At 42.7% G+C, this 72,089-nt stretch overlaps 1 long non-coding RNA gene across 1 annotated transcript; it reads left to right on the top strand.

Annotated features, from left to right (window-relative positions):
- The first annotated feature begins 21,195 nt into the window (after nt 1-21,195).
- On the top strand, nt 21,196-46,561 carry LOC133384301 (uncharacterized). Its single transcript, XR_009762491.1, has 3 exons — nt 21,196-21,287; nt 41,312-41,462; nt 46,316-46,561. It is a non-coding gene; the product is annotated as an uncharacterized LOC133384301 (long non-coding RNA).
- The last annotated feature ends 25,528 nt before the right edge of the window (nt 46,562-72,089 follow it).

Genomic DNA, 72,089 nt, shown 5'->3' on the forward strand with positions numbered 1-72,089 from the left:
GCAACAGTCCCTCTGCAAAGGCATGCATAGGCACATGTCATACAGGCGGATGCACTGGGGCGTATAGCCGGGACTGAGGAAGAGGTAAGAGTGGCCAGCAGTGTGTTTGCTCTGTGGCGCCGGGAGGAGGTGGCTGGAGACTTTTTTTTTAAAATGAAGGCTGGGAATCTGGGCCAGTCAGTCAGCTAAGCAGGCGCCGGGTTGCATGATTAGAATCCAGGTAAAACCCGGCTAACCGGGCAATATGGCAACCCTAAGCTATAACTAAATGTCAGGTATATGTGATCCTTTCTCTGTAAATGCAACATTGAGCAATTGCGCCATTACTGTTCATTTAGGGCTCAGTCTGTTCTTATTCTCTGTAGCCTTATCACACACACACACACACACTCATCATAAGCTGTATACAAATGTCCTATGAATGTACCTCTCCATTTGCTTAAGGACTGCTGGTGGGGACAGAGGGTTATGTCAGGAAACTGGCATGCATGTCGCAGAATCCAGGAGGTGGAAGGGAGAATGCAAAAGGTCACTCAGCCCTCTCCGTATTAAGTTCAGTTCTAGCATAGGAAGCTGCCATACACGGAGTCAGACCGTTGGTCCATCTAGCTCAGTATCATCCGCACTTACTGGCAGAGTCTCTCCAGGATTTCAGACAGGGTTCTTTCCTAGCCTTACCTGGAGATGCCAGGGATTGAACTTGGGTCCTTCTGCATACAAAGCAGATGCTGTGCCACTGAGCTATGGCCCTTCTTACCCACCTTACCCATGCTACAAAGCATATTGCCACAGAGGGTTGCACTTAGCTAAAAGAAGCCAACATTCAAAAGCAAACACCGTGTAGTTAGATATAAGTGAACTGTGGACATCAGTGGGATCTTATCAGTTCTTAATGTTTGACTGGCTTCAGCCCGCTATTCCTGTTGTGTGGCAATCTGCCCTTCACAGGTGCTCTTAGGGATGTATTAACAATCCATTCCCTCTCTGCCATAAGACATAGAAACATTAAGGGTTCAATCCAAGGATCCTTTTCCATCCACAGAAGGAAACCTCCATGAACAGATGGGCCTTTAATCTAATGGGGACTTCTGCTAACAGAGGAGTGGGAATGTTGCTGAATTACAACTCCCATAATCTCTGGCCGTAGGCCATGCTTGCTGAGGCTGATGGGAGTTGTAGTTCAGCAACATCTGGAGGGCCAAAGGTTCCCCACACTCTCCCTGCCTCCTGCAGCCACCTGTGCCACCTCTTACACCAGGGTGGGAAACCATTTTCAGCCCAAGAGACACATTCCCTTCTGGGCAGCCTTCCAGGGCCCACATGTAGTGGGGAGAGGGTCAGAGGCAAAAGTAGGTGGAACAATCAATGTGAATTTTACCTTCATACAGTAGGCTAGTTTCTCCCCAGACTCACACACCCCTCACACACCCTCCATCTAGACAAGCAACAGTCATTATCAGATTTCAAGGATACACTCCAGCAAAGCTAGAACACTCCAGGATGGTACAAAGCTGGGTTGATGAGTAAGGTGGCCTGGAGAGAAGGGGTGTCATAGGGAGAGTTCCAAGGACTAGACAGAGGATTTTGGAGGGTTGCATTTGTCCCCCAGGCTTGGGGTTCTTCATCCTTGTCTAACACTTTTCTAGAGGGACCCCCAGCACCCCCAAACAATTATGGAAACATTTCTGTTAGGAGGTGCTGAGAGTGCCTTTCCCATAAGGAGAATCTTTAAGAGCCAAACACATATTGTCTTTAAAAACAACAACATCCAAACCAAAGATTTTTCCCTATTCAAATTATTATAGGGATTTTTTTATTTTTGTTTTTGGTAATACTTATCCTAATACCTCATGTCATGTTTAGGGAGAGAGAAAAATCAGGAAAAAAATCTGCTATGCCACTATTTGTCCATTTAAGAGAATAATTACACTATGTGCTACTACCTGGAGGAAGGGCGGGATATAAATCAAATAATAAATGAATAAATCAAATAATAAATAATGTTCACTATGTTACTCTGAACTAGAACAGATTTCTTCTCCTTTTTTCATTCTTTCTTGGGACTCTTCCCTGTAATGACAGCTTCCACCTTAACATGGTTAGCCTTACAGTAATCTCTTCACGTCAGTTCTCATAGTTTAAGTTGGACAAGCAACGTGATGTTCGAGTCAGAGCCGTAAAAACCCTTGTCATATAAAAGCTAGAATTGGACATCTCAAGTTTGCATTCGGGCCGTTAAAACACCAGCTGCTCACTGCTGGAGGCAATATATAGTTGATTTCTGTTTCAATCACAGTGCCCACCACTTCTTCGAGAGGCAGCCTGAGGAACGATGGCCATTAATATAAATTTGAAGTCAGAGAAAAGATTAACGTGGAAAATTTCCATGCTGGCGCCAGCAGATGCTGGCAAGACCCTGTGATTTAAAACACCACCCTGACACTTTTGATTATAATTAGAATCACAGTTGTATGAAAGGCAAATAGCTGGATGTCAGTTGATCTGTCTGAGAAGGAAAGGAGAGATTGAGGGGCAAAGAAATGGGGAACTAGTTTCCAACCAAATGGTAACTTGCCTCCCTTGTTTATGTTAGCAGCCTTAAGCTTTCAATCCCTGGTTCAATAACATTGCCAAGTGTTTCCTACAGAGTGTTTCTCCCTGGTCTCAACAATGTCAATCGCTCTGGAGGACATTCTTACAACATTTGTGCTTGGCCGCTTTCTGAAAATATTGGCCACTTCAAAAAGTTTTTCTTAAATATACAAGTGCAGAATGTTAGGCTGCTGACATCATTGTCAAACCTCCTTCCATGAAGGAAGCCTTTTCCCATTTAAATGCTTGCCAACAAGCACAGCAGAGAAAGGATTCTGCAGAGGATTCTGGGGCATATTTTAAGGTGCATACTCTGTTCATACGATGCAGTCACTTTGAATTTAGGGATGTGCTAGAATTCTACCCAATTTGATACTGAATTTTCAATTAATTCGCTTATACTCTATCGTTGCAGATTGGATTGTTATGTAGCAATTTTCCACTGCTGTTTTCAAAAATGGATTTAAAAAATCTGCCTCTGAAATATCAATAATAAGAATGATTAGTATCAATAATTTTTGGCAAGAGAAAAATGGATCAGTAAAAGCAGCAGCTAGTGGACAAAGAACCAACTCAAATAAATACTGGCCTATGCTTTCAAACTAGCACATGCCAATGGAACTCATTCCTATTTGAAATTGATGTTTATGAGCTGTGTTTACAAGAAAACATGTGACTGTGTCTGTTTATGGAATAAATAAAAAGGGCGATAAAATGCACCCCTGTCTCACACCCTTTCCAATTGGGAACCAATCGGTTTCTCCATATTCTGTCCTTACAGTAGCCTCTTGTCCAGAGTATAGGTTGTGCATCAGGACAATCAGATGCTGTGGCACCCCCATTTATTTTAAAGCATTCCATAGTTTTTCATGATCTACACAATCAAAGGCTTTGCTGTAATCTATAAAGAACAGGGTGATTTCCTTCTGAAATTCCTTGGTCTGTTCCATCATCCAACGTATGTTTGCAATATGATCTCTGGTACCTCTTCCATTTCTGAATATAGCTTGGACGTTTGGAATTTGTCGCTCCGTATATGGTAAGAGCCTTTACTGTAGAATCTTGAGCATTACTTTACTTGCATGGGATAGTAAGTTTGATAATTACTGCATTCCCTGGGATCCCCTTTCTTTGGAATTGGGAAGTATATTGAATGCTTCCAATCTGTTATCCTGGCAAGGCTCAAATCATTCTTGTTGCTGATGAGCAGTTTTGTGTTTCAACTAAGGCCAAATAATGAGTTTAAAAAATCTTCAAAGCCTGTCTTGTACTATCTGTCTAAATGAAAAAAAAATGAAATGAATTTGCTGGACAAACAAATTTATTCAAAAATGTAAGACAAAAAGATGGACAGCAAGAAAAACAAAATGCAGCTTAAGTAATTCCTGAGACTAAATAATGCAGCGAATTTTTGACCATTCAGATATGCAATTGCTCACATGCATTCTGGAGTGGTAGAATCCTAGCAGTGCTTTATTAGGCATTTTTTCTGAATTCCCAAATGTGCAGGCATAACAGTGCGTAGGAATTATAATATTGTAGGTTCATTTCATGGGCTTTACATCTAAGTGTTACTCACATATCTTCTTGAAAGAGAATACAAAATGGTATTAAAATCCCTTCTCTCTAACAGTTGTGATGGACTTCATCATCATTATACTCTAGCATTGCCAATTTAGGTTTGGTTTTTGGCAGGACTCCTGTGCCATTAACAACTGCATGACTGCAAAAGTTCAGCTGTCCCCACCTCTTCATGCCCTGGACCTGTTGAATGTTTTCTTGTCACGCAGCAAAGGCAAGTGAGTCCTGCCAGGGGAAAGATGGCAAAAAAAACAACAACCCTCCATCGCACTGATGCTTGAGCACTTTCGGACTCAGGAAATTATCAAAATGCAAGTTTTGTTTTCTTCCTGGGCAAATAAAATCTGCAAGATTTGTGCTTTCCTTAGAACACTGACTTTGCTGAAGCAATTAATTATTCACAGTGATTTTGCTTCAAGCCTGCCTAAGGCACCATGTCTCTCTGTGGGACTCTCTTTGAGCCCTGAAGCCTTCCTCTAGAGCAAAATATACAGGCATTGAGCTGTGTACCAATGGTATTCAGCAGCTTATGTCTTCAAAGGGGCAAGATGTCTTGACTGATTTCAGTCCTTTTTCCTTTATTAGATCAGCTGACATTAACAAACACACTTCTTTTTTAATCCTCTCATTCTGTTTGAGGTTGATAAATATTTTGATGTCCATCGCAATTTCTTTAGAATCGCACTGTAGCATGTATGCCACGATCTTTCAGCACTGCATTTTAAAACCCAGATTTGTGCATTGAAATTACTTACAAAAGCTTCCAGGATGTCACCAGCTGTTTCTGTGAAATTACCTGATTTCCTGTGACGGACGCTCTGGCTTATATCTGTTTACCTTGTGTTTCAAAAGACGCTGCTTTACAGGACTGGCTTCTGTGTAGGGTTGCCAGGTTCAATCCCTGAGACTGATCCTGTATCTTTAGGAGAAGAGAAAGTCAGCCAAGTGCAGGTGTTCTTGCAACTCTTTAATGGGGAAAACCACATTGTGGAATTGTCCCTTCCCCCTCCACAACTTTTAAAGATACAGAAGACCTCTTCGTTGCCAGGCCCAGCCTCCAAAAGGTCTTCTGTATCTTTAAAAGTTGTGCAGGGGGGAGGGAGAATTCCACCTTGTGGTGTTTCCCATTACAATGTTGCAAGAACACCTGCACTTGGCTGACTTTCTCTTCTCCTAAAGATACAGGATCAGTCTCAGGCCATGAACCTGGCAACCCTACTTCTGTGTGAGAAAGACATGCTAGAGACTTGCATTGTTTTGTAATCAGTAAATTTGTGTGCACAGGAACGCAGGGCTCATTCACATGGGTGCTGAACTTAATACTAAAGTTGCAGCTTTTGCCATCACAATAGATTAGCAAGGTTCACACTTCCTATCTTCAAATCCACTGTTTTCTATTCACACTAGTCGGCATTCCTCTGAAATGGTTTAGTATTGCTATTTCCTTGTGGCCCTGCCCTCCATTTTATGTTTACTCCCTCCGGAGTATCAATTTTGCTAATGGAGAAGGAGGGGGAGTTGGTCAGTTTCATTGTTTCTTGTAAATTGCATGCCTCTCCTGGCTGAAGCCAGGAGAGCTTGGGGATGCAAATGACATGAAACTGATTAGAAGAGGGAGGGAGTGAAAGGTGAAGTAGGCAGCGACTGTGGCAGCTGAGTAAAAAGAATTGGGGTCATCTCCCCCGCTTTCTCTGTGGTACCTTGTCAGACTTTCCCCTCTTGCCTTGGAAAAACAAATGATTTCCTGTTTGGCAGATTTGGCAGATAATTGCCAATTATCATCCATCCATCCATTTTTCTGTCTGTCAGTTTCGTTTCCTAACATGTTTGCAGTAAAACCCTTTTTAAAAAAGTAGCTCTGTACTTAATGGGGAGAAGGGGGGGAAGGAAGGCTATAGCAAACTCTGATGCAGGAGGACAGAGCGACCGAAGTAGCAGGTTAAGCCACTGGAAACAAAATGGAATTCATGGAGAGTTTAGTGGGCGGAGAAAGGGGAGTATCTGAAAGTGATGGTCCACCCGCCTAGCAAAAAAACATCAAAGCAAGGCACCTACATGGAGGAACGCAGTGAAGCAGAGACAGTTTTTCCTTCACTTTTTGAATTTTCAGTGGATTGGGTTAATATGGATTTAAGGGGAAAGCTGTGTGATAGCTTCTGTTTGCTTGCAATGTCATGTGAACCATGCGAATTAAACAGGAATGCAAGTAGCACCAATCTCACAGTAAGTCACCATGTGAATGAACGCATAATCATACTATTGGCCTATCTAGCTCGATATTGTCTACACTGACTGGCAGTGGCTCTCCGGGGTTTTAGATAGGAGTGTTTCCCAGCCTTACCTGCTGAGATCCTGTGCACCACTTGTTCATCTTCTTCACCTCAGCCTTCCCTATCCGCTACACATCAGACGCCGATTTATAAGGGTCCTCATCATGAAGAAATGGATTCTAATACGGTAGTCAAACTACTTAATTCCCAGTTGGACCTAATTAAAAGCTTATTTATAAAATGGACGGAAGACCTGTCGCTGATTAAGAACCTCCTTGCCAAATGTATGGGTCAGTTGTTATTATTAACAGCCCCAATGTCGCCTTGTTCAAAGGACGCCACCTTAATTCAACCTCTCTGCACTACTTTGTCGATGGCCGTACCGGAGCCTAAGTCTCGGGCGGACAGGGATCCTAGTCTCATACATGAACTTAGTTTTACAACTGAATTGCCTACGTGTGTAACCCATCAGCCGGGTGAGCAAACTTTTAATACAATTAACCCGGCTAGCCTAGGCCATGCTCACAGTAAGTGTGGCATTAATGCTGGGGTTTCAACAAAAAAAGGCCCAAAACGTAAAAACATCAAGGCTCAACCAAGTTTAAAGAGGAAATCAAAAAACGTAAAAGCGGCCAGTAGCTCCAGAAAGGGTTCCAAAATGAATTTTAATAAACTTTTCAAATTATTGGAACGTGAGGAGACTGGTCAATCAGAGCAGGTGAACACTAGAAACAACAAAGCCAAAAATATTAAGACTGCTCAAGACTGAACCCCCTTGCACCCTAGCCCTGAAGCTTTGCCTATAGGTGATATTGCAACACCTTCCCTTGGACACCAGTTAACCCGGCAACCGATGATAAGGGGTGATGGCTCTCTAAGTAAAGCGGAAGATTGTGAGTATAAAGAGGACTTGCAGCCACCAATTCTGGAAAGTAAAAGGTGGTGCCTCCAGCTAGAAGATAGGGTTTTGGTTTTTACCAACTACCCCAAACCATACAGTTGGCTGTCACAGAGATCGCAAAGTACACCTATTGAAGTTACTGTCCTCTATGGTCAAGTCTTCCTTGAAACTTGATGCATTCTCGAAGATTGAATATCTTTTTTACAATTCAAACATGGCCCGTGCCCTGGTAACGTTTGCCTCAGCCTCTATTGTGGACTTTGTTTATTCGTGTAAGGAGGTGCTTCTAGGCAAAGGAATAAAGGTTAAAAGACACTTTAGAGATGTTTCTCCTCCCGTGCCTTTGGTCACACGTAGCATGAGGGAACGCTCTGCCTCTTCAATTTTAAGATCGGAGAAGTCCAATATAGGAGTCTCCGTGCCTCGTTTTAACTTACCCCTGAAATCACCAGCAGTTAACTCTGGCCCAGATAATATAGGATCTCTGAACTTCAGGGCCGAGCAAGGCAGAGAGAGCCATCTTGACAGTGTGTCGATCCTCAGCTCCAGGAATTTTTATCCCGAAGAACTTCTGCTCATTGACAGCTTTGGTGTGCTTCCCGAACAGGAACAACGTGAGATCCTGTCACGGCTGTCATCCTTGAAAACTACCCTTACAAACTTGACTAATCCTTTTTCATCTGAGAACTATATTGAAACTGCTCATTCCACCCCTACCCTGTCTAGTGACTGTTCTCATAGGGCATCTTTGAACACCAGTTTCGACTCATCTTGGTCTGACTTGGAGAATACAGAACAGGGGTCGTCAGCTAGTTGTCGAGGACCGGTTCCATTAATTTCGCTAGCTCCTCTGAAGTGTTCTTCCCCTAATGTTTGTAGGCTGACACATACCTTTCCTTCTCCCTGATTGCCTCTGACCCACTCCCCTGGTTTAAAACGGTCATTTAAGTTTGTGGATAAGTGGGCAAAGGAGGGGATCCATGGGGTGAAGGAGGAAATCCAAGGGGCTGCCATTAATGTTGTTGAAGGCAGAGGGAGATACGAAGTAGAGAGACAGCCATGCTATCAAGGGAGGGTAGAGTGTAACCGACTGTTGATAACCCCCAAGCTGTCTTCCCGCTCAAACAACCTGGATGGCCTTGGTGACAGTGCCCCTGGGTTAAAACTGCTGCTGGTGAATGCCAGGTCGGTGAATGGAAAATCGATGCTCATTCAGGATTTGGTCCTCGATGAGCATGCTGACCTGGCCTGTATTACGGAAACCTGGTTGGATGAACCTGCGGGGGTTAATCTCTCCCAGCTTTGTCCACCTGGTTTTTCAGTACAGCAGCAGCCGAGACCTGGGGGACGGGGAGGTGGGGTCGCAGTGCTCTATCGTGATACTATCCCCCGACCAGGTGCCCTCTCCCACAGTTCTCAGGGTTCGAGTGTGTGTACATGAAGTTAGGTGGCCAGGACAGAATAGGGATTCTGTTGGTGTACCGCCCACCCCGCTGCTCCACAGTCTCCCTACCTGAGCTAGCCGGGGTAGTCTCGGGGTTGGTGTTGGAGTCCCCTCGGCTTGTGGTATTGGGTGACTTCAACATCCACGCTGAGACTGCTCAGGTGGCTCAGGACTTCATGGCCTCCATGACAACCATGGGTCTGTCCCAAGTAGTTTCTGGCCCCACTCATGTTGCTGATCACACCCTCGACCTCATTTTCTGTGTTGGTTGGGATGATGGTGATCTTGGTGTGGAAGAACTTGCGGTGGTTCTGTTGTCATGGACAGATCACTACCTGGTCGGGTTTAGACTCACTGGGACTCAGAGCCTCTGCAGGGGTGGGGGACCGATTACAATGGTCCATCCCAGGAGGCTGATGGATCCAGATGGTTTCCTGATGGCTCTTGGATATTTTCCTGTCACCTTGGCAGGCGATCCTGTCGAAGCCCTGGTTGACCTCTGGAATAGAGAAATGGCCAGGGTGGTGGACACGATCGCTCCCGAGCGTCCCCTCTTTCGGAGTGGAGCCAAACCGGCTCCATGGTTTTCCAAGGAGCTGGTGGTGATGAAGCGTGTCAGACGGGGACTAGAGCGACATTGGCGGAAGACTCAGAGCGAAGCTGATCGATCTCGGGCTAGAGCCTATTTGAAGGCCTACTCCGAGGCAGTACGGGCTAAGAAGAAATCTTTCTTCTCAGCCTCCATTGTGTCTGCTGGGAGCCGTCCAGCGGAACTGTTTCAAGTGGTTAGGGGGCTTTTAAGTTCCAGCCCCCGTGAGGGTAATTCTGACCACTCAGCAGACCGCTGTCAAGAATTTGCATGGGACTTTGCGGACAAAGTCTCTCAGATTCGCTGTGACTTGGATGCTAAAATTGATACAGTCTCTGAGGATGTAACTTCGGCGCCTGTTTGTCCAATTAAAATGGATTATTTTCAACTTGTTCTACCCGAGGATGTGGACAAGATCCTTGGAGCGGCACGTGCCACCACTGGACCCTTGTGTGTACTGGACCCTTGCCCTTCCTGGCTCATTAGAAGTACCAGAGGGGGACTGGTCGATTGGGTCAGGGGAGTAGTTAATGCCTCTCTACAACAAGGCAGAATTCCATCATGCTTAAAGGAGGCACTTATAAGACCACTGCTGAAAAAGCCCTCCCTGGATCCCTCTTTACTAGGTAACTACCAGCCAGTCTCCAATATTCCATTTTTAAGCAAGATAACAGAGCGTGTGGTGGTCACCCAACTCCAGAGATTCCTGGATGATACAGATTATCTGGATCCATTTCAATCTGGTCTCAGGCCTGGCTATGGGACAGAGACGGCTTTGGTGCCCTTGGTGGATGACCTGCACAGAGAACTGGACAGGGGGAGTGTGTCTCTGCTGGTTCTACTGGACCTCTCAGCGGCTTTCGATACCATCGATCATGGTATCCTTCTGGGCCGCCTTGCCGAGAAGGGACTTGGGGGCACTGTGTTACAGTGGCTCCAATCCTTCCTGGAGGACTGAACCCAGAAGGTGGTACTGGGGGACTCCTGCTCGACCCCTTGGCCATTGACCTATGGGGTCCCTCAGGGTTCCATTTTGTCCCCCATGTTATTCAACATCTACATGAAACCGCTGGGAGAGGTTGTCCAGGGTTTTGGGGTTCGGTGCCATCAGTATGCTGATGACACTCAACTCTATTTCTCTTTTCCACCTGAAGCCAAGGAAGCCGTACAGGTCCTAAACCAGTGTCTGGCATCAGTGATGGACTGGATGAGGGCAAACAACTTGAGATTAAATCCTGACAAAACAGAGGTGCTCCTGGTCAGTCGGAGGGCAGATCAGGCAATAGGGATTCAACCAGTGCTGGATGGGGTCGCACTCCCCCTGAAGTCTCAGGTTTGCAGTTTGGGTGTACTCCTGGACTCAGCTTTGAATTTGGAGGCCCAGATTGCTGCTGTATCCAGGAGCGCATTTGCCCAATTAAAACTGGTGCGCCAGCTGCGTCCGTTCCTGAACCTGCCTGATCTGACTAGGGTGATGCATGCCTTGGTTACATCCCGCTTAGACTACTGTAACGCGCTCTACGTGGGGCTGCCTTTGAAAACTGTTTGGAAACTTAAATTGGTACAAAGAGCTGCAGCCAGAGTGCTAACCGGGGCTGGTTACAGGGACCATACAACTCCCCTGTTACAACAGCTCCACTGGCTACCAATTTGTTTCCGGTCACAATTCAAAGTGCTGGTTTTGACCTACAAAGCCCTATACGGCTCAGGTCCAGACTATTTGACAGATCGTATCTCCCTACATGAACCTGTGAGGGATTTGAGATCTTCAGGTGAGGCCTTTCTTGTGTTCCCCACACCTTCGCAAGCACATATGATGTGGACACGAGATAGGGCCTTTTCGGTGGCCGCCCCTAGGCTGTGGAACTCCCTTCCGAGTGAGGTGCGATCAGCTCCCTCCTTGCCGTCTTTCCGGCGACAAGTAAAGACTGTTTTATTTCAACGGGCATTTGGGATAGAGAACGACCAGGATTAAGTGTCATAGGTTTGGTGATTACATTATATGATTTTATTATTTTAAATTGTCCGCTGTTTTTAACCTATATTTTATGGTTTTAATTTTTCTCATAGTTTAATTCATTTTTAATAATATACTCTGTATGTTTTAATGGTGTTGTTTTTAGTTGTAAGCCGCTCTGAGTCCTATTGGAAAAAGGGCGGGGTAGAAATAAAGTTTATTATTATTATTATTATTATTACCTGAAGATGCTGGAGATTCAACCTAGGAGCTTCTGCATGCAAAGCAGATGCTCTGCCACTGGCTAAGATCCTTCTGATGGCACATAGGTGTGAAGCAAGTAGGCAGTAGTGGTCCCAAGGGAATATTACTCCCTCCACCAATAGCAACAGAAGCAGCCCTGTAGCCTCTTTCTTTAATGTGTCTCATAACCCAGTCCAAAGCATAAAACCTCACTCTCTCTCTCTGCTTCTCAGATGCAAACTGCTTATAACTTACCTCACAGGGTTGCTGTGATAACAAGGAGATGGTGTGAACCATGTACACCACCTTGAGTTCCTTGGAGGAAAGGATCATCGTCATCGTCATTGTCATCATCTTCATCATCTTGGTTACAGCTTCCATCCTCCAGGTAGAGATGATTCCAGGTACCTTCCAGAATGGGTTTTTAGAAAAGAAAAAGACTAATTTCAGTGGACATAGGCACAAAGAACATCGGAAGCTGCCATATACTGAGTCAGACCAGTGGTCCATCTAGCTCAGTATTGTCCACACTCTCCGGAATTTCAGACTGGGTTCTCTTCCAGCCCTACCTGGAGATGCCAAGGATTGAACCTGGGACCTTTTGCATGCAAAACAGATGCTCTGCCAAATAATATTGCAAACCCCACTCCCCCCCAAATGATCCTTTGTGTTTCAGTTCCAGCAAAGAAGAGCCCTTGTAAGATCTCTCCTGTCTTCACATTGCTTCTCCCTCCTTTGGTGAATCGGGGGGGAGGAGAAGTTGGTAGGGAAGGGGGTAATAATGACAGAGAGAGGCTGCAAAACATATTTTGATTCATCTCCAGCTGAAGGGGGGCTGGAGCTTACTTGAAATAGGCCCATATTCAAGCAGCAGGGAAGTTCACATTAAACACATCCCACTTCTGAAGTCATGCACCACCCCTAAACCTGATGAGCTATCAGTGGAACATCTATTGATCCTAGAGAGGGCCTTATCTTTACTTGGCACAACAGAAAAACATAATACACGGAAATACGAAAGCTGAATTATCACTGTTTAAACTATCAGCTAGCTAACTCTTGGAAGAAAAAGGCAAGAGCACCGAGATCTTTTCCTGTTGGTAAACCTCATTATTTCTCAAAAGTATTCTCCCTAATAGCTCTATCCGTGAGTCATTAGGCAGCGAGACAGGAAGAATATAAATGCATTAATAAAGATTCGCTCCAACTTGGATGCTAAAATTGATACAGTCTCAGGGGATGTAACTTTGGCTCCTGCTTGTCCAATAATAATGGATTCCTTTCAATTTGTACAGCCCAAGGATGTGGACAAGATCCTTGGAGAGGCGAGAGCCACCACATGTCTGCTGGATCCTTGCCCTTCCTGGCTCATTAAAAGTGCCAGAGGGGGACTGGCCGAGTGGGTGAGGGGAGTAGTTAATGCCTCTTTACAACAAGGCAGAATTCCATTGTGCCTAAAAGAGGCAGTTGTACAGCCTTTGTTGAAAAAGTCCTCCCTGGATCCCTCCATAATGGGAAATTATCGGCCAGTCTCCAACATTCCATTTTTGGGCAAGGTAATAGAGCGTGTGGTGGCCGCCCAGCTCCAGAGATTCTTGGATGAAATGGATTATCTGGATCCATTTCAGTCTGGTTTCAGGCCTGGTTACGGGACAGAGACAGCTTTGGTTGCCTTGGTGGATGACCTTCGCAGAGAGCTGGACAGGGGGAGTGTGTCCCTGTTAGTTCTACTGGACCTCTCAGCGGCTTTCGATACCATCAACCATAGTATCCTTCTGGACCGCCTTGCTGGGATGGGACTTAGGGGCACTGTGTTACAATGGGTCCATTCCTTTCTGGAGGGACGAACTCAGAAGGTGGTGCTGGGGGATTCCTGTTCGACTCCTTGGCCATTGACCTATGGGGCCCCTCAGGGTTCAGTTTTGTCCCCCATGTTATTTAACATCTATATGAAACCGCTGGGAGAGGTTGTCCAGGGGTTTGGGGTTCAGTGCCATCAGTATGCGGATGACACCCAACTCTATTTCTCCTTTCCACCTAAAGCCAAGGAAGCTGTCCTGGTCCTGAACCAGTGCCTGGCATCAGTGATGGACTGGATGAGGGCAAACAAATTGAAACTAAACCGAGACAAGACGGAGGTGCTCTTGGTCAGTCGAAGGGCAGATCAGGGAATAGGGATTCAGCCTGTGCTCGATGGGGTTACACTCCCCCTGAAGACACAGGTTCGCAGTTTGGGTGTGCTCCTGGACTCTGCTCTGAACTTGGAGGCCCAGGTCTTGGCCGTGGCCAGGAGTGCATTTGCCCATTTAAGACTAGTGCGCCAGCTGCACCCATTCCTGGAAATGCCTGATTTGACTATGGTGATGCATGCCTTAGTTGCATCCCATTTAGACTACTGTAACGCGCTCTACGTGGGGCTGCCTTTGAAGACTGTTCGGAAATTTAAACTGGTACAAAGAGCTGCAGCCAGAGTATTAACAGGGGCTGGTTACAGGGACCATACAACTCCCTTGTTACAACAGCTCCACTGGCTGCCAGTTTGTTTCCGGTCACAATTCAAAGTGCTGGTTTTGACCTTTAAAGCCCTATACGGCCCAGGTCCAGGCTATCTGTTAGACCGTATCTCCCTATACGAGCCTGCCCGGGCCCTGAGATCTTCAGGAGAGGCCCTTCTCTCAGTCCCAACACCCTCGCAAGTGCGATTGGTGGGGACGCGAGATAGGGCCTTCTCGGTGGCTGCTCCTAGGTTCTGGAACTCCCTTCCTAGGGAGGCATGAATGGCCCCCTCCTTGCCATCCTTCCGTCGGCAAGTAAAGATTTTTTTATTCCAACAGGCTTTTGGGATAGAAAGTGTTTAGGATTGGGCTTTACAAGGCTTGTTTTATTGTTTTATATTATTATCTGTATTATTTTAAATTGTTTTTAGATTTTTAAGTGCCTTTTACGGTTTTAAGGTTGTGCATAGTTTAATTGTATTTTAATTGTATGTTTTTCTATGTTTTTAACTACATGCAGTTTTATTTGTAAGCCGCCCTGAGTTCCAGTTTGGAAAAAGGGCGGGGTAAAAATAAAGTTTCAATTCAGTTCAAAGAGTATGACAATATACTGCAAGAATGGCATTCACCAGCCCAGTTTAAGCCAAGATCTATGGCTTTTCTAGTGAAGCTGGTTTACCTCTCTGCTCCCTTGGGTGTTCATAGATGTCATTGGCTTGGTGAAGGCATTTGCCTGGTCAGCCACATTCTTTGTGTGATGGAGGAGCAAGCATGTCCCCCTTCTTTTACCAACTAGATAACATCAGAAATTATGCTGAGTGTTTGATGTAGAACCAAATCATGACAATGCCAAACCAGTGCAAAATCTCTATGTCTACAGAGCCATCAAGAGGATCTCTTCAGTTGTGATGATGATGATGATTAACAACAACAACAATAAATTGCCTACCACAAACACATATCAAGGCTATGTACAAGATACAGTATCAACAGCTAAAAACAATTTAAAACAACACAGAAAACAACAGATATATTTTTTTAAGAAATACAAAGTAGACATCCATGGCAGAGACTCATTCATCCATCTGGAAAAGCCCGTTCAAACAAATATTTATTCAGTTGTTTCTGTGCAGATAGTGGGCACCTGTTATATCTCAACAGAAATGCTATATTACAAACTGGGGGTGCCACACTGAACGCCCTGAAAGCTTAGTAGTGCCAGGTTTGTTTTTTTGTTTGCTGTTGGTTATGGCTGACATCCAGTTTTTGAGGGCCGTCATGGTGTAGCGGCCAGAACGTAAAAGTTTGGATGGAAAGTTTGGAAACCCAGGTTCCATTTTTTGCTTAACCATGAAATTCACTAGGTGGCCAGTGGCAGGTGGCCACCACTCAGCGAAATCTAGCTTGCAGGATAAAATGGGATAATCCCAAGCATGCCACCCTCATGCCATTTAGAAGCTGAGAAAAATAATTCTCTTGACCTTAGCCCACTTTACTAACATTCAGCCATCACCAACCAAGCAATATTCCTGCTATAATAACTGTGAACGTTTACAAACAAATCAGCTGTTTCAACTGGGCATATCCCAGAGGTTCTACGCTGAGGTTAATATTACTTAATACTTTGTTCTTTTACTGAAAACACTTCTCTCTATTTAGGACTGGACACCTTCAACTATGATATTTAGAACTGTCTAGGGGGCTCTAGCTCCATCAAGAAGCAGATGAATTCATTCCATTACAAATGCTAATGCAGTGCCTAGCTGTGGTCAGGACTAGATGTGACATAATTGCCCAAGGCAGATTTTCATCTCTGAAAGCTGTCAGATCCCAAAAGGATCAGACATAAATCATGATAAAAAAACCTGTCAAGTGCTTTTCTTCACTCTCCTTTAAAAAGTGTATAATACTTTGGCATCTGAGTCAACACCTTCCAACCCTTGTACTCGCAGCATGTAAGAATCCAGGAATGGCAGGGAAATGAGGGTTGCTTAGATAGCATGCTTACCAGCAGTTCCATTTACACCCTATCCCAAAAGCTGATTGGTGGCATTGCTGATTTTCTATCAGGGCTATGTGTGAAGCCCCCAAGCCGGACCTGAATGCAAGAATACTCTCCCCTCTTTGCAGCAACTGGTATTCAGGAGCATGCTGCCTCTGACCATGGAGGCAGAGCATTGCCATCATGGCAAGCAGCCGTTGATAGCCTTACCCTCCATGTTTTGACATCAGTGTTGCTGCAGCTTACCTGGATGGGGTTGGGGTGGCGCAGAGCGGTGGTGAGGACAAGGATGGGCAGGTGCATTGGTGGCAATGCTGGATTGACTCTGCTGGTGAACCTGTACAACCCCGGTCTCACTGCCACTTTGCCCCAGTACTCTCTTGGCAAGTTGCTGTGACTCTGGTGTCTGGAGGGTGTTCCATAGCAATTTCTCACCACACAGACCACTAATGGGGAAAGGGAATCTATGAAAGTCTCCTCTCTTCTTTCTGCTAGTGGGACTCTCAGTTGGTTCAAAGATCTATTTGTTAACAATTCAATTTTGGAGCCAAATCTGTCTTTCATAATAGGGCACTGGCAGTAGGGGGTGGACAGATCAGTCAGTTTCTGTTCTCTCAGTTTCTCATTTTTTCCACTCTTAAATTCAGTTCTCCACATTTCTGTAGCAATCTGTGAACCCTCGTGAAAATTCTCCAGCATTTTAGTGAGCATGTCTCCTGCTAAACACATTCTTGTATGCAATTTTGACTAATGTACATATTTTTGAAAGCAATGATTCCTAATGTAATGCATTTTGTATGTTATTTTCATTCATATATTCATTTTTATGCACACTTTCCCCTAACATATACCATTGTGCAAACATTGCTTAGTTGGAGAACTGCACTGCAAAATTCATATAAGTGCAAATTTCGAAGGATGGCTGTGTTTTGGTTCTCATGTTGTTTCAGAAAGTGCAGATTTGATTAATTTGGCTTTATATGTGAACTGAATCAAATTTCTCACACATCCCTAACTGGCAGTCACTTTAGTCCCACAGAAATGGATCCAGAATCTCTCATGGTAGCAATTAGCAGTTAAAACATATTGTAAACATTAGTGTTAACCTGAGGATTCAGTTCCATGACCTTCTACTTATTGGATGATGTGGTAGCATTAACTCGGAAAATATAGAATATAGAGAGCCAATACAAGATATCAACACTTGAAATTGAAATTGAAACTTTATTTTTACCCCACCCTTTTTCCAAACTGGAACTCAGGGCGGCTTACAAATAAAACTACGTATAGTTAAAAACATAGAAAAACATACAATTAAAATGCAATTAAACTATGCACAACCTTAAAACCATAAAAGGCACTTAAAAATCTAAAAACAATTTAAAATAATACAGATAATAATATAAAACATTAAAACAAGCCTTGTAAAGCCCAATCCTAAACACTTTCTATCCCAAAAGCCTGTTGGAATAAAAAAGTCTTTACTTGCCGACGGAAGGATGGCAAGGAGGGGGCCATTCATGCCTCCCTAGGAAGGGAGTTCCAGAACCTAGGAGCAGCCACCGAGAAGGCCCTATCTCGCGTCCCCACCAATCGCACTTGCGAGGGTGTTGGGACTGAGAGAAGGGCCTCTCCTGAAGATCTCAGGGCCCGGGCAGGCTCGTATAGGGAGATACGGTCTAACAGATAGCCTGGACCTGGGCCGTATAGGGCTTTAAAGGTCAAAACCAGCACTTTGAATTGTGACCGGAAACAAACTGGCAGCCAGTGGAGCTGTTGTAACAAGGGAGTTGTATGGTCCCTGTAACCAGCCCCTGTTAATACTCTGGCCGCAGCTCTTTGTACCAGTTTAAATTTCCGAACAGTCTTCAAAGGCAGCCCCATGTAGAGCGCGTTACAGTAGTCTAAATGGGATGTAACTAAGGCATGCATCACCATAGTCAAATCAGGCATTTCCAGGAATGGGCGCAGCTGGCGCACTAGTCTTAAATGGGCAAAGGCACTCCTGGCCACGGCCAAGACCTGGGCCTCCAAGTTCAGAGCAGAGTCCAGGAGCACACTCAAACTGCGAACCTGTGTCTTAAGGGGAGTGTAACCCCATCGAGCACAGGCTGAATCCCTATTCCCTGATCTGCCCTTCGACTGACCAGGAGCACCTTCATCTTGTCTCAATTTAGTTTCAATTTGTTTGCCCTCATCCAGTCCATCACTGATGCCAGGCACTGGTTCAGGACCAGGACAGCTTCCTTGGCTTTAGGTGGAAAGGAGAAATAGAGTTGGGTGTCATCCGCATACTGATGGCACCGAACCCCAAACCTCCGGACAACCTCTCCCAGCGGTTTCATATAGATGTTAAATAACATGGGGGACAAAACTGAACCCTGAGGGACCCCATAGGTCAATGGCCAAGGGGTCGAACAGGAGTCCCCCAGCACCACCTTCTGAGTTCGTCCCTCCAGAAAGGAATGGAGCCATCGTAACACGGTGCCCCCAAGTCCCATCCCAGCAAGGCGGTCCAGAAGGATACCATGGTTGATGGTATCGAAAGCCACTGAGAGGTCCAGTAGAACTAACAGGGACACACTCCCCCTGTCCAGCTCTCTGTGAAGGTCATCCACCAAGGCGACCAAAGCTGTCTCTGTCCCGTAACCAGGCCTGAAACCAGACTGAAATGGATCCAGATAATCCATTTCATCCAAGAATCTCTGGAGCTGGGCGGCCACCACACACTCTATTACCATGCCCAAAAATGGAATGTTGGAGACTGGCCGATAATTTCCCATTATGGAGGGATCCAGGGAGGGCTTTTTAAACAAAGGCCGTACAACTGCCTCTTTTAGGCACGATGGAATTCTGCCTTGTTGTAAAGAGGCATTAACTACTCCCCTCACCCACTTGGCCAGTCCCCCTCTGGCACTTTTAATGAGCTAGGAAGGGCAAGGATCCAGCAGACATGTGGTGGCTATTGCCTCTCCAAGGATCTTGTCCACATCCTCGGGCTGTACAAATTGAAATGAATCCATTATTATTGCACAAGCAGGAGCCAAAGTTACATCCCCTGAGACTGTATCAATTTTAGCGTCCAAGTCGGAGCAAATCTGATCGACTTTAACTGCAAAGTGCCGTGCAAATTCTTGACAGCGGGCTGTTGAGTGGTCTATATTACCCTCCTGGGGGCCAGAGTTTAAAAGACCCCTGACCACTCGAAACAGCTCCGCTGGACGGCTCCCAGCAGATGCAATGGTGGCAGAAAAGAAAAGTTTCTTCTTAGCCCGCACTGCCACGGAGTAGGCCTTCAGATAGGCTGTAGCCCGTGTTCGGTCAGACTCGTACCAAGTCTTCCGCCAACATTGCTCTAGTCCCCGTCTTATTCGTTTCATCGCCGCCAGCTCCCTGGTAAACCAGGGAGCTGGTTTGGCTCCACTCCGTAAGAGGGGACGCTCAGGAGCAATCGTGTCTACCACCCTGGTCATTTCCCCATTCCAGAGGTCAACCAGGGCTTTGACAGAATCACCTGCCGCGGTGACAGGAAAATCCCCAAGAGCCATCAGGAAACCATCCGGATCCATCAGCCTCCTGGGGCGGACCATCCTAATTGGTCCCCCACCCCTGCAGAGGTTCTGAGTCCCAGTAAGTCTAAACCCAACCAGGTAGTGATCTGTCCATGACAACGGAACTAGAGAAAGTTCCTCCATACCAAGATCACCATCATCCCATCCAACACAGAAAACAAGGTCCAAAGTGTGACCAGCGACATGAGTGGGGCCAGATAATACTTGGGACAGACCCATGGTTGCCATGGAGGCCATGAAGTCCTGAGCCACTCCTGACAAAGCAGTCTAGGCATGGATGTTGAAGTCACCCAATACCACAAGCCGAGGGGACTCCAACACCAACCCCGAGACTACCCCGGCTAGCTCAGTTAAGGAGACTGTGGAGCAGCGGGGTGGGCGGTACACCAGCAGAATCCCTATTCTGTCCTGGCCACCCAACTTCAAATATACACATTCGAACCCCGAAGACTGTGGGAGAGGGCACCTGGTCAGGGGGATGGCATCACGATAGACTACTGCAACTCCACCTCCCTGTCCCCCTGGTCTTGCCTGCTGCTGCACAGAGAAACCTGGTGGGCAAAGCTGGGAGAGATTAACTTGGTCCAATAAAGGATCTAATCAATTTTATGCCTCTAAGACCAGGTTGTAAATAATAATAAACCTGTGATATATTCAGTTTTAAGTATGTTTGTTAAAAGTTTCTAGCTAATGCTTGCAAACACGACACTCTGTTATGTCCTCATAAAAGAACAGTGCCAAACCGCACAACATGTGTTCTTCCATTTAATCCGATTACCAGGAGACTTCAAACATACATCCGTTCCAATTGGCATCTGGTCCAGGATCTGCCAGGCCTAACAACACGGCCCAGGGTAGCCTTTAAAAGGACAAGAAATCTCAAGGACTTGGCTGATCCATACAGATTATGTAAAGAGCGGAAATAAGCAGCGTCAATTTGCGATTTTTCACACATCTAATCCAACGGGACACCATCCATGTGGCCATTGTTCATACTGCCAATTCACTCACAAGAAAAAATCCTTTGTCAATCCCAGCACTGGAAAGCATATCCAAATTCAGGATTTTTTTACCTGCAAATCTGCAGGAGTTATTTATCTCATCTCCTGCCCTTGCAATCAGATTTATGTTGGGAAGACATCAAGACCATTAAAACTTCGAATTGGTGAACATCTTTGCAATTTAAGACATCGAAGAGTGGGTGCTCCACTGGTGAGACATTTTGTTGAGAAACATCACAAGCCAACTAACATAACATTTTGGGCCATAGAAAGAGTTGTGGACAATGAGAGACTACTCAGCAGGAGATAATTATTTTGGATTATCTCTTTAAAAAGTCTGGTACCTTTGGGGTTAAATGAGGAATTGGATTTCTCTGAGTACAAATGAAAAAAGAAAAAAAAGGGTCCTATATGATAGTTGGGCTGATTTACTACAACTACTAAATATGTCAGTTACTCTCTGCAAGTATTTGCAGGACCAGCTGTATTTGCAAATGCAGTAGTTAAGCAGCTGATCTGATCTGTACTTCCAATATAGGTAACAGCAGCATCAGAATTCGGTCTGTGGTGTTCGTTTTGTGTGGGGCTGGATAAAGAATTTGAACTGCGCAGGCAGAGAAAAGGAAACAGATGTCCATTGGTCAGTACAGGGTCTTATCTTTGTTGCATTTGGGGAGGGTGAGAGAGTTTCATATTGCTGCTGGCTAGCAATAGCATTTGCTTTGTTTGAGCTGCTTTACACAGATGTAAGAGATGCAAGTTTTAATGTTATGACAATTTTTTACTACATATGTGAAGTATGTCATATGGAATGTGGTCTTTAAAAGTGTTTTGCCATATATTTCTGTAAGTCTCAGACCACGATGTTGTCTCCACATTATTGATTTTAGTTTGTTTTAATGTTTGTAGCTCCTGAGGAAGGATTACTCCGAAACGTGTTGAGCCTTAATAAACCTACCAAGCACCAGAGCCTGCCTCTCTTTTCTGTCCATTGCGTGGTGCTTTTCCCTTTTGTTTCTGCCGTCTAAAAGTTTCTAGCCATCACAACTGCAACAGAACCCACTGGCACAGAAAGCAAATAAAGTTGCCCAACTTTTTTTTTTTAAATCACTTTTTTTAATATGAACAACTTTTTAAGAAGATATTCTGAAATGGCAACACTGAAGCACATATCCTTCACAGTCCTTAACTATTTGCCTTCTAGATGCAATTGGCAACAAAATTATTCATATGCAATGATTCTATGGGAATGGAGAAAAAACATAGAATATACTTTTGGGCCCAGAAGTCAGCTTTAGAAATATAATTCCCACCACCATGGGGGTGAAATTCCTTTCAGTTTGCATTTGAAGCTGAATTTATTAAATTCACACTTTCTGAAACAATATGAGAACCGAACCATATCCTTCAAAATTCAGTTACCCAAATTTATGATGCAGTTCTCCAACCAAGTAATGTTTTCAAAAATGCATATATTAGGGGAAAGTGTGCACAAAATGAATATATTGGTGAAACCAGCACACAAAAATTCATTATATTAGGATAAATTGCTTGCAAAAAAATGTGTACATTAGTCAAAACCGTCTACAAAAATGTGTTTATTAAGAGGAATTCACACTAAAATACTGAAGAATTTTCATGATGATTTTTTTAAAAATCACAAATTGCTGCAGGAATGTGGAGAACTGAATTTATTAATGGAAAAATGAGAAACTGAGAGATTCTAAATGGAAAGATAATTCCATCCATGCTTACCTATGATACCCTACAAAAAAATAAACCTGATCAGTGGCACTGCTGATTTTCTTACAAGGTTATTTGCCAAAACACTCTGGAAGAAGACTTTTGAGACAGAGTAATGGTGAAAAGATCATATTTATTTGAATATAACAATATAAGATCTGCCAAGCAATAACCAAATTATGTAAGTTTGGGTAGGTGGGTTTGAATTAATGTATATGAGGGAAGCATCCCTTCACTCCTCCAAGCATTTAAACAGCTGCATACAGTGGTTCCCCAGGCAAGGATTGAGAGAAAACTCTCCTTCCCTGTTAAGTGAGCCTTGGATATGTGAATCCAGCATACACAGATGGGCCCCACTGTCCAGCATTCACCCAGGTGCACACATCACGCTTAAAGGGCAGCCCCAAGAATTCCCCCAAGCCAAGGGCTATGGAAGATGACTCAATGATGAGTCATGAGCCTTGGATATGTGAATCCAGCATACACAGATGGGCCCCACTGTCCAGCATTCACCCAGGTGCACACATCACGCCTAAAGGGCAGCCCCAAAAATTCCCCCAAGCCAAGGGCTATGGAAGATGACTCAATGATGAGTCATGAGCCTTGGATATGTGAATCCAGCATACACAGATGGGCCCCACTGTCCAGCATTCACCCAGGTGCACACATCACGCCTAAAGGGCAGCCCCAAGAATTCCCCCAAGCCAAGGGCTATGGAAGATGACTCCAATGATGTCGTAGGGTGCCTGTCAATTAAGATCTTAAATTCCCTTACCTGCTCACACTAAATGCCAAACAGAACAAATAAGTACAAGGGCCATTCAGGGGCTCTCCCAAACATTCCTATTCAACCCCCCGCACTGTAGAGGGGGGTTGGGAGAGTGGGTGCTGCAAAGAGAAGGAAGTGGAAGGGGTGGAGCAGGCTTAAACAACAAGCTGATTGTCCCCTTCCTATTGGGGACTCCAGTCTATGAGATCCCCAGGGCCCTCTCCCAAGAAAGGATGTGTGGCAAATTCACCCTCACTGAGGAGTGGGAGTGGCGGTGGAAGCGGTCCCAGCAACAGAATCAGGGGGAAGTTCCATGTGAAGGACATGTTTCCATATGCAGTTCCTCATCCGGCTAGGTACTGCATATACACTGAGAAATCCAGGTTTATAGTTTTAGGGTCACCCAAAAATGTCCCCTTAAATTCAACACCCATTTGCAGGCAGCAAAAATGTGGAGAAGCTACAGAAAGAATCAGCTGGCCCTGATGTTAATGGTGGCACTTTGGAGGAGGGCCATAATACTGTGGTAGAGCGTTTGCTTTGTATGTAGAAGGTGCCTGGTTCAACCCCTGGCATCTCCAGGTAGGACTGAGATAGATCCCTGTCTGAAACTCTGTAGAGTTGGTGTGTTAGTATAAACAATCTTGAGCTAATGATAATAATAATGATAATAATAGATTATGATGATGGACTGACTCCAATGGGGTCCTTTGCAACGAAGCCTTTCCTCAGTGGGATGGAAGGGAGTTTAGCTGATTCATTCTCCCCACTACTCCTCCAAAATCTGCATCAGATGGTTGGATGACTCTTTTGAACAACATGGGAAGTGACATAGAGGGCTTCAATGGGGAGAAGGAAATTGGTTAAAAAATTACCTCCTTTCACATCCCGCTGATTTAAGGCTCTGCCGGATCAAAGAGCTGTCCATCAGCACAAGGGACACAACTGCATATGTTTAAGAACTTACAATAATAAATAACATTGCATTTATTGACAGAAACAAACGGCTTTAAAAAGTTGCAGAGAGGAAATCTAGCTTAGCAACAGAGAAGCAGAGGGGGACTGAAACCAAATACAGCAGCTGAAAGGGCAATCATTAATAACTTTGGAAAAAGTCAATTTTAATAAAACATTTCAGTTTTTTAATATAAAAAGCACCATTTACACACACACACACACACACACATGAAGACAAAAAATGAGAAACACACCAGTGACCCAAAAAATTAATACAAGTAGAAAGACATTTCATAGGACTGCAGTGCTGAATTGCTGAAAGAGACAATCAGAGAAATGTATTCAGTGGTGTGCCACCCAGCTGTAAAAGAGGAACAGAAATGAAGTCTGAAACCAAAAGGACATTTCCCATTAACTGAAGCAAGGAATGAATGCTTTATATCAAACTGTGAGTGAAAAATAAATAAGAAATGCGGAACCAGCAGAACAAAGTTGGAAGAATTATAGTTAGAAGGGGGGAAACAGAAACAAAACAAAAATGAATAAATAAATTAAAAGCTGCTGAATTATAACTAGCACCCAGAATAAACATTTAGTTTACATTCATTTCATACATTATCCCTACTGGATTATATTGTTAAATATGGACCTACAGGAATTTGACTCCAAACAGATTTCTGAAGAGGCTGAGAGAATACACCAAAATTAGAGTTGCTACATTCAATTACTTTTTTTCCTAAGATTTAAATGGAAGGTACTGTTAATGCATAACCCTCCGTGGAACAGAGTGGTAAGTGGCGGTAATGCAGCCAAAGCTCTGCTCAAGGCTGGAGTTCGATTCCAACGGAAGGAGGAAGTCGAATCTCCGGTAAAAGGGGTTGAGGTCCACTCAGCCTTCCATCCATCCATGGTCGGTAAAATGAGTACCTGGCATATGCTGGGGGGTAAAGAAAGGCCGGGGAAGGAACTGGCAATCCCACCCCATATATACAGTCTGCCTAGTAAACGTCGCAAGACGTCACCCTAAGAGTCGGAAACGACTCGCACTATAAGTGCGGGGACACCTTTACCTTTTACTGTTAATGCTGATGCAAGAGGAAAAAGCTATGAGCAGGATTCATTTTTCCACATATGCAGCTCTGCATGTAGTGGCAAAGAGTCCAAAGGAGCCTGTTTCAATAGGGATTGAAACTCACCTGGAACAGATACCATAAGTTCATTGATGTTGTCTTTATATTTGATGATAACACACCCTCCTTTAACTGCAGGTGGAGAATCTGTGGCCCTCCAGATGTTTCTGGATTCCTATCATCCCTGACTACTGGCCATGCTGGTTGGGGTTGCAAAGTTTCTATAATTACCTTTTTCATGCTAGACTGCAACCAGGCCTTCACTTTGGGGGGGGGGCTCTTCTTGCCCACAGTATTCAAGTGCCCCTAGTCTGCTTGGTCTTTACTCCTGACACCATGTAACAAACTAGGTATTCACCTGCATGAAGGTCAAACCAAAGAAGAAGTTAATATAATCGCTTATTGCCAATACAGTAGGGCCCCGCTTTACAGCGTTTCGCTTTGCAGCGCTTTGCTAATACAGCAGTCTCAATTAGACGCAATTAGACTAAAGCCCCACTCATACGGTGCTTGTTCCGCTTTTACGGCAGTTTTCGGGCATCACGCGCCATTCTATTGAATAGGTTCCGCTTTACAGCGGTTTTCGCTTTACAGCAGGGGTCCTGAACGTAACCCGCTGTATGAGCGGGGCCCTACTGTAGCTATATGTAGAAACAACATCTGTTAGGGCTCCTCTCTAAAGTGTCTCTAAACTCAGCCTTCCTGTGTTACTTGTAAAGACATGAGTCTAAACTACAATAATTACTACAATGACTGTCAATATCAATAGGGACAGTTGAAGTGTCTGATACATGGAAGGTTCTAGCAGGGGAGCAGTACAGCTATTATATATCCTTGGTGTGAAGGCAATCTGGCTGTGACATCTGTTACCCCATTGATGGTCCGGGTTGATTCGGCTGATCTGGCTGGCTAGGTAGGTGTTCCCTTTCCTCCCTCAATGCACCGTACGCATCCCTCCCAAAGCTGCGCACTCGGTGGAAGAGGACAACCATCCCATATATAAGGAGTGTACCATTCTTTGGTCAATGATATATGGAAGACACATGGATCTCTGATGGAATGTAATGGACTTTACCACTACCGTGAACCCATCAGGGAGCCAGCAGAGGAGAGAAAAGTCTTATGGACATCATCTCCTTCACATGAAGCTGCATGGTTGAGAGGACAGATCCTGTGCAATATTTCCTTCTGTTGTGCTCACTTCCCAATGAAAATATGGTGGTAATTAGGTCCAGCTTAATTAGAAAGAGCCTTAATTTTTTAATGATAATATTGTTTGTATTAGTGTGCTGCCAATCACTGGTCATTGGTACGGCTGTCTGGGTCTGACGGGAGTTGGAGTTCAACAACATCTGGAGGTTCCCTACCCCTGCTCTAATTCAATTTGACAGGTGCAAAATGGAGATGGGCTGGAGTCTGAGTGATGATAATGTCAAGAGTAAAGAAATCAATTGCTCTGCTAAAAACAGAGCAAACTTTAATCTCAAGTAGAGTATATTATAGCTGCCATTCAAGATCTAACTACAGATTTGTCCCCAAAATTACAACTAATGACAACCACCATGAATGCAGTCACACACCAAATCAATAGATTGCATCATTACAGGTTGCCCTCCTCTGTCAAGTATTGATTACCTTGTGAGACATAACCAGGTAGCAAGAATTATCCAGTGGAAATAGGCCAAAAATAGTAGTATTAAACTCAAATTAAGGACATTTGAATAAGTGAATCTCTCCTTACTCCTTCCTGAGGCAAACTAGTGATTATGTCAAGCCAATAAACTCCATCGTGCCAGTTTTGTTATCTCTAGATCTTGTTTTTTAAAAGCCACAAAAAAGCATTACAGTTCCAGTGGGAAACTAAGCAGCCAAAACTGGAAAATAGATGCAGAAATACCAAAACATATGCACAGAGAGCATATAGTAGACTAGGGCCTGTGCAATCAGGATTCAAATCCCTACCCAGCTAAGAAGCTCACTGGGAGACTTTGGGACAATCAGAGTCTCTCAGCCTAACCTATCTCACAGGATTTATGTGAGGATAACATGGGAAGGGGGGAAGCCTTCTATGCCACCTTGAGCTTTTCACAGGAAAGGGGTGTTATAAATGGAATAATAGATAAAAAATAAAATGGATGCTGGAAAGCAATACAAATTAATACAACTGCCACAGTCTAAAGAGCCAAGAATGCACTCAGGTGTACATTATTATTGTGTTCCCTGTTTACCCCTGATTGCTCATCCAAGCACCACTCAGGTGCTGGTGATGCAATAGTTTTATAGACAGGGATTCTTACTAGGGGTGTGCATTGGATTCGGATGAATCCCAAACTGAGGTGGGGTGCCTCAGAGGAACTTTGGGCTTGTCCTAAGTGAAGCAGAATCACTACAGAGCTGCACAAGCCAAAGCAGCCCCCCCTGAACTGTTTCATAGAGTCTCTGCAATTCAGACAGTTAAAGAAATGCTGCAGATGAGAGTCTACTAAAAGCAAGACTAAGTATTTAAGCTTACCGAATGAGGAAGAAAAGGGAAAGGGAGCAGGTTTACTAAATCGAAACTTATGTCCCTGGCTTAAAGAAAACACCAAGATCAGGAAAGAGGAGGAGTTGCTTTGTGAGACAGAAATGTGTGTTTCTAAGCTTAAGAAAGATTTCAGGATGTGGAAGGGAGATTTTGACGGGAGATCTCCATTTTGACTGACAGGTCAAGCTTGAATTAGAGGGAATTTTACCTGGAAATCAAATACCTTTAAATTCTTATCACACAACTCCCAGACCATTTGTCTGCAATTTGGCAGAGGTTTTTTTTACTCAGAGATGCCTCTTTCATATCTGCAATTTTCAGACAAGTGATTCCATTTTTAACCCCAGTCCCACTGTAAAGGCCACCCTGGCAGGAAAACCATGACAACTATGCTTCTCAAATTTGGCAGACCCCCCCAGATGGGGCAACCTTGCATGCAAATTTCATCCAATTCCCCCCCAATCCATGTTTCCTTTGAAAAATAAAAAAATAGCAACATCCAAGAATAAAATTTTAAAGATTTCTAGCACAAAAGCCCCAGGAACTATTTATCTGTAATTTGTCAGGGTATTGTTATTATTATTATTATTATTTAGATTTATTACCCATTTGTTACCTGGAAGTCTCCAAGAATCTTACAACATTATTAAAAACCACAATAAATATATCATACTATAAAACAAAACAATAAAACACCCACCACCTCCATACAGCCACAGAAAGTTTTGGTAGCACACTAATACAAACAACTTCATCTTAGTCTATCAGATGTTGGGGAAAAGATAAGTGTTTACCTGGCACTGAAAATATGTCAATGAAGATGCCAGGCAGACATCACTGGGGAGCGTATTCCATAGATGGAGAGCCACAACTGAAAAGGCCCTCTCTCTTGCACTACCCTCCAAGGCTCCCTCAGAGAGGGGACCTGGAGAAGGGCCTCAGAAGGAGATCTAAGGATCTGGGTAGGTTCATATCGGGAAAGACATTCCAGAAGGTACTGGGGTCCTGAACCGTAAAGAGCTTTATAGATCAAAACTAGCACTTTGAATTGGGCTCAGGCTTTGAATTGGGCTCAGGCTGCCGGTGTAACTGAAACAGAATTGGTGCTATATGATCTGTTTGCCTTGAACCCATCAGCAATCAGACAGCCACATTCTGCACTAATTGAAGCTTCAAACCCATTTTCAAAGGCAGTCCCACATAAACTGCACTTCAATAATCCAACCTTGAGGTAACCAGAGCATAGATTACTGTGGCCAGGTTATCCCTGTCCAGATATGGTTGCAGCTGGGCCACCATCAACCTTGGATGGGCAAGCATGCCTGCAAATTTTACCCACTTCTGTCAAAAGTAAAACAAAAAGTTATACCCAGGTTTTGAGTTTCCAGTAGTGAATGATGGGGGGAGAAATGAAGCACATTTGGACAGATTGCAAACTAGTCTGAACTGACTTTTGAGATTGTTGGATATACCAAATGCATATGGCAGAGTTCTTAATATAGGCCAGCAGCTAGATTTTTTTCTACATTTGTTTATTTACTATTTATTTGTTAAATTTATATACCACACTTCCTCCAAGTAAGAGCCCAGGGCGGCAAACAAAAACACTAAAAACACTCTAAAACATCATAAAAACAGACTCCAAAAATATTAAAACAAAACATCTTTAAAAACATGTTAAAACACAGTGTGGTGTAGTGGTTAGAGTGTTGGACTATGACCTGGGAGACCAGGGTTTGAATCCCCACACAGCCATGAAGCTCACTGGGTGACCTTGGGCCAGTCACTGCGTCTCAGCCTCAGAGGAAGGCAATGGTAAACCCCCTCTGAATACTGCTTACCATGAAAACCCTATTCATAGGGTCGCCATAAGTTGGAATCGACTTGAAGGCCTTACGTTTACATTTATTTAAAACAAAACTTTAAAAACATTGTTGTTGAAAAAAGCTTTAAAAACATCTTAAAAAGCAATTCCAACACAGACTGGAATAAGGTCTCTACTTAAAAAGCTTGCTGAAAGAGAAAGGTCTTCAGTAGCCGCTGAAAAGATAACAGAGATAGCACCTGTCTAATATTTAAGGGGAGGGAATTCCAAAGGGTAGATGACACTACACTAAAGGTTCAATTCCTATGTTTATTTATTTATTTAAAATACTTATACCCCGCCCTTCTTCCGAAGAACTCAGGGCGGCTCACAATTAAAACAATAAACAATCAGAACAACCAATATACATGTTAAAAACAATTAAAAATAGATTAAATCAAAATAGATTAAAACTATAACATTTTCAGTTAAAAGCCCGCCTAAATAAAACAGTCTTCACCTGGGCGCGAAAGGATGATAGCGAGGAAGCCAACCGAACCTCGCTAGGGAGGGAATTCCACAATCTAGGGGCAGCCATCGAAAAGGCCCTATTCTGTGTCTCAGCAAGAAGAACTTGCGAGAAAGATGGAATAGTAAGGAGGGCCTCACCGGATGATCTTAAAATCCGGACAGGTTCATAGAGGGAGACACGGTCTAACAGATAGCCTGGACCTAAGCCGTATAAGGCTTTATAGGTCAAAACTAGCACTTTGAATTGTGCCCGGAAACAGACTGGAAGCCAGTGGAGCTGGTATAGCAAAGGAGTAGTATGTTCTTTGAACCCAGCTCCAGTTAACATTCTGGCTGCCGCTCTTTGTACCAATTTAAGTTTCCGAGCAGTCTTCAAGGGCAGCCCTACGTAGAGCGCGTTACAGTAGTCTAATCGGGATGTAACTAAGGCATGTGTTACCGTAGTCAAGTCTGACAGGTCAAGGAACGGGCGCAGCTGACGCACTAATCTTAATTGAGCGAAGGCACTCCCGGCCACAGCAGAGACCTGCGCCTCCAAGCTCAAAGTCGAGTCCAGGAGTACTCCCAAGCTGCAAACTTGAGATTTCAGGGGGAGTGTAACCCCGTCCAGCACAAGTTGAATCCCTATTCCCTGATCCGCCCTCCGACTGACAAGGAGCACCTCTGTCTTGTCAGGATTTAGTTTCAACTTGTTCGTCCCCATCCAGTCTATCACTGATACCAGGCAGCGGTTTAGGACCTGGACGGCTTCCTTGGTTTTATTAGGTGGAAAGGAGGAATAGAGTTGGGTGTCATCCGCATATTGGTGACACCGAACCCCAAAACTCCGGATAACCTCTCCCAGCGGTTTCATGTAGATATTAAATAGTATGGGGGACAGGATTGAACCCTGGGGGACCCCATAGGTCAATGGCCAAGGGGTCGAGCAGGTATCTCCCATAACCACCTTCTGGGTTCGCCCCTCTAGGAAGGATCGGAGCCATCATAGCACCATGCCTCCAAGTCCCATCCCAGCGAGGCGACCCAGGAGGATACCATGGTCGATGGTATCGAAAGCAGCTGAGAGGTCCAGTAGAACCAACAGGGACACACTCCCCCTGTCCAGTTCCCTGTGTAGATCATCCACCAAGGTGACCAAAGCCCTCTCAGTCCCATAGCCGGGCCTGAAACCAGATTGAAATGGATCTAGATAATCCGTCTCATCCAAAAATCTCTGGAGCTGGGCGGTTACCACTCGTTCTATTATCTTGCCCAAAAAAGGACTATTGGAGACTGGACGATAGTTACCTAATAATGAGGGGTCAAGGGAGGATTTTTTCAGCAAAGGTCTTATTACAGCTTCCTTTAGACAGGGTGGTAATCTGCCCTGTTGTAGAGAGGCATTGATCACTTCCTTGACCCACTCGACCAGTTCCTTTCTGGCATTTTTTATAAGCCAGGATGGGCAAGGATCTAACATACAGGTGGTAGGACGCGCCTCTCCAAGGATTTTGTCCACATCCTCGGGTTGAACAAGTTGAAAGGAATCCATTCTAATTATACAAGTAGAGGCCGAAGTTACATCCACAGAGACTGTATTAATTTTGGAGTCTAAGTCAGAGCGAATCTGAGCGACTTTATCTGCAAAATATCGAGCAAATTCGTGACAGCGGGCTGTTGAGTGGTCAGCATCATATTAATGGGGGTCAGAACTTAAAAGACTCTTGACCACTCGGAACAGTTCCGCAGGATGAGAGTTAGCAGATGCAATGGTGGCGGAGAAGAAATATTTCTTCTGAGCCCGCATTGCTGCGGAATAGGTCTTTAAATAGCTGCTAGCATTTTGCCACTGCATTTTGCACCAGCTACAGCTTCCTGACCAACCTCAAGGGCAGCTCCATATAGCGTGCATTAAAATAATCCAACTTGGAAGTTACCAGTGCATGGATAACAATGGTCCAGTTATCCCAGTCCAGAAACAACTTAACAGTCTGTCTTAGCAGTCAAAGATGGAAAAAGGTACTCCTAGCCACTGAGTGCCACTGGACCTCTAGTGACAAAGATGGATCCAGGAGAACCCAAGACAACGAACCTGCTTTTTCAGAGGGTGTACAACCCCATCCAAAGCAGACAACTGACCAATTATCCGAACTTGGGAACCACCAACCCACAGTGCTTCCATCTGGCTAGGATTCAGACTCAGTTTATTGGCCCTCATCCAGCCCACCACCGAGTCCAGGCAGCGGTCCAGGGTCTGCACAGCCTCTCCCTATTCAGATGTTACAGAGAAATAGAGCTGAGTATCATCGGTGTACTGCTGACACCTCACCCCAAATCTCCTGATGACCAAAAATCTCCAATGGCTTCATATATATGTTAAACAGCATGGAAGACAAGATGGTACCATGTGGCACCCCACAGCACAACTGCCAGGGGCCGAAAGACAGTCACCCACTGCTATTCTCTGAAAATGACCCTGGAGATAGGATTGGAACCCATCTCACCAAATCAGCCCAGAAGGATACCTTGGTCAATGGTATCAAAAGCTGCTGAGAGATCAAGTAAGAAAAACAAGGTCACACTCCCCCTGTCCTTCTCCCAATAGAGGTCATCCATCAGGGCGACTAAGGCCAATTCAGTCCCATAACCAGGCCTGAACCCAGATTGGAATGGGTCAAGATAATCTGTTTCATGCAAGAGTACTTGCAATTGCTGCACCACAACCCTCTCAATCACCTTCCCTAAAAAGGGGGTATTTGCGACCAGGTGGTAGTTGTCACAAAGCAATTTGTCCAGGGTGGGCTTTTTCAGGAGTGGTCAGATCACTGCCCCATTCAGGGTGGCTGGAACCACTCCCTTCCACAATGACACATTGACCACACCCTGGATCCACTTGGTCAAACCCTCTCGGCAAGCTCTGATGAGAAGGGCAAGGGTCAAAAGGACACATAGCTAGCCACATTGTCGTAAGGACCTTGTCCACATCGTCAGGCTGCATCAACTGAAACCAGTCCCAAAAAGTTGCAGCAGACATTGGACTAGACACTTCACTGGGAGCTATAGTAGATGTGGATGGGGCATCAAGATTACTGTGGAGGCAAGCGACTTTACACTCAGAGTGCCTTGCAAACAAATCACAGTGGGTCTCCGAAGGGTTTAAGACTCCATTTCCTGGAGCTGATATCAACAGACCCCTAACAGTATGGAAAAGCTCCACTGGATGGCTGCTTGAGGATGCAATAGTGGCAGAGAAGTGGGCCTTCTTCTCCACCCTCGGTGCATCACAGTAGGCATGGTTATGAAGTTTTACTTGTGACTGATCAGCCTCACAGCATGTCTTTCACTCTAGCCATTGTCCAGCCTGTTTCATTGTCCTTAGTTCAGTGGTGTACCACGGTGAACCACATCTCATCCCAGGGAAAAGAGGGAGGGGGTATGTACTGACTTGAGCTGCATTGTTAATGCAATACAATATATGCACTGATCTCATTTATCTATATGACAGATGTGGAGGGTTATAATGGAAGACAGCAAATTACCCAAGGCCACCCATTGGACTCCATAAATCAGCTGGTATTTCAATTGGACCTGCCCTGGGCTCCTATTGGAAGGAAGGGTGGGATATAAATCTAATTAATAAAAACAACAACAAGAACTTGAGTCTTCCATATCAAAACCAGTTAAGCCATTGAAACTAGAAAATAGCTCTGTACATTCTGGTTGTGGACTGTGGAGCATCTCAGATTCAAAGGAGGATTCTTAGTTCCTGCTGAACAGTCCAGAATCTGGGGATGGTCTGGAAACCAACAAAAACAATGGGCCTCACTAGGCCTCAGCTGAGGCCTTTTGGCAAAGTAGCACTCATAGTCCTATTAGTCAGGGATTTATGCTTGGACAACAGAACTTCACCCACATGCACCCCCTAAATCTGTTCTGGGGTTCTGCAAATCTCCAGAGCAGATCTGGGAAGGATGTGGGGCTACTGCCCAATGTCCCTATATCAGTCAAATCTATTATTCACACATAATGATGTACCAGGCTGTGACTCAGGCCTGGCATAGGATCCTTTGAGTAAAAAAACACATGGGTTTCCCCAACTCTAATCCTAACTCAACATTTTGTTATTTGCATCACAGTGTTTTCTACTAGAAAACACTTGACTTCACAACAGTAATCAACCTAACTTAAATGTTCTCAAGAGAAAACCAATGGCATTCATAGGGTTGGATCCAGACATCTCCTTATTTTTATTTATTTATTAAATTTATATCCCACCCATCCTTGCAGTAGGAGCCCTTCCATTCATGGACACAATTCCAATCCAATGGTGGCTCCCATTCCACTGACTGGATGGTTCCAAGGGTGGAAGTTGATGGAAATTATTTTTAGCAATACCCTGTTTAGTCGTCCACACCATCTGCCATACTATTGTGGTGGGTCCTCCAACCCTCAGAACAGAATTTTGGGGAGCACCATGGGAGAAAGAGTAAGGAAGAATTGTTGAAATCACCTCATATCCCTTCTGCCTGTTCCTCCTGTCCTTTGGTTTTGCCAAAGAATGGAATATGAATCTCTTAATATGACAAACTCCATTTTAGAGTTGTGTGGGAATTCTGCCCAATTCAGATTTGGTACCAAATTTACCATTGTGTTGATGTTATGTGCCTTCCAGTCAATTACAACTTATGGCGACCCTATGAATCAGCGACCTCCAATAGCATCTGTTATAAACCACCCTATTCAGATCTTGTAAGTTCAGGTCTGTGGCTTCCTTTATGGAATCAATCCATCTCTTGTTTGGCCTTCCCCCTTTTCTACTCCCTTTTGTTTTTCCCAGCATTATCATCTTTTCTAGTTAATTATGTCTTCTCATGATGTGACCAAAGTATGATAACCTCAGTTTCATCATTTTAGCTTCTAGTGATAGTTCTGGTTTAATTTGTTCTAACACCCAATTATTTGCCCATGGTATGCACAAAGCACTCTTCCAACACCACATTTCAAATGAGTTGATTTTTTTTATCTACTTCTTTTTCCCTGTCCAACTTTCACATCCATACATAGAGATTGGGAATGATCTGAATGATCCTGACTTTGGTGTTCAGTGATACATCTTTGCATTTGAGGACCTTTTCTAGTTCTCTCATAGCTGCCCTCCCCAGTCCTAGCCTTCTTCTGATTTCTTGACTATTGTCTCCATTTTGGTTAATGACTGTGCCAGGGTATTAATCCTTGACAAGTTCAATGTCTTCATTGTCAACTTTAAAGTTACATAAATCTGTTGTCATTACTTTTCTTCTTGACATTCAGCTGTAGTCTTGCTTTTGTGCTTTCCTCTTTAACTTTCAACAGCATTCGTTTCAAATCATTTCTGGTTTCTGCTAGTAGCGTGGTATCATCTGCATATCTTAAATTATTGATATTTCTCCCTCCAATTTTCACACCTCCTTCATCTTGATCCGATCCCGCTTTCCGTATATGTTCTGCATATGTCCAGAGTATAGGTTGTGCATCAGAACAATCAGATGCTGTGGCATCCCCATTTCTTTTAAACCTTTCCATAGTATTCCATGATCTACACAATCAAAGGCTTTGTTGTAATTTATAAAACATAGGGTGATTTCCTTCTGAAATTCCTTGGTCTGTTCCATTATCAAACATGTTTGCGATATGATCTCTGGTACCTCTCCCTTTTCTAAATCCAGCTTTGTTGTAGAATCTTGAGCATTACTTCACTTGCATGGAATATTAAGGCAATAGTACAATAATTCGATAATTACTGCATTCCCTGGGATCCCCTTTCTTTGGAATTGGGATATATATTCAATGCTTCCAGTCTGCGTGAAATTGTTTAGTTTTCCTTTTTTTTCTTGACAGATTTTTGTCAAAATTTGGACAGATTTAGTCTCAGTAACTTGTAGCAACTCTATTAGTATGCCACCTGTTCCTGTTGATTTGTTTCTTCCAAGTATTTTAAGAGCAGCTTTCACCTTACATTCTAAAATTTCTGGTTCTTCATCATACGGTTCCTCCGTGAATGAATCTATCATCGTTTGAAATAGGGCTCTTGTTCTACCTTTTCTGTTGTCCTTTTCTATTTTTATACAATAACTATTGTAATAGTTCTCTTTGTCCCTACGTACTAGTCGCTGTATTATTGCATTTAGGGTTCTGACCACCTTTCTATCTCCTTTTGCTTTTGCTTTCCTTCTTTCTTTGTTGAGCCTCTGCTCTCCCTGGAGGGGCAGGGAGGGGGGAGGCATGAGTTTCAGGTGCCTCAGCTGCCAGAAGGCACGGAAAACCCAGGAGTTGTTGAGTCTGAGCAGGACCTTGGGGGGGGGGAGCGAGCCTGAACTCAAGCCAATTCCCACAGATGGCGTGCCGCCCCCTGTTGTTGCAGAGGACCTGTTGGGGGAAGCTCTGGAGAACTTGCCAACTCCTCCCTTGCCAAGCAGTTCCCAGGATGCCACCAGCGTGACGCAGCCTCCTGACCTGGAGCCTGCTACTCAGGAGCAGGAGTCATCTGATGAGCCCGCTCCCCATCACCTCTCTCCCGCTGCCACGAGAAACGGACAGGGCAGAGACAGGACTTGCGAAGGAGTCAGAGATTACGTTCAAAAACGTTCCCTATTTAAGCTTGCAACTCACAGTGTGGAGTTGCTGAGTCAACTTCCTTCATATGCTGCAGAGCATGTCTAGAGTGTAGTTAGGGACTTTTAGTGAGTTAGTGCAGGTTTTTCTATGAAGCACAATGCCTTTGATGTATCCATTACTTTAATAAAATGAGATTTAATTGCACCCACGTCTCAGCCTCGTGGTTTCGGCTCTGGACAGGACATTCTTTAACCATTTGAAGAGTTTTGTCAGTCATCCATTGAGGTCTTTCTCTCTTTTTAACTAGAGGTATTGTCTTTTTGCATTCTTCCCTGATAATGTCTTTGACTTCAGTCCGTGATTCTTCTGGTTCTATATCAATTAAGTTCAAAGCCTCAAATCTGTTCCTTATTTGATCTTTATATTCTTCTGGGATGTTATTTAAATTGTGTTTTGGCATTATAATTGCTTTGTTGTTCTTTTTTAGCTTTACTTTGATTTTTTTATATTACCAGTTCATGATCTATACCGCAGTCTGCTCCTGGTCTTGTTTTTTGCAGAAAGTATGGAACTTCTCCATCTCCTGCTACCAATTATATAATCAATTTGATTCCTGTATTGACCATTTGGTGATGTCCACCCGTACAGTCGTCTTTTTGGTTGCTCAAAAAATGTGTTTGAAAGAAACAAATTATTGGCTTCACAGAATAGGTCTTTCTCCTGCTTCATTTCTGTCTCCTAAGCCCCATTTTCCCACTATCCCTTGTTCTTCTCTGTTCCCTACTTTTGCATTCCAGTCCCCCATGATTATCAGCACATCTTGTTTTGGTGTGTGATCAATTTCTTCCTGTACTTCTGCATAAAATCTCTCCAATCCCTCTTCTTCTGCATTTGCCATTGGAGCGTAAACTTGGATGATGGTTATGTTTATAGGTTTCCTGTTTAATCTCATTGATATCACTCGCTCATACCTTGCATTGTAGCTCCTAATTCCTTTTGCTACATCACTTCTAATTATTAAAGCAACCCAATTTCTTCTTATTTCTCATTTCCTGCAGAAAATATTTTGTAATTGCGTGATTGAAAATGCCCCATTCCCGTTCATTTTAATTCACTCATGCCAAGTATTGTAATGTTGATACATTACATTTCTTTCTTGACAATTTCTAACTTTCCCTGGTTCATGCTTCTCACGTTTCATGTTGTGTACATCATACAACTCTGGACTCTCCTTTTGCATCTGTGCGCATCAGCATCTGGGCTTCCTTTCAGCTTTGACCCAGCTGCATCATTAGTCACAGAGCTATATGTACTTGTTCTTCCCGAGTAGCTCACTGAGTGCCATCAGACCTGAGGCTTTCATCTTCCACTATCTCGTGTTGCATTTTTGGATACTCTGTTCATAGTGTTTTCATGGTAAGAGGTATTCAGAGGTGGTTTACCATTGCCTTCCTCTGAGTCTGGATGCATCTTAGTCTGGTGTCTCAGCTTTGACCATTCTGCCTTGGGTGCCCCTGCTAGGGGTCTGGCCTCTTGCTCTCAGCTTCTTTGACACTTTCAAACCCCCTCACCACATTAAGGTGTGCATCCTGGAGGAGGTAATTGCTGAGGATTGGATTTTAATGTAGCAAATTTTCATAGCTATTTTTGAAAATAGACTTAAAAAAAACCCTCTAAAACATTAATTGTAAGAATGATAACATCAAAATTTCCTTTTAAAATATTGGTATTTTCTTCAAAATAATTATATTTTTTCCAAGTGAAAAAAAAACAGATCAGTAAAAGTAACAGCTAGCAGATACAGAACAAACTTGAATTGATGCCAGCCTATTACATTGATGGAAAGCTTTCGAACCAGCACTGACCAGCAGATTCCATCCCTACTCCATTCTAATCCAAAATGATAGATAAATTTCACTACCTGCAAAAGATGTTTAGTTTCTGATTTTGATATTGTCAGTATCTTCCTGATACATTTATAATGCGTTATTTGTATAAAGTTGTAAGCTTTATTCATCCATATATGTATACTTCTAATATTTTTATATCAGGGTGGGGAACATCCAGATATTGCTGAACTACAACTCCCATCATCCCTGACCATTAGCCGTGCTTGCTGGGACTGATGAAAGGAGAACCACTGGATAGTTAGATTAGGCTCTTTACTGAATATTTCCAACCACCTGTATCACTTGTGAAAAAACAAATACCAAAATCACACTGCTGTTATTTTTGCCCTTTGTAAAAACCTTTAATGTATTATAAGAAACAATGTATAGTAAGGGAACTGAATTGTCCATGATTTTCCCAAGGTTTGGATGTGTTTCTGACTATGTGCATAGCTTTTATCCATTTTGTTTGGCCTTTCTTCCTGTAATTGTGGATTTAGAATGTGAAACCATCACATATTTTTCATCATCCTCTTCTGTTCATTTTTTCTCTCTTCCACAATAGCTTGCAATTCACTTCTGTGCTACCCAGTGTAAGATGTGGATACTGGATTCTGGTTTGGATTTAGATGGATGTATTTCATTCCGTATTTTTATTCTGTAAAGGATATATTTCATCTGCTCAGTGTATCTGTTCACTGTTGTTGTTAATATTTGTTAGTCACTTTCCTCGCAAATACGACCCAAAGCGACTTACAACAATATACATTGACAACAGGGATGGAAAGATCTGTCAGTTTTGGTTCTCTCAGCTCATTTTTCCATTTTTAAATTCAGTTCTCCACATTCTGCAGCAATTTGCAATTATTTAGAAAAAATCCTGATGAAAATTCTCTAGCATTTTAGTGTGAAGTTCTCCTAATAAACACATTTTTGTAGACAGTTTTGACTAATTTACACATTTTTGCAAACAATTTCTCATCGTATAATGGATTTTTGCATGTTATTGTCATTTGCATATTCATTTTTATGCACACTTTCCCTAACATAAACTTTTTTGTAAACAGTGTTTGGTTGGTGAACTGCATTGCAAAATTCAAATAAGTGTGAATTTTGAAGGATTGTTGTGTTTCAGTTCCCATATTGTTTCAAAAAGTGTAACTTTGATAGATTCAGCATGAAATGCGAACTGAAAATTCTCACCCATCCCTGACTGATACCTCTATAATTTGAACATTGAGTTCTTGGGCCTAATCGAGGACTAGTTACAATTTTCTAGAGAACATAATGAGAAAGACCTAAGGCATGTGAAACCAGCACTAATGTGCCTTCCCAGCCCTGACCATGTAGGGCTACTGTTTTCTTTAAACATAGGCTGCATACACATTAACCCATTTGTAGCATAAAAATATAGTTTTTCTCAATCTGGATCTATTCATTCTTGTCCTCAATGTGCTGCTTTCAAATCTAGAGTTATTATAGATCCTGCCATCCACAGGAGTGGGTGTAGTTACTTGATGTGTGCTTGAAAATCCTCATCTTGATTAGATTATCCATGCCTTTTCCTCCCTGTATATGCCCCAGGTGAATGAAAAATGAAGTGGTGATTGTGACCTTGGTATACACCCACCACCCACAACATCATTGTACAGGTGTAGATATACCCCTTCATGGCCAAAACAACCTACATTTGTTTTTATCTGTTTTAAAATGGATACACTGAAGGGTAATATAGAATCAATCTGCAATGACCATTTATCTTTGGAATGAACCAGTTTCTCAAAAAGTGCTTTTCAGGGGCAAACAATATGCAATAGATCGAGATTAGTACTCAGTCTCCATCGATTCTAGGATAAAATCCACAGACTTCTTAAAGGGTGTTGAAGAAAGCAAGGGATGTAGTATAGCTAGAGCCGCCAGATCAAACTTCAGCATATAATTTCTTTGTTTAGAGGACTAGCATGAAACAGATCATGTCTCAGTAGTTAAGTAACAGTGGTATAAAAAGCTCAGGGATAGTCAATCAATGTTAACTCATAGTGAAGTGCATTAACCCCATCAATAGCAATTCCTCTCCTATCCTCCTTTGAGATTATCTTTCCCTCACTAAGCCATTTGTGATGCTGAGTGACTGACTTCTGCTTTCTATTGCCCTGATTCTCCGTCCCTTGTGATCTACCATGCTGAACACAATCTACCAGTCATAGGGATGGACGAATCTGTCAATTTTAGTTTCTCTCAATTCCTCATTTTATTCATCCAATTTCCACATCAGTTTGCAATTTTTTAAATTTAAATAGTCTATGTCTTTCCATGTACATTTATCATAATATACTCATTTTTGCATGTGGTTTTCCTAATATACACATTTGTGCAAGCAATCTCCCCTAATATAATACATTCTGTGTGTTTATTTGCATTAATATGCAAATCTCTGTGTGTACTTTTCCCTAATACATTTTTGTAAACAGTTTAGGAATAATTACTGAAATGCAGATTTCACAGAGATGGACAAATTAAGTGACATGGTACATAGAAGGTGGGACAGCGATCAAACTGTAATGAATATTGAAAGACTGAAGTGTTTTGTAGAGTACCAGAACAAACACTGGAAATTTACAACTCAAGAGGACCATATTTGATCGTTGTTTTAAGTTGTGCTTTGTATATAACAATAAAACAAAAATAATGATATGATATTAATCTCCTTCTGCAAGAGTAACTACCTTTTCTCTCTCTCTTAGACAAGATTGTATATAGGGCCATCAGACCAGAAGAAGAGACAAGAGCACTAGCATCCAGCAGCAAATGGCGCATTACAACAGAGCATCAGAAGCTGTGGAATGAAAGATGGCCACGATGACCACAGTGAGGCTGAATTAATCAACCAGGGGGGTAAATATGTATAAGCAGACAATGTCAATCAAATGTGAAGTCAATTAAATAAGAATTCCTCTCTGCTATTTAAAAGCCTTACACTTTGCCCTTGGGCACTGTGATATGAAATATGTCAGGAGATGGACAACTTCTAGCTATTTGCAATAGGTTGCTTATGGAAGCCTCAGAGACTGCACACAACTTGGCATGTTATTTTGATGAGCAAATAAAACTTTTACAGCTCTCAACTTTTCCAAAGTGGGCCTGCACTGGATAATGTCATTTTCCTTCACCCAGAACTGAATCCAGACGTCAAATTCTCATCTTGGCAGGCTTACAGGAACATTAAAAGAAAATTAAATCTATTTTGGTAGGCTGAGCACCTATCTTTTAAATTTTTATTTCTAGATAAATGTTTAAAACACTCGGCTGTTTGGAATCCCTCCCTCTCTGAGGACAAAACCCCAGGACTACTAACCCTGTGCCTGACCTTTTTTATGTTCATGGAAATATATTCAAAGAACATTCATTTTTCATAGAGAGGGATTACTTTTCTCTCTTTTTTAGCATCACGATAAGGAGCATGATCTATTTCTTTTGTTTCTTGTAAAGCTTCCTCAGGTAAATGTTACTGTCAGTTTGTTATGAGATTTGGTGGTTAGGGAGAGGGAGAATTGAAGGCATGCAGTGCAACGCTGGCCATAACAATCAGGGAAGAATCAACCAAATGGAAATAAAAAAGAGATGGTGATCATTGCCTAGGCAGCAGCATTACAAAACATCTTTAGGAAAGGGAGAAAAGGAGGTGGGGATTATAAAAGGGAAATGATAACTGTAGCATTGCCAAGCTCTGCTCCACAGACTCCCCCCCCTGCCTTCATCATGAAGGCTAGTCTCTAATCCCCTAGTCCATTTATGAAGGGGCAAGAGGAGGAGGAAAGGGCTGTGGGGTAAACAACTTCTGCACCACCCCCATCGTCATGAGATTCATGCAGGCTTCCCAGTGTAGGGGTGTTCACATGTTATCTTCAATGAATGGGCGACCTCTGTACCTGTATTTGCAAACAGTTATTTTTTTCACATGTAACAGCCAAGGAGTGTACCGCACAATGCCTGGGTACACAAGAGCTGAGCTATAAGAATCAACAAGTGCATACTCTTTCACACAAAGGGTGTTCACACTAGGCTCAACTACATGTTACACTGAACCCAGAAACGAGCTGGCTCTACACATGGAGAAGTGTTTGGCTGAAAGAGTGTACGCTTGTTGACTGGCTCAGTGGTTCTGGATGCAGGAAGGCAGACTGTACACTGGTTGAATGTAACATGTACACCCCTAAATAGTTGAACTGTATGCTCGTACAATGTACCACCCTCCTGGGTAGTGATTTATGGAACCCCATGAGATCGAGGAAAAGATGATTGCACCTAAGGCCCAATGAAAATAATGTAACACTGTTCCGTTGGGACTAGGAGCTGCTTTCACTGCTGTTGTTTCTCTGAAAGAATATTATATCTAAAAGGGAGCTTTCATATCTCCCCCATCTAGATATGTGCAAACTACTGATGTATACATACCACTAGCATCTTTAGATCTGAAAACTGTATTTCAGAACATGGCTTAGAACTTGACTTCCTGTGAGCGTGGGGGGCAGGAGGAGGCAATTTTTGCTGATTTTACTGCTCCCTGGCAACTTCCTATGCTACCTGAAAACCTCCTCTGGAGGGTCAGAACCATAGCTGGTGACAGTGCAGGAGCAATGGTGAAAATCGCCCCTTCGGTAGGGCTTAATGTCAAGTAAGTGTGCATAGTATTTCAGCTTCAGGCAGCAATACTACTTATTTAAATACAGAGGAAATGACTCCTGGGTAGATATGCATAGGATTGCACTGCCAAACCTGACTAATTTCTGTGGACTTAAAATTAGGCCTAAAAGTGAAAATGGACCCCTAAAATTCTCCACGTTATTTGTGGGTGGTGAAAGAGGGGATATTTTTACCAAATATTCTTGAAGGGGTGGCTAACCCACAGCCCATGGACCACATTCAGCCCCAAAAAGGTTTTTTATGGGGCCCCACCCCCACCAAATGTAGCCTTTATTTTTTAAAAGTTTGTTTAAATTAGAAGTGGTGTGGTTGTGTTTTTTTTTAAGTGACTGTTCCTATGGATCCCTGCTGTTAGGCCCCCAAAATCTCAATTTTTAAAATTAATATTTCTTTAAAAATGTTAGACTAGACTGAGGTGGAATTCCCCAAGAGTTCACTGGGACTGAAAAAGTTGTAAGATGGGGGATACTTGGCTCAGCAATACTACATGAGAGAAGGATCTTGGAATTGTTGAAGCTGAAAATGAGCCAACAGTGTGATGTGGCTGCATAAAACGCAAATGCTATTTTAGGCTGCATTACAAGATGTATAGTTTCTAAATCGCATGAAGTACTAGTTCTCCTCCATTCAGCACTTGAATACTGCCTCCAGTTCTGGACACTGCACTGTAAGAAGGATGCAGACAAACATGAACAGGTTCAGAGGAGGGCAACGAGGATGACCAGGGGACTGGAAACAAAGCCCTGTAAGGAATGACTGAAAGAACTGGGCATGTTAGCCTTTAGAAGACTCAGGGAGAGATATGATAGCAATCTTCAAGTACTTGAAAGGTTGTCACATAGAGGAGGGTCAGGATCTCTTCTTGATCATCCCAGAGTGCAGGACATGGAATAATGGGCTCAAGTTGCAGGAAGCCAGATTTCGACTGAACGTCAGGAAATACTTCCTGGCTGTTAGAGCGGTACGACAATTGAACCAATTACCTAAGGAAGTGGTGGGCTCTGCAACACTGGAGACATTCAAGAGGGAGATGGACAGCCACCTATCAGTATGCTTTAATTTGGATTCCTGCATTGAGCAGGGGGTTGGAGTCAATGGCCTTATAGGCTCCTTCCAACTCTACGATTCTATGATTCTGTGAATGGGGCAGGGGCCCATGTATTCCTTCAACAACATTCAAATATATTTGAGTTAGACCTACACTTGTGCTCAAAAGTCCTCATGCTATCTGTGGGTACAGAAGTTGGGAGGGCCATCCTCCCAGATATTCTGCTATTCTCCAGGGAAGAAGTTTAGGGAGAATCCCCAAAACAGGAAAAATATCAGAGTACTTAGATTATTCTTTTCTGAAAAATTTCAACTCTGCCCTACTTAAAACAGATCATAGCAATGGCCCATTACATTAACATTCACAGGGAGAATACGTAAATACATTTATCAAGACACATCAATAATCACAATGGACAGTATCCAACTAACTTGTTCCATCAGTTCAAGGATTTATGCTTGCTCAACAGAACTTCCTCCCTTCTCCCCCCGGGTGCACCTTGCACCCTCTCCGAATATGCTCTGGAGAATTGGGAGAAACACCAGAACAGATTTAGTGGGTGCATGGGGTGGGGGAAGAGAGGGGGAGCGTTCCATTACACAAGTGTAAATCCTTTGCTGATGAAACAAGTTAGTTGGATTCTACCCAGTGTAAAGTGTAAGTTTGCAAATTGCACAGAAATCTTTGGTAGGCTGGATGTTACACATTTCTGGGAGAAGGGCCTGACTGCAATTTCCTTCAGTCTTGATGATAATAGATACACATCTTATTTATGCCTTTTGTTTTGAAGAACAAAGTTGAGCAGGTATTAAAGAGTGGCTTTAAAGGAAAGAGTTTTAAAAAATCCCAGGTCCAGATCACAATTAATTCTGCATTCAGCATCTGAATTGTATAGAGGGAAAATGTCAGTTTTCTCCTTATAAGACAACTAGACACGTGTGTAAGGTTAGCCACTGAAATGTTGGTGAATTTTATGCATTCGGACTGGTGATATACCTCTGATCAGTCCACAAACATATCTCACTCAACTGAGCCAGCAGGGCTAAATCATCAAAATTATTTACCACATGAAAAGAGTGGTAATTACATTGTTGACACCCACCAACTTATACAAGACTCTCTGGTTATCATTTTTGGCCATTGGCTTCCATTATCAGCTTTGGTAAAGTAGAAAATGCAAATTAGCAGCTGTTGGGGTGGGGGAGATGTCATTTGAAATAACAGCTTCAACATCAGCCAAAGAATGACACACATATAACTGATAACTGCAATCCTCAATTAGTTACTGGGACAAAAAAAATGAAGTTTTTATGGCCAACAAAATTGTAGGGGGATAAATCATTGCAGAAAATAAAGCATACTGCTGGACAAATAAAACAAGATATGCAAAGCAACAGAGCATGCTTTGTTTGCAGCAGAGAAAATGCTACCTCATTTAAAAATTACTTGCATTGACACATTGCAATATGATATCAAATGTAATGCATTGTTATCAATATTTTATTTCAGATTCCTTATTACCAAGAGCTTTTTCTCTTATATTTAAATTTCCATATACATATTTTTTTAAAAAAACAACAACCTTAATTCAAGAGGCATTAAAGAGGCTTAGCTAATCAGATATTTTTAATGCATGGCACTGGACTGTGGGAGGGGGAAGAGAGAGGGAGGGGAGGGGAGTAAAGAGGACCAATTTGTCTTCTTTTTCTCAAGATAGGTCATAATATCTGCATTCTGTTCTTTTTATGCAGTAGTTTTGATTATCCCCCTGTCTCCAGGCTTGGCTCAATTTTCTATGAAGCCATAAATCATGAGCAGCCAAGAAAAGGTGGACATGTTCTTTAAAACTCCATCACTAATCACCATTCCAATAGGGTTCTAAACATAAGTATCCTACTTGCCTGTTCCATATGCACACATCATTTTGATGGGATGTTCTCAGTTGGCCGCATGAGAAAAGCATGGATCTCTGACTTGTTTCCTTGGCTTTCTCTAGATTTACCCACATGGATTGCACAGCAGCTGCTTCTAAGTGCTGATGGTTCTAATAATGCAAATAGATCTGAGAAGAAGAAAAGGACTGTGTTGACTTCATGAAGGCATCAGAACCTGCATATGCAGGTCATCTTTCTGTAGGTTTCTGCTCTGCTATTCCTATAGGAAAGTGGTATCCTGTTTCATTCAAGAGGTGAAGTTTTTTAAATCCAGGTTGGGAAAGCAATGCAGACAGGAGAAGAAATCAGACAGACTTACAAATATCAAACATTATAAAGCAATTGTATACAGTCTTTTATTTTATGTAGTGGCCCCATTTATGGGATGCTATTGATATACTTCCATGTAGAGGGAATAAGGGACTCACCAGGTCTCCCCTAAACTCCAAGTGGTAGACTTGGAGTTTCTGAATGAATCCTATAATGCTTCTCCTCCTCTCCCTCTCCCCATCTTTTGGACACCAGGCAAGACAGTGGTTTTGTTGTTGGATGGTCCTAGGTCTGGGATGTGGTGGAACAGCCTCTTCTGGGCTGCCCTTGAAGAAGCAGGTTCATAGTCTGAAAATGCTCCTAGAACCATCATTCGGAGTGGCTTGCAGTGTCTATTCCCAGCTACACTGTGGCTTATTAAAGGTGCTGAGAGTTGTTAGGAGACCCCATTTCCCTCACAGAGTACAATTCTCAGCATTCCCTAGGAAGAGGGATTGATTCTTAAACCATTCTAGGAATTGTAAATCTGTGAGGGGAAAGGGGTCCCCTAACACCTCTCAGCACCCTTAACAAACTACAGTTCTCAGGATTCTTTGAGGGAAGCCATGACTGTATAAAGTGGTATAATACTACTTTAAATGTATAGTGGCCCTGCTCACTTTGCTCATCAACCCCACCTACATACCGCCTAATAGCATCCCCAAGGCCTTCCCCCACCCACTCTGCCAGGTACCCCCTAGCCATCCCTTCATCCCCTCTGCCATAAACCCCCTAGCGCTCCCCACCCACTGCCTCTGCCTGGTGCCCTCTAGCCCTCCCCATCCCCTCACCAACCCCAGACCAACCCCACCCCACATGGGTTGCCAGAGGGTCCTCATGGGTCGATGAAGCTCCCCCACCCTCTCCAAGTGCCTCCAAACCTCCCCTGCCCCCTCCATGGGTTGCCAAGTCTCCCCCACCCCAAGTCACCAAGCCTCCCCCACCCCCCACAGGTTTCCAAACCTTCCCTGCTCCCATGGGATGCCAAACCTCCTCACCATGGATTGCCAAACCTCCTCCATCCCCCACAGGTCACCAAGCCTCCCCTGCTGCCTCCTCCACAGGTCTCCAAACCTCCCCCACCCACCCCCACAGGTCTCCAGGCCCCTGCCATACTCCCCACTTACTTTATGGTCTTGTTGTTGCTGCTGCTTGCTCATCTGCTGACTAGGCCGTGCCTGCTAGGCCCACTAAGCCTACCCGCTCCTCCATCTCCCTGCTGTCCCCACTGCCCTCCTCTGCCAATGCTGCCTCCACCCCCCACTGCTGCCGTGGCTTGCCTTTCCGTGCCCACCTGGCCTGTAAGTGTCACGCTACCTGTAAACACTTCAAGTCAGGCATGCGTCTGTGCAGAAGTATTCATGGGTTGTAGTCACCCTTACAAAAAATATAATATAGTAAGATAAGAAATGAGGCCCTATGGAGAGAAGACCTATTCAAATTACTGGACCCAAGTTAGCTATATCAATGAATTTCAACAGGTCTACTCTGGGTATGACTTATGTTGGAAGGGATGGGGAAGACATCAGATCAATTTGCATTTACAGCCAATTCTATCAAATTTGCACTTTCTGAAACAATATGAGAGCAAAAACACAGCCATCTTTGAAATTTGCATTTATCCGATTGTTGTGATGCAGGTCTCCCACCAAGTAATGTATACAAAAATGCATATATTAGGGGAAAGTGCTTGTCAGAGGAGACATGATAGAAGTGTATAAAATTATGCATGGCATTGAGAAAGTGGATAGAGAAAAGTTCTTCTCCCTCTCTCATAGTACTAGAACTCGTGGACATTCAAAGAAGCTGAATGTTGGAAGATTCAGGACAGACAAAAGGAAGTACTTCTTTACTCAGCGCATAGTTAAACTATGGAATTTGCTCCCACAAGATGCAGTAATGGCCACCAGCTTGGATGGCTTTAAAAGAAGATTAGACAAATTCATGGAGGACGGGGCTATCAATGGCTACTAGCCATGATGGCTGTGCTCTGCCACCCTAGTCAGAGGCAGCATGCTTCTGAAAACCAGTTGCCGGAAGCCTCAGGAGGGGAGAGTGTTCTTGCACTCGGGTCCAGCTTGCGGGTTTTCCCCAGGCACCTGGTTGGCCACTGTGAGAACAGGATGCTGGACTAGATGGGCCACTGGCCTGATCCAGCAGGCTCTTCTTATGTTCTTATGTTCTTACATTAGTCAAAACTGCACACAAAAATGTGTTTATTAGGAGAAATTGTCACTAAAATGCTGAAGAATTTTCATGAGGATTTTTTGTTATGCAGAAATGTGGAGAACTGAATTTAAGATAGGGAAAATGGGAAACAGAAAACCAAAATGGAAAGAGACTTCCATCCCTACAATCTATAACATGCTTTTTAGGGAACAAGTCCCATTGCATTCAGTGGGAGCTACTTTTGAGTGAATATGGGAATATTAATCCTATAAGAGTGTATAAAGTACTATATAGTTTCCATTAGCAGGAGAATGGGTAGAGCTCTAACAGCTTGCTAATTGCCCATTAAAATGACTATGAAGTGTGAGTGCTGAACATTGTACTTTTCATTGTAGAAAAAGAAGACTGAACGTTTTCTAGAAAACTGACATAATTATATTAATAAGAGTGAAAATGTTCCAATTTCCTCTTATTAGCAAAGAGTCTTCTAATAACAGAGGCTGTGCAGTAACTCTTGTGTTTTTCAGTATGTCTTGCAACAAACGCATAACAGATAGATGTGACTGAACATCTGGATTTATTCCAACTGGGGTCATTGTTAGACAATGTTATAAAAGTTACATAAGAGAAATTATAAGTCAAATCTAGCTCTGATGAGGCTTGTGTGTATTTAACTTCATAACACTATTCAAATTATTTCCACAAGAAGAATCTACCAACATTACAAAAAGGAAGGATTAGAAAAGTAAGCCAGAGTAAACTGAAGAGAATTAATACAATGGGATGAAGGAACAAGCTGAAATGAAAAGACACACATCAGATATTTTCCTTGTTAAAAGGGACAATAGCAAATGAGTGTGGAGGATTAAGGATACATAGCTATTCATAAACAAACACAAAAAGCAAATAGCTCTGTTCAAATATTGTTATTTAACATGATCAGACTCAGTTAAAATTTGGTAATCCATACTGGGCAGCTTTAATTAAAGCATCTAAGACTGTAATTCTATGCACATTCACCTGGGAGTAAGCCCAACTGAACACAATAGACATTACTTTTGGATAGACATGAGACTGTAGTCAGACTTGAAGTAGATCCATTGAAAATGGACCATTTATTTCAATGAATCAACAGATTTCAATAGGTCTGCTCTGAGTATGACTTAGTCAAATACAACTCTTGCATAGGATTGCACTTCCACTTATCTGAAAGTGACCTCCGTTGAATGCAATGGGACTTATTTCTGAGTAGGCATGTAAAGACTTATGCTGCTATTTAAAAGCTGCTCATAGGGATGGGCAAGAATTTTGCTAAAACCGAACTTGAGTCTGGACTTCTCGATAGATCACAGATTTGCTATCTTTGCAGAATGATCCTGAACGCTGCAAGTTTCCCTAGATTTTCCGGACCCTGGATTAAAACAAAAACAAAGAACTTTGCTTTGCTAATGTTAAACTGATGAGCCTGCCTCTTTGCTTTGCTAACGTGAAATTTACCAGCCTATTCTTTTGTTTTGCTAAGGTTAAACTGTCATCTGTGTGTCTTTGCTTTACAGCCTGTGTTTTGCTTTGCAACCTGTATTTTTGACAGCTCTAGGCTTTGTAATTCTTAGATGTTGGCTTATTTTCAATGTAATGGGGGGACCTTTATACGAAAATTCACTAATAGGCAAAAAACCTTGCGGTTTAAGAATGTACCTATAGCCCACAGATATTTCTACCAAACTTTAAAAAGCAGGGAAATTGGGAAGCTATAGTGAATGCATCAGGGGAGCAGGAGACCTGACCTCCTCTCTGAGATATTGTACTGCCCTACAAAGTTGTCAAAATGCAAACACAATTTGGGTTAGTCTTTCACAGTCCAATCCACTTGCTGTGTAGCTTGTAAGAATTTGGTAACATGTGCCTCTGAGCATATGGTGAGTGGTGGCAACACCTGCCATCTCCAAAGATGGAGAATTATATTTTTGTATGTTTGTTGGTGTTCTTCTTACTTTGCTTCTTTCCTGTGTTACTAATATTTCTACAGAGAATCTAAACCAGAAAAATTTTCCCCTCCTTATTCATCCTAGAAATCTGTGTCAAATGTATGTTTATTAATTTCAAAGCCTTTTTATTGGTCATTGTCATGTGATGGTGAAGACAGCCTTTTGTGTTTTATATTGGAGGTTATGTTCTATTTTTATTTTGGGTGCATTAACAGTTGGACCTGAAACTGCAGTTTAATGTAAAATCAGACTGATTACAATATGCTGCTACTTTAGCAATGACTCTAGCTGTTGGAAAAAAGAGGATGCATGTTTTCAGCCTGCTATGTTTAAACCACTTTATTTAAGGCAAGGTGTTCACGATCAATTAAAAACATTGAGCACATCTAGAATTTTGCTAGAATATATTTCACCTTACACTGTCTTATCTTGTGCAAACTGAGATGCTTCTGAGGTCCACTGGAGACTATTTTGCAGAAGTCAGTGCCATTATTCCACAATTATTTTGGGAGTTTTTTTAGTATAAATTTTGCAAAGAGTTGCTGTACTTCACATATTCATAGAAACAAAAGCAAAAGAAAATGATTTCCTATAGGAAACTTCACTAAAATTGCAAAGTAAATCAGACATATTTAAAGTGACCATCTGAACTATATCAACTGTCTTAATAATGTTGCTTCCTCCCGGCTAAAACAAGATCAGCACAGGACATATCTTCTTTCTATTATTTGGGCTGATTACAGGTGTTGCCACCACTCACCATATGCTCAGAGGCACATGTTACCAAATTCTTCCAAGCTACACAGCAAGTGCATTGGACTGTGAAAGACCAACCCAAATTGTGTTTGCGTTTTGACAACTTTGTAGGGCAGTACAATATCTCAGAGAGGAGTTCAGGTCTCCTGCTCCCCTGGTGCATTCACTATAGCTGCCCAATTTCCCTGCTTTTTAAAGTTTGGTAGAAATATCTGTGGACTATAGGTACATTCTTAAACCGCAAGGTTTTTTGCATATTAGTGAATTTCCCTGCTTTTTAATCCGGGAGGTAAGAAATGGGATCCTGCGCAAGTTTGCTGAGAATGGATTGATCATTTGCATGCTTATTGAGTTCAGTGGGATTTACACACACACACACGGCAATCATGCTTAGGATAGGTGAAACTGACCACAGGGGATGGGGAAGGGAGGAGGGGGAGGAGGGAGGAGTGGAAAGGCAGAGGGGAGGACTGGGATGGGAGCAGGCAGGAGGGGGAGGGGAGAAGAAGGACAGATGTGATCATTTGCATGTTTATTGAGTTCAGTGGGATTTACTGCTGTGCAATCATGCTTAGGATAGGTAAAACTGACTGGGAGGGGAAGGATGGAGGGCTGGAGTGGGCAGGGGAGGTGGAAGAAGGAAGAGGGGAGGGGAAGAGGCAGGGAGAGGAGAGGGGAAGGAGGGAAAAGGCAGGTCTGATCATTTGTATGATTATGGAGTTGAATCGGATATACTCCTATGCAATCATGATTAGGATAGGTAAAACTGACCAGGCTGGGCCTGGCAACCAAGATGTCTTCTGTATCTTTCAAAGTTGTGCTGGGGGAAGGGAGAATTCTACCTTTTGGTTTTTCCCATTACAAAGTTACAAGAACACCTGCACTTGGCTGACTTTCTCTTCTCCTAAAGATACAGGATCAGTCTCAGGCCCTGAACCTGGCAACCCTACCTCCCACCCAAATTTAAAACAAAGCTGTCCCTGGCCACATCCACACCAGGCCTCTATTACACTTTGGACAATCATTATTTATTTATCTATTTATTTAGTGTATTTATATACCGCCCCACAGCCGAAGCTCTCTGGGCAGTTTACAATAACTAAAAACATTAAAAACAAATATACAAATTTAAAAACACATCTTTTAAAAACAATTTAAAAGAATTTATCATGGCTTCTCTCAAAGCCATGGCTGAAAGCCAATCATGGCTTCTCTCAAAGAATCCTGGGAAGTGTAGTTAGTGAAGGGTGCTGAGAGTTGCTAGGAGACGCCCTGTTCCTCTCACAGACCTTCAATCAGAGTGGCTGACTGTTAAACCATTCTCTCAGGGGAATAGGAGTCTCCTCTCAGCACCCTTCACAAACTACACTTCCCAGGATTCTTTGAGGGAAGCCATGACTGTCTCAAGTGAAATCAAGTCTGGTGTGGGTGTGGCCCTCTGATTAGCCAAGCCCAGCAGCTGTGACGCTTTTAGAATACTGACAGTTGGTCCTTACTGAGCATGCCCCGCGTTATAAGAGGCTTCCAGCCAAAATTTCTTAAATTAATTAAAAATCAACCAGGCATTTTTTTTAACTTTTAAACTGCAGTAGATGAAGATCAGAGTATGGGGCAAGGTCAGTATTAGGATTACAGGTACTCTGTGAACATGGCTGATTTTTAATGAATTTCAACAGATTATGAGAACTCTGGCAAAAAAAAGTCCAAAAGGGCTCTGAGTTTTTTTCTCTCTTTTTACACTTTGAACTGCCTATTCTCTCTGACTGTTTTGTGTATCGCCATGAAAATTGAAAGGGGTTGTTAAAAAAGCATTTCTGAGTTCAGAACTATAAGTTTTGTAAGGTTTTGTTTTGAAATGAGCTTATGGGAATCATCAGAATGACATGCGGGGGTATTTTCCATTTAAAATTGCGGAATGTGAAAAATCCATGCTGGCTATAGTATACAGCCACTCTCGTGGCTGTATAATTTAGAATTCTTATATTTTGATGTTGCTTGCCCTATAACTTTGCATTTTGCAGAGCCAGACGGCAAGTTATTTCAATACATTTATGAAGCCATACTTCAACCTTCCACCATTAATTGTATTTGTGTAAACTACTGCTCATTATGACTTGTACTAGGTTGCTTAGTGCTCAGAAAAACTAGGACTCAGATACTGCTTAATAGAAAGAACCTGATTCTTTGGCTCAAGTGAAAAAGGAGAGTTCTGGTGTTTGACATCAGAGGTGCCCAGTTCAGTCCCAAGTGTGCAAATCAAGTTTATCAATGCCATCTAATTGGGAGCTTGACCGCCCAAAATATGTGAACTATTTTGGAAAAAATGTGGAATAAATAAAGCTTCACGATATCGTACACACCATTCCATAAAGATAAACAACTTTGCAGACACGCATAGCTCAGAGGTAGAGCATCTGCTCTGCACGTAAAAGGTCCCAGGTTCAACCCCCAGTATCTCCATGTAAGACTGGGAGAAAACCCTGCCAGAAAACTTTGAGAGCTGCTGCCAACCAGTAGGCAGTACTGCCCTAGATGGATCAATGGTCTCACTCATTATAAGGCAGCTTCCTGTCTTTCCCAAAAGCTAGGCTTCATGTGGTTACTTTCTATGTGTTTATTAAACACATGCTGGCCTGATGGTTACCTATAAAGCAGATGTGAATGTGGGTGTACAAACTCTTGCCTTACTTTACCATGCTCAGATGCTTTCAGCCATATTCTCCCAACCGTCTTCACTTCTGATTCAGAGTCAAGCTGGGGGGAAATGGCTTACACCAGCTGGATGCAGAGGCAGAAGGCGAGGGACGGGATGGATTTTCCACCCCTTCAAAACAGGTTTATTTTAGTATCAAAAGAGGACCTTTACATTATAGGTAAATGGGCCAGCACACGCATGATAAACATATAGTACACACACATCTAGTTTAGGAGATCCTTTCTGAGGGTAGGATAAATTTGTAAGATACACATATCTTGTTTAGTAGTTATTCTCTCTTTCCCCAGAACCCAAGAAACGGTAGTTCTGCGAGAGGAGCATGGGATTTGTCACAGAGAATTCTCAGTACCCTTAGCAAACTAAAACTCCTAGGATTCTTTGCAGGAAGACTTGGTAATTAAACTAGATATGTCCTCAGCATTTTTCAGAACGCTAGAATCTTGTAATACTTTTAGCTATACAGTTACAAATGAAGCAGACTGAGATGGGAAACAGCCCATCAGCAGAGGTAGATTCAAGGGCAGACATCCAACAGGTACAGAGTCTCACCTCTTTTGCATCCTGTTTTAAAATTCCCTTCTCATACACCAAGCATACATTCTTTGCCCTTGCATTCTCCTGCATTGGCAAAGTCTTTCTTCTGTTCACACAGATATAGACGTTTCTCAGTATTCCTGTAAAATACAGAAAGGGCCATAGCTCCATGATAGAGCTCAATGACAGAGTGATGCAAAGGTCCCCGGTTCAATCCTCATCATCTCTAGGGAGGCCTGGGAATGACCCCTTACCAAAACCCTAGAGAGCTGTCCATCAGTGTAGACAGTACTGAGCTAGATGAACCAATCATCTGACTCAAGGCAGCTTCCTGTGTTCTACACTCATTCCTTTGCTCATGTGTGCATTAGTATGTGCAAGGAATCTGTGTGCTTATGGATCAGAAACCTGCACATTTTATATGGCTGGGCAGTCAATCAGATTTGCATATTTAATTATCCATGCAATTATAGTGTGTTATGTTCTCATGTGATCCAACCATCATAATGTGAATTACCATGCAGCCATGATCTTTCTGGCTATAATATACAGAGAAGGAGACACAACCCATATATATAGAGAGAGAGATTGACAATCAAGTTGATCTATATTTAAATACAAAGATATGCACATAAATAACGAAATTATCCTGGGTGCATTTGAAACTTTGTATTCAATGGTCACATCACTCTAGCTGTTTCTTTTTTTGAGGAGGACACTCGAGCTATTTGTTTCTCTTTTGGAAATATTTTTAATGTGAATGTTTGCACATCTCCCATTACTTTTTTTTTTTGGAAGGCTGAAGACATCCCTGTAATTCAACAGGTAAGGCTATGTTGTTCCTTTAAACTGATGGTTTAAACTCAAGCATCCTCTAAGAATCTGAGCATTATGAAAACAGAGGATTCTGTTTACCCAGTTTTCTTACAGTTTGAAAAAAAAAAGTATAAGAATTTTCACTACAGACCCTCTCGGGAGTTAAGATCAGCCGAGGGGGCCCTCTTGATAATTCTCTCAGAATGGCATTCTCTGTGGCAGCTCCTAGGTTGCGGAATTCCCCCTCCCCAGAACTGTGTTTGACATCTTCATTGTGTAGTTTATGTTGTATGCTTAAGATGCACCTCTTTGCCCTGGCCTTAGACGCCTGAAATGCATGTTTTCAGGACCCACTCTATTCCTGTGATTGTAATTTGTTTTACACTGTTTTTAATATTGAAATTTAAATTGTTGTTACCCACCCTGAGTTGTTAGGGTGAAGTGCAGGTAAGAAATCAGAACCATCATCATCATCTATCAGTAGCAGAAAGTGCTTCTTTAAGAGCTGATGACAATTTGACTCTGTTAAGCTTTGTTTTACAATTCTTGTTCCAGAAACAGAAATTGAATTTTCTCTGCATGCCAGCTCTGAAAGTAGGTTAGTCATTAGCATCTTACCTTCTATTCACTTCTGTTTCTGAGCCAAGGAATGTGAGCACAGGGACATGGAGGCCAGGAATGGATGAATCTGCCAAATTCAGTTTCTCCCAGTTTCTCAATTTCCGGAACTTAAATTCAATTTGCCACATTTCTGCATCAGTTTGTGATTTTTTTAAAAAAGAAAGTGCACATGAAAATGTGTCAACGTTTTAGTGTGCATTTCCCATAATACATATTTTTGTTTGCAATTTTGCCAAATACACACACTTCTGCAAGCATTTTCCCTAAAATGAGGCATATTTTATAAATAACATAAAAACTATTTTCATTATTATATGCTTTGTAATGCACATTTTCCCCTAATATACACATTGTGTAGACATTTTTGATTGACAAACTGCATTACAAAATTAGGAAAAGTGTGAATTTCAAAAGTTACCTGTGTTTCAGTCAATGTATTGTTTCAGGAAATGTGAATTAGGTAGGTTGATGTTGCAAACCAAAGCAAATTTATTTCCCATTCCTAATGTCGCCCCGCTCACTTAGGGACATCTTTGCACATTTCTCACTGAAAATATGTTGCATTATGGCTCCTTTATGAGCCTTAAATCATGTTATAAGTGTATTACTTAAGTGTAGATGCAAAAATTTCAGATCTAAAGGCAGTTTAGAGGGCAAGTTACAAAACAGATTGTTTTCTTAGAAAATGGGGTCATTTGGAATACAAAACATAAAAGGAAATAGTTTAAGAAAATGTGGGGGTTTGATCCCATACTACCATAAATTACCGGGTATATTACCATAAATTACTGGGTATGAAGCTCACTGGGTGACCTTGGGCCCGTCACTGTCTCTCTGCCTCAGAGGGAGGCAATGGTAAACCTCCTCTGAATATCATTTACCATGAAAACCCTATTCATAGGGTCACCATAAGTTGGAATCAACTTGACCGCAGTTCATTTCTATTTTCATATTTTCCTGATATTTGTTTTATATTGGTGGTTTTATGATTTGTGTACAGATTTGTATACTTGTATAAACAAAATATTAAAATATCCTAGGAATCTTTGGATTGAAAGATGGAATACAAATTCAATAAATAATAGATGCTGGTGATGGTGGTAGTAGTAGTCATCATAACGTCTAGGAGTCAGAAGGCCAGCATCTCCTGCCCCCAAGCAAGTATTGCAAGTTAGCTAACAAAAGAAATAGAAATCAAAAATATAAGCCACAGCAGAAATGTCTCCGCAGAGCTGGCTGAACTTATCAGGTAAGTTCAACCCTGTCCTTTAATTTGAAAGGGGAAATTTTAGATTGCAGGTCTATACACAGACACCATCTTGTTTTTAATGATCTTAGGTATGCTGTTCTTGGAACCCCTCTGCCTGAAGATTGGGTTAATATGCTTGTCCACTCAATAGTGAGAGCCAATAAACATACCAAATAAGAAGAGAAGCTGTGCTGGATGTCTCCCAAAATGGATGTTGGTGGTGTGCTTTTAAAATGGAAGCCATCCCTGTCAAGGTGGCCAAGGCTTAGCCAGGTGCATCATCATTTGCATTTTCTTTATAACATTGTTGCATGGCCTCTTTATCGACAATATCAAAAGAAACACACAATAATTAAACAACATTCCATCAAAAATAAACAAAACCATATTGGTCAAGATAGCAGGGACCAATCAGTTGACTATGTTATTCTGTGATAATAATTTAAAAATCTGACATATTGCTGTGTTAAAATATTCCTCAGGGCACTACAGAGTTACCATCTCTTGGACCAAAGAAGGTCCCTGTGTCTTTAATCACAGCGTGTCTGAAAGAGGTTCTGCAGGTACAACCGTTTCCTGTCACATTAATAGGAAATTTTGACCTGCCAGAACATCTCTGCCATTCAGGATTGCAGTATCTTTCACAGCCATATGCTTGCAATCCATAATGCGGTGAACATCTCCATCTGGTTCAAAACTCGTTTCATGACTTATCATTTTACTCATGTTTCAGTAACCAGCAGCCATCTATTAAATGATCAAGGGATAGTCAATCGCATTCAGTAATGTAGGGGAAATCATTTGCAATCATCAACAATTAATAAGTTGGTTGTAAACTGGTAATAATTGCCAGGTGTGGGGATGGGACAGTTTCACAGAATGTTACGTAGAATGGCAAATCTGAGCTATTCTAACACCACCTGATCTTTTAACTGTAAGCACATGCATTTGCCATATACTAGGGATGGGATCCTTTGGCCAATGCTGCTTCGAAAGTAGTCCGCCCACCTGACAGGCTGGTATCGATTCATGTTCGCTGTTTGTCGGCTGTCTGCTTCTTTTATCAATCTGATTTACCACCACCACCATAATCAATATTAAGCTTGATTGAAGCACATCAATAATAGGAAAGGAATGCTGCTTTCCCACCCCCACCCCACATCCCCTACCTTCACCACTTCCTCCACTGCCTGTGACTGAGGCTGATTCACCTGTTTTTGTTGTGTAAAGGAAAGGAAGAAAGCAGATTTCAGTGCTCCTCCCGGTCCTTAACATGGGTGAGAGTCTCCAGGGGCTTTCATTTAATGGGCTAACACCACAGAGATTATAAGCCATGCCTAGCCAAGAGTCTTGCCCACATTAAAGATCTCTAGGCTCTGTTAGTCTTGGCTTGCTTCCTTCTTCCTCCCTGCTTGGAGATCCCCCTCTGCAAGCATTACTGAGATGAAGAACTCTCTAGGCTCTAAGACAGCCTTTCCCAACCAGTGTGCCTCCAGATGTTGTTGGACCACAACTCCCATCAGCCTCAGCCAGCATGGCCAATGGTCAGGAAAGATGGGAATTGTGGTCCAACAACATCTGGAGGCACACTGGTTGGGAAAGGCTGCTCTAAGAGGCTTGGCTTGCTTCCTCCTCCCTCACCTCTTGGAACTTGGATTATCCGAATGGAAGGGGAGTAGCAGAGAGAGAGAGATGCAGAAGAACCTGTACTGCTGCTGTGCTGAGCGAAATCGATATATTCACAGGGGGGAGGGGGAAATCTGGTGTCGGGAAAGTCACTGGTGTCCGGAGCAAACCAGATCAGTCCTCAAAGATTATGAATATGCAGACCATTGAAAAATCCAGGATTAAATCAAAATTCAGTGGAATTCTCGCCAATCCCTACCATATATGAATAAACACACACACACCCTGCAAAAGGCTCCAGGATACATAGATACACAACCAATGCACTGGAATGTTAACTTCCCAAACGGACAATCAAATAATGTCGTAGATAGAATAAAATGTTTTGCAGTAATGGAATCACTAAAAATGCTGTACTACAGCGTAGACCCAAACACTGAAATGCTATCATGAGGCTTCAACAGTTAAAGCTAAGCAACACAGTCCTTCAACTCTCAAGAAGCATGGGACTCATTTAACAAATGTACACATCCAAATTGCCATAATGTTATGCTATTAGTCACTATAACAGCTATTTTCCAACACTTTCAGAATCAGCAGCAAATCATTATTAATCCCTTTGATATTTACTGTTTTAATATTAAGCAAGATAAATTTGTTTGATATTTGTAATGCGCCTTCTGACTTTACTTCATTAGACATTTCATTCTGATTCATTGATTATTCAGCATCTTGAAGATAATTTACTAAAGAAAGATACTTAAGATGGCTAGAAACAGTGCCATCTAGTGGAAAATCTCACAGGTTACGTACATTTCATAGTATGTGTAGTATCATTAGTATTCTAGTATCAGAATATACTCTTGCTCTCTAGGGAGGAGTTACTCCATACAAGGTTCAGTATAGAAGTATACACAGGCTGGTGTTTCTTTTTGACTTTTTAAATAGTCATTTAGTCTTGTGCTTTAAGTCAAACCCAAATAAAGGGTTCAGTTGCAAGGCATAGATAGATAGATAGATAGATAGATAGATAGATAGATAGATAGATAGATAGATAGATAGATAGATAGATAGATAGATAGATAGATAGATAGATAGATCAGAGCTTGGAAAAGTTACTTTTTTGAACTACAACTCCCATCAGCCCAATCCAGTGGCCATGCTGGCTGGGGCTGATGGGAGTTGTAGTTTTAAAAAGTAACTTTTCCAGGCTCTGAGATAGATAGATAGATAGATAGATAGAAGATAAAAAATATTAATGAACTCTTACTTTCCTGTTCAGAATATATTAGTTTGTCTTTTGAAGGTACTAGATTATATTGTTCAAAATGAGTTTAGGAGGAGGATCATGATCTGTTGAGTGGCACAACTTTACTGTAGGGTGGGCTGAGTTGCTTGCAAAATAGTGGTTACAGGCTACACCAAATAGCCCAGCCATCTCATGCTCAGCCAAAGCTAATAACAGTGCCATCTGTGGGTAGACATGTGAGGCTACCACCAAAAACAGCAGCCCCACATTCTCCTTCTATATGTCGCTGGCAATATCTGGCAAAACACGTCACATGATTTCTGACTTTTCACGCCGCTGCTTCATTTCAGCCAATGAGGTAAGGAGGGTTAATGATGTCAAAGCACTTATAGATGATATGGGTGGAGAAACAAGGAGGAAATGTGGTGTGTGTGTGAAGTTTCCCTATAACATTTCACTCCACTCTGTACACCAGGAGTAGCTAACCATGGCCCTCCAGATGTTGCTGGACTTCTGTCAGTCAGTGGCCTGTGATGATGGCAGTTGTGGTCTAACATTTGGAACAAGTTATCCACCCTTGCGATGCAGCTTATTTGAACAGTAAGAGTGTACAGAGAAACATCTTGAATGCCTTTCTTTCTTCTCTCTACTTGGCATTCAAGATGGCTGAACAAAACATCAGAATATTCATTCATTCATTGGCAATCACTTGTGGCTGAGTAAGATTGTCTTCCAGGGTAAGGTCTTTAACAGTGGGTCCGTAAGTGACTGTGCAGGGCAATTCTGGATCCACACAGCTCCCACAGTGAGGACACAGGTTTCCAGATGGAAGATGGTCACGATGAGGATTTGCTTCAAATGCCTTCCGCTTATCTCGTTTGTCCCTTTTGCCCTGTACTCGTGCTTCTTCAAAGTCCATAGCACCTTTGATAATGGCCAACCTCCAATTGGGACGCTCATGCGCCAAGACTTCCCAGTTCTCGATGCTCATGTTACATTTTTTAAATTAGCTTTAAGAACATCTTTAAACCTCTTTTGCTGTCCACCAATATTCCGTTTTCCATCCTTAAATTGGGAGTAAAGTAGCTGCTTTGGAAGATGGTGATCAGGCATTCGAACAACATGGCTGGTCCAGCGAAGTTGATGTTGGAGGATCATTGTTTCAACACAGGTAGTCTTTGCTTCTTCCAATACGCTAACATTAGTCCGCCTATCTTCCCAAGTAATTTGCAGAATTTTCCGGAGGCAGCGTTGGTGGAACCTTTCAAGAAGTTGGGAGTGGCGTTTATAGATGGTCCATGTTTCACAGGCGTACAGTAAGGTCGGTAGTACAATGGCTTTGTAAATAAGCATTTTGGTCTCCCTGCAAATATCCCAATCCTCAAACACTCTATGCTTCGTTCAGGATAATGCGGCACTCACAGAGCTCAGTTGATGCTGAATTTCAGCATCAGTGTCAGCTTTTACAGAAAAGCAGACAACATGCAATTATAGATAAATAACAATAAAAGCAGCCAGATTTTATTTCACAGAGCATTCTGCATGTGCAGTTTGCTGCAGCTTTGTGTTCCTTTAAATCATGCTACATGCACTAGCTGAAGGAATTCCCCTGTGAAGAAAAGTTACAATGTTGGCAATAATAATAATGATAATGATAATGATGATGATGATGATAATAATAATAATAATAATAATAGAATGAATGTGGATTGCATTCATTCCTAATACTTCTGTAAATGGACAGCGGATGGAGGGAAATTCACATAAAGGCCCCCTTAAAGCAGAATCCTCTGACATCCCTACTGGCATGACATTGTATCACCTTTGGCCCTAGGTTAAACCCTTTTTTAATTTGCCCAGGCATTTTAAACTATTGTATTTTCAGTGGGCCAAATAGATTTATTCATCTCAATTTTATTATGCTGCTGTTTAAAGCTTTATGCGATGATACTGTATTGTAGATCTTTTCATTATATGGCCCTAAAAGGCAAAATGGGGGAGGGGGGAGAGAGGGGATAGAAGTGAACTGGAGGCATTAGAGGTAGATGCCCTAAATTCTGGGATTAATTTTAGAAGTGGCTCTTGAGTCCTTAGAAACTGCCATCAAGCACATAGAAGGCCCCAAAATAAATACTAGTATTTTCATATCTACAAAATATCAAATTAATGCAGAGTTTTACAGAGCAATCCAACTCATAGGAAGCCAGCGGAAGGGGTGCTGGTGGAGCAGCTGGCGGGAAGCTCTGTGGCATCTGTTTCCTTTTTTGGGAGCTGCCGGGCCGGCAGAGCATCAGCTCTGCTGGAAGCTACGCACATGGCTGGAAAAGAAAAAGGCGGCTCTCTGGAATATCCCTACCGGCAAGTAAGTGCTCCCTATTGACTTCCATTAGAATTACTTTCTTACACCAACATTTTTCTTGGTGTAACTTTGGGACCTGCAGGAGCACTCTGAACGGGAGTTGGATGTTGCATTCATCCCCCCTCGGTCCCTCCTCCAACATGCCCCTGGAACACCCCTTTTTTGCTGGCACCTCTTCCACCAGGCTGGGCTTTCCTGTCAGACCCCCAGCTGAGCCAGCAGGCAGAAGGGCTTCTGCCAGGGGAGCCTGATGGACCCCAGTAAGCTGGGACCCTGCCGACTCATCCAGGGTCCACCATATCCAGCTCCCCTCAGCCCAGCATAAATTCGAGTTGGATTGTGCCCTTAGTCAAATGTTCATTCTGTCTCCAGTGTTGGCATCAATCTTGTGCTTAAGCCAGTTATACCAAGCTATTAGGACTAAGCTATTCTAAGGAAATGGGTTCCAGCAGGAAACGGTGACATTGGAGAATACTGAGCAGGATGTGGGAGAAATGTATCCTACCTATTTTTTTTCTTATACAGTGTGCAAACTGAAACACAACTGTGACACTGGACTTTATGACTTTATTTGCTTAGTTAAAAATGTATTTTGCTTACTGTGGCCTTGTTTACTGAAAGTAAAATGGGTACTGTGCCTGCTTTGAGATAAAAATGATGCTGGCCGCATAGACAGTGCTCTGATAAGAATGTGGAAAACAATTGTGCTGAAAGTGAAAAAAACAACACCATAGAAGGGCAATGGAATGTTATAGGGAAGCGACATTAAGAAATATAGAAACTGCACGTACTGATTTCTTGTAAAGCACATGATTTCTTGTAAGGAGGCATGTATTAGAATGATGCTTGATGATGCTGATGTAATTAACATATCAAAGTTAATAAGAAGGCTGGCTGTGCTCAGCTTCGTCAGAAGTAGCTTTGGCTGCTTCTCCACGTGCATGTGTTAGTAATAAATATACTCTTCCTCCATCTTGTTTTGTCGTTTCTGAACTCTATTGGGGTGAGTATTGGGAGCGAACTCAAGCCACCAGGACCCCTAAAAGGGACTGGGGCATTTTGTTTGTAACACAGCCATCCTTTAAAATTTGCACCCCTTTGCATTTTGCAATGCAGTTCTCCAGGCAAGAAACAAGCATGCATTCCATAGAGTAAAGTGTGCATAAAATGCACGTATTCGTGAAAATAGCTTACAAAAATGTATTATATTAGGGAAAATTTCCTTGCAGCAGCATCTACATTAAGGAAATTTGCATTCAAAAATGTGTACGTTATTTTTATTTTATTTATTTATTTAAAATATTTATACCCCGCCCTTTTTCCAAAGAACTCAGGGCGGCTTACAGGAATAATTATAAAAAAAGATTAAAACAGTAAATATACAAAATTAAAAACAGAATGAATTAAATCAAGTACAATTAACTAACCAATTCAATTAAAAGCTCGTCTAAAAAGGATCGTCTTCACCTTAGCATGGAAGGACAAAAGCGAGGAGGCTAATCGCACTTCACTAGGGAGGGAATTCCACAATCTGGGGGTGGCCAAAGAAAAAGCCATATTCTGTGTCTTTGCAAGAAGGACTTGTGAAAAGGATGGAATAGTGAGTAAGGCCTCACCGGAAGATCTTAGAGCCCGGGCAGGTTCATAGAGGGAGATACGTTAGGAGAAATTTGCACTAAAAGGCAGGTGAATTTTCATGACTTTTTAAAAAAATCTCAAACTGGTGTGCAAATGGGGAGAACTGAACTTAAGGATGGAAAAATGAGAAACTGAAAGAAACCAAAATTGTCAGATATGCCCAACCCTAGTGCTGAGTTTCTGTGGCTGACAGTTTTCTAGAGCCTGAAATCTAAATGTTAAAGACTCATGTATATCTGAATCATTTGGAAAAGGGAATCATTTTCATATATCTCCTTTAAAAGTATTGAGTTGTGATACAGCCAGAGCTGAACACTTTAGGTCCCACATATTTCAACAGGAGTGAATTGCCTGCTTAACTTGACCCTTGAAATCAGGGAGATATAAACGGGCTGGACTTTGGCTAGATCATGTCCTTGGAATTCATGAACCCAGGGGACATGATATTCTTTTTACAAAGAGGTGCCAAACCACAAGGAAATGCATGCGGAATATGTCAGTGCCTGTCAAATTGAGGGTGAATTTGAACATCTAGAATCAGCGCACTATCTCTGAATTTTGCATGGCGTACAACAGCTTCAAATGTCATTCTAATTATACAGGCACTGTTCAGTGTCCTCAGGGAAACACGAAAAGAAACAAAACAACTTTTCCAGGGAGGCTGGAATGGTATGCTCCTATTAACTTGTGCAGAGTTATCCAAGTCCTTGCCCTCATTTCACAGCTGCTCATGCATGCTGCAAGTTGCATGTTTGGATCAGAGACCAGCTTATGCATTTGGCATTTTTTCTTTGGATCATTCATGATTATGAGTCTACTGCTAAACAGGTGAGTGAGGAATCTATAAGAAAGCATATTTACTATGGCACTTAAATATGCATTCCCCCTTGGATGGATGAAGAACGAAATAAAGCTGCACTGGAAAACAATGACAACAGGAAGCAGTTCAATATGTAATTTACAACTCCCAATAAGTTTTGCTTTCCCAAAGCAATACAAATATAGATCAAATATTAGACATTTTTGGGGGGGAACCCACATTTTTTCTGCCTAAGGTTATTTTTATTTTCCATATACTGCATTTTGAATTAATGGCATTTTATCTTCATTTCATTTCAGTCCTGTACAAGGCAGCTGGGCATGTATTTTTTGCTCTATGTTTTTCCCTCTAGATGTATAGCTCACATAAAGATAAAGAAAGTCTGGAAACGTTTTTTAAAATACATAAAACAATATTAAAACAAACAAAAATAACTAGGAATTAAAGAGCAGAGCACTCAACTCAAAGACCAGTAAAATTAGACCATTTTAATTAGAACTGAGCCAAAACAATTTATAGAGGTTTTTTAAAAAATATCTTCAGTGGTGCCTCCCTCGAAAGTATTGTTTTTCAGTGATTTTTGTTTTGCACTCTTTGTGAAAATGTTCATATATTCATTAGTGTTGCCATCAGTTGCCATCACTCTTTCAGTATTTTGGATCTCCCTTTCCCTTAATGATATCATCATGTAACCTCATTGGCTTTGTAACACTGTGATGTCATCCTGTTTTGTTCTATGTCTCCTGATCGGGAGAGATCACCCATATATGACTAGACCTGAGGCTCAGGGTTGCTGTGGTCTATAGGAGCTCCATCTCCCTCTGCAAGCACCCTGTTCATGTGACTACTGGTCTGGAGTGTTTGCACCTTGTGTTTGGTCAGCGGGACAGACTGGTGATTCTGTTGGTGTACCACCCACCCCGCTGCCCAACAGACTCCCTATCTGAGCTGATGGAGGTGGTCTCGGATGTACTGTTGAGATCCCCCAGACTGTTGGTTCTGGGGGATGTCAACATCCATGCCGAGGCCACCTTATCTGGGGTGGCTCAGGATTTCATGGTCTCCATGACAACCATGGGACTGTCCCAATATGCCATTGGCCCAACACATGTAGCAGCACATACTCTAGACTTGGGTTTTGCAACTGGACATGGAGATGGTGATCTGAAAGTGGGGGCCTTACATCAGTCCCTCTGTCATGGACAGATCACTGCTTGCTGAAGTTTAGACTTACAGCAGCTTTTCCCCTCTGCAAGGGTGGGGGACCTATTAAGTTGGTCCGCCCCCAGAGACTAATGGATCCGGATGGTTTTCAAAGGGCTCTGCGGAGTTTTGTGGCTGATAGGGCTGGTGCTCCTGTCGAAACCCTGGTTGAACTGTGGAATACAGAAATGACCCAGGCGGTTGACATGATTGCTCCTGAGCACCCTCTCCTGTGTAGAGCTCGTACAGCTCCATGGTATACCCCAGAGCTGAGAGCGATGAAACAATATAGGAGACGGCTTGAGTGCAGATGGAGACAAACTCCTAGTGGATGCAATTACACACTGGTAAGTGCCTATGGTAAGCTGTACTTAGGGGCAGTGGGGGCAGCAAAAAACCAATATTTTGCTGGCACTATCAAATCATCAATCTGCTGCCCAGCGGAACTCTTCAGAATTGTCCAGGGGCTATTACACTCTGGCCCCAAGGACATGGTAGAACCATCTGAGGCCCGCTGTAATGAATTTGCTAGGCACTTCCAGGATAAAATCTTTAGCATCCGCCAGGATTTAGACTCCAGTGTTATAGCAGGTGAATCAAGCGAGGTATCCAGAGCACAGCCTTGTCCCGACTTCTTGGATGAGTTTCAGTTGGTAAAGCCTGAGGACGTTGACAAGGTGCTTCGACAGGTTCGTGCAACCACTTCTGTGATGGATCCTTGGCCTTCTTGGCTGATAAAAGCTAGCAGGGATGGAACAGCCGGCTGGGCCAGGGAGGTGATTAATGCCTCTCTGCGAGAGGGGGTGGTCCCTGCCTCCTGAAACAGGCAGTAGTGAGACCACTCCTGAAGAGACCCTCCCTGGACCCAGAAAATCTTAATAACTATAGGCCGGTAGCAAATGTTCCATTCCTGGGCAAGGTCCTTGAATGAGTGGTTGCGGGCCAGCTCCAGACACTCTTGGATGATTATCTGGATCCATTTCAGTCGAATTTCAGGCCTGGGTTTGCCACGGAAACAGCCTTTGTCGCCCTGTATGATGACATTTGTCGGGAGAGAGACAGGGGGAGTGTGACTCTGTTGATTCTCCCTGATCTCTTAGCGGCTTTCGATACCATCGGCCATGGTATCCTTCCGGGGAGACTGGCTGAGTTGGGAGTGGGAGGGACTACATGGAGGTGGTTCCGCTCCTACTTGGCAGGTCGGCTCCAGAAGGTGGTGCTTGGGGAACATTGCTCGGCGTGCTGGATTCTCCAGTATGGGGTTCCACAGGGGTCAGTTCTGTCCTCCATGCTGTCAACATCTACATGAAACTGTTGGGTGCGGTCATCCGGAGCTTTGGAGTGCGTTGCCATCAATATGCTGACGACACGCAGCTCTATTTCTCCTTTTCATTTTCTTCAGGTGAGGCTGTCAATGTGCTGAACCGGTGCCTGGCTGCGACAATGGACTGGATGAGGGCTAATAAACTGAGGCTCAGTCCAGACAAGACTGAGATGCTGCTAGTGGGTGGTTCTTCTGACCGGATGGTGGATGTTCAACCTGCCCTGGATGGGGTTGCACTCCCCCTGACGGAGCAGGTTCGTAGCTTCGGGGTTCTCCTAGAACCATCTCTGTCACTTGAGGCTCAGGTAGCCTCAGTGGCATGGAGTGCCTTCTACCAACTTCGGTTGGTGGCCCAACTACGTCCCTATCTGGACAGGGATAACCTGGCTTCAGTTGTCCATGCCCTGGTAACCTCCAAATGAGATTACTGCAAGGCACTCTATGTGAGGCTGCCTTTGAGGATGGTTCAGAAACTGCAGCTTGTGCAAAATGCAGCAGCCAGATTGGTAACAGGGACCAGATGGTTCGAACATATAAAACCGATTCTGGCCTGCTTGCATTGGCTGCCTGTATGTTTCTGAGCTCAATTCAAGGTACTAGTTTTAACCTATAAAGCCTTACATGGCTTAGGACCACAATACCTGATGGAACACCTCTCCCGATACGAACCCACCCATACACTACAATCAACATCCAAGGCCCTTCTCTGGGTGCCTACTCAGAGGGAAGCTGGGAGTCTGGCAACAAGGGAGAGGGTCTTCTCAGTGGTGGCCCCCAAATTATGGAATGATCTCAGTGATGAGGTGCGCCCAGCGCTAACACTGTATCTTTTAGGGACCAGGTCAAGACTTTCCTCTTCTCCCAGGCATTTTAGCATGTGTTTTTAAATTGCTTTTTAAAAATGTGTTTTTAAATTTGTATATTTGTTTTCAATGTTTTTAATTGTTATAAATCACCCAGAGAGCTTTGGCATATTCACTAATAGGCAAAAAACCTTGTGGTTTAAGAATGTACCTATAGCCCACAGATATTTCTACCAAACTTTAAAAAGCAGGGAAATTGGGAAGCTATAGTGAATGCACCAGGGGAGCAGGAGACCTGAACTCCTCTCTGAGATATTGTACTGCCCTACAAAGTTGTCAAAATGCAAACACAATTTGGGTTGGTCTTTCACAGTCCAATCCACTTGCTGTGTAGCTTGGCAGAATTTGGTAACATGTGCCTCTGAGCATATGGTGAGTCGATTCTCTCTGACTGTTTTGTGTATTGCCATGAAAATTGACAGGGTTGTTAAGCAAGCGTTTCTGAGTTCAGAAGTATAAGTTTTGTAAGGTTTTGTTTTGAAATGAGCTTATGGGAAGCCTCAGAATGGCATGGGGGGATATTTTCCATTTAACATTGCGGAATGTAAAAAATCCCCGCTGACTATAGTATACAGCCACTCTCGTGGCTGTATAATAGATAGATAGATAGATAGATAGATAGATAGATAGATAGATAGATAGATAGATAGATAGATAGATAGATAGATAGATAGATAGATAGATAGATGATAGATAGATAGATGATAGATAGATAGATAGATAGATAGATAGATAGATAGATAGATAGATAGATAGATAGATAGATAGATAGATAGATAGATAGATAGATAGATAGATGGATGTACACAAAATCTGGAAGAAGTAACTAGATGAAAAATTGTACAGAACAGGTTGAGAAAGGATGGTTATTTGTACAATCTAAATGCTGCTGTTGTAGAAGGGCTTTCTACCTATCTTTTGAAATTTCTAGTGTTGACTAGAAAACAAGACTGTGGAACATTTGGCACAACTGTAGATTCAACAACAAACATTCCATGACCTCACTAGAAAAGTCATTCCACTGATGTAGTACAACCACATAGCCACCAATCTAATTTTCAAAGGAGCCAAAACATACAGAGTAAGGCCTGCACTTCATGGTCATAACGAGTGGGGAACTGGTGTGTGTCAGTTACAATCTGAAACAGTTTGTTCTTGCCATATTTCAGATGTGTAAGATTGTACCAACCTATCAAGGGCTCTGTTATTTCACAAACACACTGCAGATGTATAGAATATGGCATGCAGAATTCAGCATCCTAGAAAATCTAATCTTTTATGTATTTAAAAAGCAAAATTCCAATTCTCTTAATGTCCGTGATGGTTGTCTTGGGCCTTGTGACCAATGACTGGCGAAATCTCTGGTGAAAACTGGAGGAGGAAAATTGTGAATAGATCTCAAGAGGTCAGTGAATCTGTCTCACATATTTCTTTGCCACTTCTCATGCCTAAAACAAATACAGAATAGAAAGTGCTGACCAATGTTTCTTTATCATAGACCTCATCTGCACTATAAATGTACAGCAATAGCATATGACTTTAAACATTCATGGCTGCCCTCAAAACATCTTGGGAACTGTAGTTTGTTAAGGGTGCTTTGTTAAGGGTGCTGAGAGCTAGGAGACCCCTATTTCCCTCTCCTCACAGAGCTACAATTCCCAGTTAGAATTCCTTGGGAAGAGGGATTGATTGTTAAACCACTCTGAGAACTGTGGCTCTGTGAGAGGAATACGTCTCCTAACAACTCTCTTAACAAACTATAGTTCCCAGGATTCTTTCAGGGAAGCCATAACTGTTTAAAGTAGTATAATGCTGCTTTAAATGTATAGTGCAGATAGGGCCCTAGTGTCCTGGGACTTTTGATGAGGAATGGGACATACTTCCATTATTCAGAGAAGGCACTTCTGTGCTGTTCTGTAACTTCACTTACAGTGCAGTTCCATACGTGTTTACTCTAGACTAAGTTCCACCGAGTACAATGGGGCTTACTCCCAGGGCAGTGTGTGTAGGACTGCATTGTTAGTGTAAGTTTTAACACTACCCTTTCCCATCCATCAAGAATTAGGTGGCTCAGATTTGAAGGATATTGACATTTGTACTTTATGTGAAGTACTTAATGTCATTTTGACAGATGCTTTTTTGCTTGAGTGTCTTTCCTCATATGAAGCTTGTTATATGAAGGAATATTTAAATGTGGGACATTCCTTCACACAAGTCTACAGAAGGTTGCTCTACAGCAGCCTTTCCCAACCGGTGTGCCTCCAGATGTTGTTGGACCACAACTCCCATCAGCCTCAGCCATTGGCAATGCTGGCTGAGGCTGATGGGAGTTGTGGTCCAACAACATCTGGAGGTACACTGGTTGGGAAAGGCTGCTCTACAGAGATTTTACAGGCTAGAAATCTCCTGAAGGCAGAAATTGCAAGTGAAGCAACTAAATATTTTTAAATAGTATACCTTGTACAATAAAAGAATCTCTGTCGTTTATGCATCCTACCCCAGACTGGAGCACAGATACCACAAGCTTTCATTTTAATTATGAAATGTTTCACTGGAAGGCTGAAGATGCAAGTGCCTTGAAAAACAGGCCTTCCCCACAGAGCAATGTACTCTGTAATTTTGCATGTTATATGCTTGTTTAATTTCTGTAATTCAACACTGCTATATTTTACGCTTGAAAGGGTAGGTCACGCAAAAGAAGCAGAGAACTTTGGGGGGGGGAGAAAAGAGAGAAACAGAAAACAAAGGAAGAATCAATGGATAATTTGGGGGTAGTATAGATTCTAACCCTGTACTGCAAACTGCTTCTTTCCACTTAGCTCTCTAGATGAGGGTGGATGATCAACTAGCTGATTTGCAGTCCTTTAGAATTAAATGTTAATTTAAGGAGTCAGTCATTGGCAAGCTTGGGCTTTAACTGGGATGGCCATATAGCTGATTTGCAGAGGTTCCAGAAAATGTTAATTAAGGCTCTGGTCCCACTGCAGAGCAGAGGTTTTATAGCTTCCCTTGGCGGCAGTGATGTAGTGTAAAATAAAATAAAATAAACGTAACTGCAAACAAAATGTAATGCTTTGCAAAATTTAGAGAGAGAGATTTTAATTCCAAGGCAGCTGCTCCAAGGCACTTAGCACTTAGCAGTTGTGAATCAATCCCTAGGCTTCCCATCCTGTAACCACACACATCCCCCCCAAAAGTGAGTATGCACACGTCTGTCTAATTAAAATAGTTTTTGAAGAACTTCTTACAAATGTGATGGAATGTCTCACAGCAATTTTCTGATAAAAAGCTTGGTAAGCTCCAGTTCTCTTTCTGAAGACCCCATTCATTGAATTAACACTGGAGTGTGGGGAAAGGGGAGATGTGTGAGAAAAGAATACCAAGTTCAATCTATAATGGGCCACTGGAAAATACCTACAGAGCAATCCTAACCGTAGGAAGCCAGTGCAATTTAGGCCGGCCTAATTTACACCAGCATAAGTTACCCCTTAACTCCATTCAGGAACCTCTGGGAATGGCTACTACTGGCGGAGCCTGCAGATTAGTGTGGGCCCAAGTTTTGAGGATTTAGCCCTAGGTCACATGACTGAGCTGAA

This window comes from Rhineura floridana, chromosome 4 (genome assembly GCF_030035675.1).
Source record: "Rhineura floridana isolate rRhiFlo1 chromosome 4, rRhiFlo1.hap2, whole genome shotgun sequence".
In the NCBI taxonomy this organism is placed as follows: Eukaryota; Metazoa; Chordata; class Lepidosauria; order Squamata; family Rhineuridae; genus Rhineura; species Rhineura floridana.